At 39.2% G+C, this 72,089-nt stretch overlaps 3 protein-coding genes across 7 annotated transcripts in view; all 3 read left to right on the forward strand.

Annotated features, from left to right (window-relative positions):
- The first annotated feature begins 35,508 nt into the window (after positions 1–35,508).
- LOC124117478 (N66 matrix protein-like) lies at positions 35,509–38,908 on the forward strand. Of its 2 annotated transcripts, none has more exons than XM_046479393.2 (4): positions 35,509–35,625; positions 36,230–36,290; positions 36,694–36,780; positions 38,102–38,908. In XM_046479393.2, the coding sequence occupies exons 3-4, from the start codon at positions 36,699–36,701 to the stop codon at positions 38,521–38,523; spliced, it is 504 nt and encodes a 167-aa protein (XP_046335349.2). In that variant the 5' UTR covers positions 35,509–35,625; positions 36,230–36,290; positions 36,694–36,698; the 3' UTR covers positions 38,524–38,908. The 2 variants fall into 2 exon arrangements, with proteins under 2 accessions (XP_046335349.2, XP_048237483.1); XM_048381526.1 differs by having other exon boundaries at positions 35,509–35,613.
- Positions 38,909–53,791: 14,883 nt separating this feature from the next.
- Positions 53,792–56,045, forward strand: LOC124117464. Its single transcript, XM_046479375.2, has 3 exons — positions 53,792–53,883; positions 54,229–54,306; positions 55,110–56,045. The coding sequence occupies exons 2-3, from the start codon at positions 54,298–54,300 to the stop codon at positions 55,743–55,745; spliced, it is 645 nt and encodes a 214-aa protein (XP_046335331.2). The 5' UTR covers positions 53,792–53,883; positions 54,229–54,297; the 3' UTR covers positions 55,746–56,045.
- An 11,721-nt stretch (positions 56,046–67,766) lies between these two features.
- LOC124117474 (sarcoplasmic reticulum histidine-rich calcium-binding protein-like) overlaps positions 67,767–72,089 on the forward strand; it is a 7,268-nt gene continuing 2,945 nt past the window's right edge. For 2 of the 4 annotated variants that reach the window (XM_046479390.2, XM_048381532.1), the window contains exons 1-5: positions 67,767–67,795; positions 68,444–68,519; positions 68,851–68,931; positions 69,595–69,753; positions 71,838–71,981. In XM_046479390.2, the coding sequence (XP_046335346.2) occupies positions 68,856–68,931; positions 69,595–69,753; positions 71,838–71,981 (379 nt within the window). In that variant the 5' untranslated portion in view covers positions 67,767–67,795; positions 68,444–68,519; positions 68,851–68,855. Of the gene's footprint in view, positions 67,796–68,443; positions 68,520–68,850; positions 68,932–69,594; positions 69,784–71,837; positions 71,982–72,089 lie in introns of all 4 variants that reach the window. The other 2 variants (XM_046479389.2, XM_048381531.1) reach the window with 2 other exon arrangements.

Raw genomic sequence — 72,089 nt, forward strand, 5'->3', positions numbered from 1 at the left:
AATCAACGGAACAATGTATTTTAGCTGAATCTTTAGGAAAGCAAACGATATTTAAATTTAGCCTTGTTCGACTGAATATTTTTTTCTCTTGCTTGCGGAGTAATTTGTTTACATATTCACCTGATTCTGTGATTTGAGCAAGACATGAGTTGAGGTCATCATCACTAAATCCATCTTCGAAAACAGATGTGAAATTTCCGACAGCAAAATCGCCGTAATCCATCGCCGTATTGGTAGTTTGTTTGGTGTCCAACATGTTGGCGGGCAGGCGAAAGTAGTGCATCAACGTATAATATGTATAATTGCGCAACCGAAAATCTGTTTGATGTGGTTATGTATCTCTGATTGACTTTAATCAAACAATCAGAATCAAGTATTTACTAAAGTCATGGTACAATCAAGAATATCCTCGGTAACATTTAGGTTTGCATCATATCGACCGAATCCATCTGGTACTGTAGGTTCCGGGACAGACTGTTCTCCAATGTTGGGGGATGACAAACGATTTCTAAGTGTTGGTATCAATCAATAATGGAAATATTATTTATAGATGCATGTTTTTCATTGAAACTTTGGAGGACAGAACAGAATTTTCCAAACACTCTTGTTTTTATTTACAAAATTCATATCTCTGTTGTGTCTTTAGTTGTGAATTAGTGTCTTTATGTTTTGAAACCTATTTAGAAGTTTGCATCTTTCCTTTTTCAGTCTCACACACTCAGCGTCAAACCATTTATTAACAAGAACGTCTGATTTCATGTTTCATATCGGCATCAGACAAACATATCGCTTCTACAATATATTCTATACCGCTGTCACTATTGTATAATGGTATTTCGACAGATTTATTAAGTAATTCTTGAACACTAAGTTTTCTTGAAAGAGCTCTTGATTGTCATAATCCAAAAAATACCTAAATGACCTATCACACTTATCTCACGCACGTGACTTTAATGTGAACGGAAGATTTGCCGATGCAGTATGTGACGGTATCGTAAAATCCTTAGCTCTCAACAGCTTCTGGTCGACTGCAACATGACAACGTTTTCTAGGTGATTTGCCTTGTGTGACCACACTGCTGGGCAGGTATCACCTCGGTTGTGGATTGCTCGTTCTTAACCGATTTCACAAAGTCAAAGATGTTGGGGCTGCAAGTTGACAAATGATACATATACATTGCACACATAGCAGATAGAGTAGGTCCATAGTATTTGGAGGCTAGAGCCAAAAACATGCGGAGGACGACATTAATGTTTAGCAGTTCATGTCGGAACTTGAGTAATAATCAGTACACCATGCAATTCCAATAGACAATGATCATATAAAAAGTCAAGTCAAGTTTGTCCTCATAAACCATAGCATGTGATAGAGTTTATACCAATATATAAAGGAAAGCAACGCAAAATCATCTATGCATAGCGTACTCACAGTACTGGCGATCCTTTGTGCTCAAGAATGGCCATTACCAACGTAAATCTATGTCAATATTTAGGTCATGAGAGCTTTGATTTCTCTCTAGCGGTAATGGGTGACCTGGGTAATAGGTGACCTGGGTAATAGGTGACCTGGGTAATAGGTGACCTGGGTAATAGGTGACCTGGGTAATGGGTGACCTGGGTAATAGGTGATCAATAAATTAGGTGATGTGGGTGAACCCATATAAACAACGCTAGGGGGTGTTGTCAAATACACCAGTTGCACACACTAATTATGGTCATTAAATGTGTCATATAACGAAATCATTATTTCAATAATTTTCTAATTTGAAAAGTTGAGTTACCTCGTGTTATTGGATTTCGGATGCTTAAGAAACATTCGTAGTTTTTGCTTTAATCACGTTAACAACTGCAAAACATCTTATTTTCTCGTAAAAGACAATTTTCTCTTAAAAACAAGCCATCCTCTGAGTATTTACAATGTCTGTGTGATGCCACACCCCCCTTAATAGCGCGAGTAATCGCGGTAAACACGGCCGTCCGAAAACCTATGACGTCCGAAAACCTATGATCCGACGATAGCTCTGATGAAAATCTTAGGTACACCTTTGAGTTTGTTGAAAACTAGGAAAAGATTGTGGGGCAAAAGAAAACTTGCTGAACCAAATAATTTCATAACGCTGCAAAGTTTGATTATGTTAAGAATAGGTTGAGATTTGGTGGCATTATACAAGTATAAACACATTTGTGTTTCTGCGAAACAAACAAAAATGTCTCTTGAGCAAAGGGAAATTAGTTTAATAATGCTAAACTTTGTTTGAATATCTTATAAACTGGTAAACACACAAAGGTAGACACACCTTTAAGTTTTTGCAAAACAAAAGACTGGTTTTGAGCCAAGGAAAATATTTTCACCCAAGGGCGGACCATTTTTATATCGCTATGAATTAGTTGAATTAAGTTAAAGAATTAAGTTAAAATGAGTTGATTTATTTGTCATGGTACTTGCAGAAACACCAAAATGTTTTCGCCCATAGGCGAACTATTTCAACATGGCTATAAATCAGTTGAATGAAGTTAAAATGGGTTGAAACAAACTTCGAAAAACAAACCTACCTTGCAGCACTTTGATTCCGTATGACATGACAGTACCTCGACTCTTGTCTTATATAGTAGTGAGGGGTAGTCACGATCAAAACAAATCCCATTCTCGTGGCCTGATAAGATAATACACATGACATTCTGTGCTCGGTCAGTGATGAAATTAGCATCACAGGTCAAAGTCCATGATAGTTTCTTCATAGCTTTAAAAGGTAACATACTGTAGTTTAAGAACAAGGGTACCTAGGCCAGTATGTGCATTCTTATGTATAATATTTAGAAAATCATGAAGCGTTTTATTAAATGCTGAATGGGTTTACAAATTTATATCGACCTACAGCAATAGATCTATAGAATATACAGCGGGGCGACATTCCAGAGAACTCGATTTAATGAACTGGTCAAATAATTCAATTTCCACTGACAGTGTGAGGACCTTCCTGTACAATCGAGTGTCAGGAGAGATGTGTGGTTTCTGTAATGCTCTTTCCCACACGTGGTGACTTGTCAGCAGTAACCGGGTACCAGGTAGTAAATATATTGAAGGTACATGCTAACAGCTGGTCATTCCTGCTGGAACTGTTTCTCCGACAATGTCATTAAGCCTATGTAAGAAGACATTAATAACACATGTATATCAGCCAACGACCGAGACTTAAACGATTCCATGGACACCAGCTTGAATGTGTCCCTACATATGTACTTTACATTCGCAATTTTGCTCACACAAACTTTGAGACGACAAAGATGAGACAATAATAGTGATGAGATAATGTTTTCTCCAGTAGGGCTTGCCGTCATTTTAACATCGAAATAGAGTTAAATCTAGAACAAAACATACTTGAGGCGACATCTCTAGCATACGTTGACCTTCATATCAACTCATTCGTAATTCTGAAAGTCAGTTCAGAAAGGTCGACGTGTGACGTACTGTTCTATCAGTGCGTTGTATAACGCGTGTCCACGTAGCTGGCGCTGATTGGCCTTTACCTTGGCTCATTCGTGGGTGATACAAAATATCTGATATTTGTATTATTTACTGAATATGCGAATAATTCCAATCACACTTTTGCAGTTATATGCAAATGTTTCATTGATACATGTTTATTGACATAAATGTTCATTGGGTCGTTCTCAACTTTAACGATGGGTCTTTTGAAATCTAATCGATTATTTTCGTTTTGATAATGACAAACATCGCCAAGAAAAAGTGGAGTAAAACATCACCTTTACGTCTTTGCAGGCAAGATCCCAGTGTCGTCCAACACGTTCCACCTGGGAGACTACGGCGTGGCGGATGTGTCTATCTGGATGGACATCTATAGGCACTGCACAGTGTCTAATATCGCAGGGAGTAATGATAACATGCGCCCTTCACATTGTAATATTTAAGGGTATCATAAGATTTGCTCATCACTGTCGAATATCTCGGGGCATCTCCTGTGCACCTGTTTGGTAGATACATTGTTGTATTCTTCTTGAAGATGTTATATTCCCATTGCAGCTGTTTGGTAGATACATTGTTGTATTCTTCTTGAAGATGTTATAGTTTCCTTGCAGTTCAGGCCGAAGGACCGGTATCTTGTGTATCCCGCCGCGATATTGCTGAACTATTGTGGAATATATACATTATGTGTGTACCTTTGCAGATGTTTGGAAGGTATATTATTTCATTTCCCTTTCATGGTCGTGACCTTGAGATCAGTGTCCTGTATGAAGATACCTATAAGAATGACTTCAACTCGCTCTTCCACAAACTGCATGGTGAGCATCATACAATAATCATGCACGTGTCACGTTCACATCATGCAGTTGACACGAACAGTGTGTGGTTGGACGTTGTACGGGCAATGTATTAACACGCGTATTTAACTGATCTTCACATTTCTAGGTGTACAAGAAAAACATGCGTCCTTCATTGTCTAATAATTTCATACTTTGAAGTTTACACTGTTTCTTACATGCTGATTGGCTGAAGGGGTAGTCACGTGATCTGATATTCGGAGTTCACGACCCTGTGAACGGACAGACAAAGTTCACACGATGTGAACAATTTTTTTGTGAAATTGATCGTGTGAACTTTTGCCGGAACTACTTATCGGGGTTTCCCCGAATTCTCGATCGGTGTTTACAATCAACTCGTTTTTCTGTTTTCTTTTTAATGCCTTTTATTGAATATTTTTGCCTGGTCTTGTAACAATTGATCTGACTTATAAATAAATGCTTTGGTTCTCTTGTTTGATGTCGTCTAGCTGCTACATGAAACAAAATGGACTGTCCTTACGGTGATTTGGATATAGAATGGCGATCTTTCAATACTAATAACGCAAGTGAAGAAAATGAATTCTCTAAAATTACCGAGGTGAACGGAATTGATTTATTAAGCGGTATTGACTTTGATGCCTTGTTTTCGGAAATGACAGGAATCTAGCAACAATGAAAACAATGTCGTACTCTGCTTAGATGTGGCCGCTGACACAGCAAACGCGACTGCTCCTGATCAATTCCAAACTAAAACCCAATTCACTATCGTATCGGGAAAAATAATCTAAGATTTTGAGAAACCATGAAACATACAAAGGTAAGGAAAGAAACTTAAATTTAAAAAAACAACCAAAAACCTTGCCTACCTGTTTTACCGATTGGTCATCGGAGATGAGAAAATATCCGTAGACTGAATTACTATTCCGGTTTCTGAGTTTGCCGACCTTCTCCGCGCATTCTAGGCCGAGAGGCGGCGGCACATGAAGACAGAAATGAAGCTGGCATCAGGCCATACAGTAGGTCCATCTCAGGTGACAAGAAACACCAGCTAGGCAAAGTATTACAGCACACACGACAAATCCAAAACTCCAAATATAACACACCCTGACGTTGAAAATTAACACAAAGCACACAAGTTTGAGAGCACTCCGTTGAATCCCCACCAGTCCATTCCACATCGTCCGAATTGGTTTGCGATTATCCAAACACAAGCAACACATTCATAAATCGGTGATATTCCCAATTTGCTAGTGCCATGAGAGGGTTAACGCGTCGGGGTGTTTTCCATAACTGCTCCATAAACTTCATTTTCAACAACAGTAAGTATAAAATTTTATCCCCATGCTCCCGTTCGACTCGAAATGCACCTCTTTACAAACTTATGTGACGTCATATATAAATCCCCGCACCACGAGGTCATGTATATATTTTTGTTCACTTTCCTGTAACCTATTTTTAAGATTTGATTTATCCTAAATATTGTTTGTTTATTTGTTCAGAGAATGAAATCATGTTGACATATTTCTAGATTATGTTGTAAATATTTAAAGAACTATTTTTCTTTGCGTAACTGAGTATGTGTGGGGAAACGTATGTGACCGAGAGCCGACAAAGACCGACAAAATAACATTGTTGCAATGTTCTTCGGCGAAACCAGAGGACTTCACATTTAAGCAAACATTGTAACGATATTATTCGGCGAGACCTGTAAACTACAAAGTATGAAGTTATAAGAATTGAACGTCAGTTTGGATGGGTTCATTGAAGTGTGAACGATTTAAAAGCGTTCAATTCTTAAATATCTAGGGGAGTAATACCATGCGTCCTGCATTGCCTAATATCCAGGTGAACAATAACATGCGATCTTCATTGTCTTATGTCAAGGTGTGTAACATGCGTCCTTCATTCTCTAATATCCTGATGTATAATTACATTCGTTCTTCATTGTCTAATACCTAGATGTATAATTACATTCGTTCTTCATTGTCTAATATCTAGATGTATAATTACATTCGTTCTTCATTGTCTAATATCTAGATGTATAATTACATTCGTTCTTCATTGACTAATACCTAGATGTATAATTACATTCGTTCTTCATTGTCTAATACCTAGATGTATAATTACATTCGTTCTTCATTGTCTAATACCTAGATGTATAATTACATTCGTTCTTCATTGTCTAATACCTAGATGTATAATCACATTCGTTCTTCATTGTCTAATATCTAGATGTATAATTACATTCGTTCTTCATTGTCTAATATCTAGATGTATAATTACATTCGTTCTTCATTGTCTAATATCTAGATGTATATTCACATTCGTTCTTCATTGACTAATATATAGATGCATAATTACATTCGTTCTTCATTGTCTAATACCTAGATGTATAATCACATTCGTTCTTCATTGTCTAATATCTAGATGTATAATTACATTCGTTCTTCATTGTCTAATATCTAGATGTATATTCACATTCGTTCTTCATTGACTAATATCTAGATGCATAATTACATTCGTTCTTCATTGTCTAATATCTAGATGTATAATTACATTCGTTCTTCATTGACTAATATCTAGATGTATAATTACATTCGTTCTCCATTGTCTAATATCTAGATGTATAATTACATTCGTTCTTCATTGTCTAATATCTAGATGTATAATTACATTCGTTCTTCATTGACTAATATCTAGATGTATAATTACATTCGTTCTTCATTGTCTAATATCTAGATGTATAATTACATTCGTTCTTCATTGACTAATATCTAGATGTATAATTACATTCGTTCTTCATTGTCTAATATCTAGATGTATAATTACATTCGTTCTTCATTGTCTAATACCTAGATGTATAATCACATTCATTCTTCATTGTCTAATATCTAGATGTATAATTACATTCGTTCTTCATTGTCTAATATCTAGATGTATATTCACATTCGTTCTTCATTGACTAATATATAGATGCATAATTACATTCGTTCTTCATTGTCTAATACCTAGATGTATAATCACATTCGTTCTTCATTGTCTAATATCTAGATGTATAATTACATTCGTTCTTCATTGTCTAATATCTAGATGTATATTCACATTCGTTCTTCATTGACTAATATCTAGATGCATAATTACATTCGTTCTTCATTGTCTAATATCTAGATGTATAATTACATTCGTTCTCCATTGTCTAATATCTAGATGTATAATTACATTCGTTCTTCATTGTCTAATATCCTGATGTAAAATCACATTCGTTCTTCATTGTCTAATATCTAGATGTATAATTGCATTCGTTCTTCATTGTCTAATATCCTGATGTAAAATCACATTCGTTCTTCATTGTCTAATATCTAGATGTATAATCACATTCGTTCTTCATTGTCTAATATCTAGATGTATAATTACATTCGTTCTTCATTGTCTAATATCTAGATGTATATTCACATTCGTTCTTCATTGACTAATATCTAGATGCATAATTACATTCGTTCTTCATTGTCTAATATCTAGATGTATAATCACATTCGTTCTTCATTGTCTAATATCTAGATGTATAATTACATTCGTTCTTCATTGTCTAATATCTAGATGTATATTCACATTCGTTCTTCATTGACTAATATCTAGATGCATAATTACATTCGTTCTTCATTGTCTAATATCTATATTAATAATCACATTCGTTCTTTATTGTCTAATATCTAGATGTATAATTTCATTCGTTCTTCATTGTCTAATATCTAGATGTATAATTACATTCGTTCTTCATTGTCTAATATCTAGATGTATATTCACATTCGTTCTTCATTGACTAATATCTAGATGCATAATTACATTCGTTCTTCATTGTCTAATATCTAGATGTATAATCACATTCGTTCTTTATTGTCTAATATCTAGATGTATAATTTCATTCGTTCTTCATTGTCTAATATCTAGATGTATAATTACATTCGTTCTTCATCTAATCATGTAGAGTTCCACAATTTGTATGTTAGGTATTTACCTGGGCGTATACATACAAAAAGCATGGGATGCCTGGACGTGCCGCGTTCATATCAGACGGTTGACATAAAAAGTGTCTGGTTGATTGTGGGATCGTGCCCCTAGAACTGTCTTTCAGGATCAATATTATTTTAAAGAAAACATTTCTTTCAATTACATCATTATCTGTCCCAGGCACAGAGACCGGAAGCTTGTGAAATAATACACGAGGTCAAATAATTGAGCAGTTATGGAAAACAATCACTTATGGTTAACTGGAAGTAATATACACATAAAACAATATGAAGACGTCACGATATTTATGAACATGTATTCGCTTGACGCTGTCATGCTGAACCCATGCGTGTCAAGTGTGATAGGACATGTAAACAGTACTAGCTTAATGGGTCGACTGAGGTTACGCGGGAGTAGCGACTATCAGCGGACATGTGGTGTACATTCACAGCAGCATGGCCGCCCACACGCTGGTCACTGCTCCGTGGCTACATGTAACAAGTAGGTCATGGGTGTCAGGAACACGTGGTGCGCACTGACACAGGGTGGTTTCCTGGCTACAACCAACGTGTACCGTGCCTGCCGAGGAAAACAATATTTCCTGGTTCCATTTGCTTTGAAAGTAGTTTGGACATTAATTCTAGTTACGCTTATTGCTGTTTTTAGAGAATTGCAAATGCTCGAACTCCTCGCAATGTTCACCAAAGCGCACATTGACGCTTACAGCACGAATATTCAGAACAGCGCGACATGTCAGTGTGTTTGCTCTGATAAATATATCCACATAAACATAGAACGTTTCTATTGCTCACACATGCGCCACTGACTCTCCAGGACAGTCAAGCCGTTCCCCGTACTGCAGTGACGCTCCAGGACAGTCAAGCCGTTCTCCTTCCTGCGGTGACTCTCCAGGACAGTCACACCGTTCCCCATACTGCAGTGACTCTCCAGGACAGTCAACCCGTTCTCCTTCCTGCGGTGACTCTCCAGGACAGTCACACCGTTCCCCATACTGCAGTGACTCTCCAGGACAGTCAACCCGTTCTCCTTCCTCCGGTGACTCTCCAGGACAGTCACACCGTTCCCCATACTGCAGTGACTCTCCAGGACAGTCAACCCGTTCTCCTTCCTCCGGTGACTCTCCAGGACAGTCACACCGTTCCCCGTACTGCACTGACTCTCCAGGACAGTCAACCCGTTCTCCTTCCTGCGGTGACTCTCCAGGACAGTCACACCGTTCCCCATACTGCAGTGACTCTCCAGGACAGTCAACCCGTTCTCCTTCCTCCGGTGACTCTCCAGGACAGTCACACCGTTCCCCATACTGCAGTGACTCTCCAGGACAGTCACACCGTTCCCCATACTGCACTGACTCTCCAGGACAGTCAACCCGTTCTCCTTCCTGCGGTGACTCTCCAGGACAGTCACACCGTTCCCCATACTGCAGTGACTCTCCAGGACAGTCAACCCGTTCTCCTTCCTCCGGTGACTCTCCAGGACAGTCACACCGTTCCCCGTACTGCACTGACTCTCCAGGACAGTCAACCCGTTCTCCTTCCTGCGGTGACTCTCCAGGACAGTCACACCGTTCCCCATACTGCAGTGACTCTCCAGGACAGTCAACCCGTTCTCCTTCCTCCGGTGACTCTCCAGGACAGTCACACCGTTCCCCATACTGCAGTGACTCTCCAGGACAGTCACACCGTTCCCCTTACTGCACTGACTCTCCAGGACAGTCAACCCGTTCTCCTTCCTGCGGTGACTCTCCAGGACAGTCACACCGTTCCCCATACTGCAGTGACTCTCCTGGACAGTCAAACCGTTCCCCATACTGCAGTGACTCTCCAGGACAGTCAAACCGTTCCCCGTATTGCACTGACTCTCCAGGACAGTCAACCCGTTCTCCTTCCTGCGGTGACTCTCCAGGACAGTCACACCGTTCCCCATACTGCAGTGACTCTCCTGGACAGTCAAACCGTTCCCCGTACTGCAGTGACTCTCCAGGACAGTCAAACCGTTCCCCGTATTGCACTGACGCTCCAGGACAGACACCCCGTTCCCCATACTGCACTGACGCTCCAGGACAGTCAAATCGTTCCCCGTGCCGCAGTGACTCTCCAGGACAGACAACCCGTTCCCCGTACTGCAGTGACGCTCCAGGACAGACAACCCGTTCCCCGTACTGCACTGACTCTCCAGGACAGACAACCCGTTCCCCGTACTGCACTGACGCTCCAGGACAGTCAAATCGTTCCCCGTACCGCAGTGACTCTCCAGGACAGACAACCCGTTCCCCGTACTGCAGTGACGCTCCAGGACAGACAACCCGTTCCCCGTACTGCACTGACTCTCCAGGACAGACAACCCGTTCCCCGTACTGCACTGACGCTCCAGGACAGTCAAATCGTTCCCCGTACTGCACTGACTCTCCAGGACAGACTACCCGCTCTCGATTATAAACCGAAACAGATTGATTTGGCTTAAAAGTGTAAAAGGCAAAACAACCATGCAAAGTATGTATAGATGGGCTACTGACAATCAGTGATGACGCCATGTCCTGCTGGACGGCCGGTCTGTTTGTTGCCTGACGCTGCACAGCAACACTCATGCTAAGACAGCACTGCACTGGCTCCCATACGGTAAGACAGGTAACACAAAATACCTCTCTAGGAAAGTAGGACATGACCCGGATAACAGTATATGCTGCCTATACATGGCGGTCTTATATAGGTCACACAGAACTAGATTGAAATGTTGAACATACAAGGTAATTATGTTGTCGAATGTTTCAGGTGAATCTCTATAGAAACAGGTATCTCGGTCGAGTAAACAGTGAGTGTGTATGGTTTTACACCGGTTTTAGCAATATTCCAGCAGTATCACGGCTTGGTCGAGTAAACAAGGAATAGTAGGCGTTACTCTGACGCACACGACCACAACAACAGATGAGCAGGTTGGTAGCGTTCCCACGTGTCAACAACTTTCCCTGAGCAGTAGGGCACTGCTTTACTGGAAACTACACAGTCTATAATCGCCTTCAACGCCCACTTTAATGTTCCTTGGCAAGACGGGCAGTGATTTTTTCAAACATCTGCCATATCAGCTTCCTGCTTTAGTTATTGGTTGTTTCAGATCACTCTAGGTTACGTAAGGGTCGGACTGTTTTACGCCGCCTGCATTGTGACATTGTCTCTCAGAGTGAAGCTCTTAATTGCCAGAACACAAAGTCAGCGATCCAACCCACACGGTCAACACACTGAAATACTAGAACGTGTACTTTCCTAAGAAAGCGTTTTCCCAAAGATAACATGTATTGCTCGATATGAGGAGGAAATTGCCGATGGGCAAATCGAAATAATTCCTCTTATACTACTTGGTAGAGGTGTTGCCATAATCTTAATGTCTGCTCATAGATCCAGAATACGGTTTCTGAGATGTTCAACTTTGGTGGATTGGTTAGGTGAGGTTACTCCTTTATACACACATTGTTGATAAAAACCAGGTCATCTACCATCTGAAGCTGAGTATGAACCTGTTGACAATGTGTAACTAAATAAAGTAATCAAAAGAGAAACCAGTCAGCTGGGAGAGGGGCACAATAAGTACCCTTAGGGATACCCACTACTTGTAGGATTTCACTTTCCCCGAATTGGAGAAAGATATTACCAATCCGGAAATCCAGCAACTCACATATTTGGGTATCTGCACATTTCTGAGTAGAAAGACAACCTGACCCTATATATCTATCAACAATTGTAATATAATTAGATTCCAGAACTTCTTTCATGGAAACAAAGGCCCTGTTGATTAGACAATGTAATTTCTCTATCAGTTTACCCTGTGGGGTTAGTCGTGTAAAGGTTGAAAAATCTCAAGCTTTTTCCTGGTCTGAGATTCTTATGAATTTTGCAAAAGATTTTGATGTGAATAACTCTACTTATCTCGTGTACTCTCTGGCATATTAAATTAGGCTTTGCTTGGTTGTTGTCAGAATTGTTGTTAGTAGTTATGACGAGGATTCGGTGGTACAATTGCTTCACTGTATCTCTGCTTATATGCATTCTTGTGACGTTTAGGAATCCAGTATAAAGATGGAATGTGTTTATTCTCAGATGAAGTACGTAGAAAAGAATCATGTCCAATTTCCTTTTTCAGATATCTTATTTCCTTCTTATGCTGAATAGGCGGTCCATTCGTGACCAACTCCGGGACAAGTCGAATGTAAACTCGTGCCCCTATGGAATGTTTCCATATTGGCGTATGAACATGAGAACTACTTCAAACAAGAACGATAACCTTTATTTAACCCGCATCATGTAGTAAAATTGATGTAGGCGTTACAGCAGCGCTCGTTTTTACTTGTTGCAGAAGTATTGAACCTCTCTGATATAAATACTTGTATATTCTTTTGTACGAAAGAAGATTTGGCAAGCCATTTCCCTCATTCATTCTCAGCTGTTCAGATTCTGTTTGCAAATTCTTTAAAATTAGATGATTAAAACTGACAAGACGAAGGTGGTTTTCGAATTTATGTAATTTCAACAATGATTTTGAGCATGACAAATTATTTTTTTCAATGCTTGAAACACATTTTAAAGCTCATTTATTTCAGGATTGAATCTGTCCATTCATGGACAGCGTTAACAAATTGTACAGGCATGTTATATGAATTATTTACAATAAAAATATCAAGGAATGCCATATCCACCATGTCTAAGAGACGCATAGAAGTATGGCAAAACATATACTAGCAATAGTGTGAGACCAAGTTAATATTTTATATATTATGCTTCACTATTCAAAGCTCTTTCAAATTTAAGTTGTCAAGAAAAAAGGAAGAATTACAATCTAATCAACTAATGTAAAGACATGTAACCGAGTACAAACTAGGTGCTAGATATAACATAAATAGCTTTAACTGATTACAATGTGGTTGAGTAACACACAAGTCTCTCACAGGTTAGATAAAGCAGAATGTATGAACGGCACCCATTTGGGTAATTTAGAACCAATAATATTTATCACATTAATTTTCATTAACAATTTCCATCAGTATTTAACGCTGATGTTTTTTCACGATAGCTTTCTTTCATTGTAAAATTGGGAAAATAACTCGTTCTAACCATCATATGGTTGTGAATGTTTATTGAGAAATCGATTTTTCTTCTGGCAATCTGTATTGTTTTGTCATTAACCTCTTGTAATACAGCTATGTGACGCGGATCTGACACTACACAGAGGTGTTTCTGTAGGGTATCTTAGAAACCAGATAATCACCCAAAAATATATTTCTACCAATTAAATCCGTTTAAAATATATTACCACTACCTTAATTTTGACAGTTATAATTCATCTACATTATATCTAATTATCCTTAACCCCTGAATATAGATACATGTACGTAACTGTATCTGTGTTCACCACGTTTTGTAATAAAGGCCTCATTGATCAGGGAATAAAGTTTTTTCATAAGTTTGTCATGTTGCCTTGTGGTGTATACAGCTGAAAAGTCAAACGTTTTATGACAGAATGGAACTTGTTTCTCTTCTGATATTGCAAAACGTCAAGCAAATCCCTTGTGTTTTTGGGAATTCACATGGTATTAATTCCACTTGTCTCAAATGCTTTCTGTGAATATGAAGAAAATCCTTTCTTGATTGTATTAAGGATTATGGTTTGTCTTTGAAAACAAATGCGCGTGTACATTTGAATATATGTATACACTCTGATAAACTCATTTTACTTTTAAAATATTATGTATATTTTACAACCAAAACCTACTGTTTTATTCTCCAATGAAGAAAAAAATATTTTATATGGCTAGTGACTGGCATTAATTTTATATACTCCATTTACACTAATATTTTTATGCTGTATATTCTGTGATATATTTTAAGTCTTAACCCTTAACGGATGGCTCACTTGTATGTTTGCCTGTCTGTCTTTGGATCTATCAACCAACATGATTAACAACAACAGTTAATGTAACACAATTCTGTTCTCTGTATACACTGCGGTATGGAACCGACAATATACATTTTCCATATTTAATAAACAAACGCGTATTCCCAAAATTAATGTAATTACTCGGAACAATATTGAACGAGGTACCCATATCCTGACGCGCCTCCTAATTGGCGGCCTTCGAAAGTGGGACAGAGCCTTGTTGTAGGTCATGGCAACATGCGAGTAGGGGCGAATGATAGAAACATGTACCGCACTTATCGCGCATGCCACATGCGCTGTCAGTGTAAGGTTGGTCCGGGTCGGCGCACCCAGCTTGTTAATGAACGGGAAGATAATTTGAAAAGATTGCCCATTAGAAGATATGTCAAGTTCCTGTTATAAATAGTTCACATGATGGTTACAAATGAAAGTGATGTTGTTTGACGCATTGTCACAATTAGAACAATGACCAAAAAATGTAACGCAATTCAGCAAGGCCTGTATGTGGTATTTTGTACTCCGACGAAGTGAATCCTTCCAACACCCTTGTTACAGATGGATGTCATTCAGCAGGTTCATTCTTTGGTATTACCAGCCTCTTGGCGCACACTTCAACAGCAGCCATAATTCATTGGAAATCATAGTACTGCATGATTTTGCATTGTTTCCGGTACTCTGAAATTACCGTCGAAACCTGCATTGACGCTTGACTTGGCACAGAGAAGGCACTCTTGGTCTTAAGTGGGACATTGTCTGGTCACAGAAAACATACCGCCAATCTGCATCGCGACATTGTCTTGACCTTCAATCCTCTACGATGACCGAACGTAGATATTATAACGGTGACCGTGACCTTGGTTACACAAAACCTTCCACTTCGATGACCCAACCTAGGGATGATGCCAGTGACATTGACCTTGCAAGATGGTTACAAAATACCTTATCGCTTCGATGGCCCCATACAAAGATGTTTTCAGGAAACTCTTCTCGCGATTTCATGACAGTAATACATTTTAGTGTGTGGCTTGATAGTTGATATCAAATTTGACCTTTGATATCAGCTACAATGCTTGAAGGGGCTATAGCATAGACACCAAATATGATATCCCTAGGTGGAATTCAACATAAGCTAGCTTCTCAATAAAACACATTGACATATAATCATAAATATGAAACGTCAACGTCAGAGAATAACCAGTCTTAGATCCACTGAAACAGATTCCACTGGGCGTAAATGGCAAAAAACGATGAACAGATATGAATGGATAATTGAACATCAGTGATGACGTCAGGTGTTTGAGTGAAAGAGTACCCATGTAGGTCAGAAAACCCAGGCACACGATAGCGAACTTACTGATTTGGTTGAAACTAAAAACTATGTGTTAATTTTAAATTACGCCTGCAGTTTTATTGTCATGTCCCAAACGTTTCTTTTGTAGTTGACTCAGCATATTTTATAATGATTCTGAGCTTATAATCAAACTCGGGGATTTCAGCTCACCGTCAAAAACTTCGACCCAGTCACTTGTACGATTCAGACTATATCATAATGTATTCATGAATCACTATCAAATACTGATGATACCAGGTGTTCGCGAAACGGTGAACATATCCTGCTCCAGCGGCGCCATCTGCTAGAAACACATGTCACCATCAACAAACTACTGTTATAATGACATTTCATCATTTCCACGTACATATTTATATTCAATACATGTGACAACTTTACATATCTGCAGCGAAACTGGCAACTATACTTTACGGTTCACCTTCTCCGGGACATTGACGTTGTACAAAGGCCTCTCACGTCCTTGTCTGTTTGTAGCCTTTTCCTCGAGTATATTCGTAAAGAAAATACTTTTCTAACTGTGACCTACAGGGTGACTTTTACTTGATTGACTGTCTCAAAAGTCTTCCCCAGGCCTATGAAGGTTAAATGTATGATGTATCAGAGAAATCCAATGAAAGTGATAAAACCCTTTCCATAATTGTAAGCTAGAGCAGAGCAGAGTCCATAGTACGATTCCGACTATTTCATAACCATGTGTATGAATCACTGTAGAGATGACACCAGGTGTTCGCAAAACACCCTTTACAAACACAAATTAAAAAAAAATATAGAAAAAGCTCTACAAACAGTTAACAGTTTAACATCGTTACAACTGAATTAAAGTCGAAAACAAAGTGTGGCGGCGGTCAAAATCTGACAAAACCTTCAAGTATGCAGACGTTATTACCACCCTTTAGTCGTTGCATTGGCAAATATCAGGACAGTTTCGTTTCCGTTGGGCCCGACGGTGGTAATACCTGTCTTACAAATTGCATTTGTGCTCCTGCAAGAACAATTTATTATACATTGCTTAAATTTCAAAACTTTTAGGGGGCCCTTCAATGAATGAATAAATTAAATTTGTAGTAAGGTTGTAGCCATCCATTACAATTTGCTCGTGCAGTTCATTGTTATTGCACGTGCGGTAATTGGCGGGCATTTGCGATATTTGAATTGGATAACTTAGAGGATTCCAACTTACCGCTTCTTCAAGAAAGACTGGGGTTTGGTGAACACCGGTCAGCGGTGAAGTTATTGAAGCTTTACAAGAAGGAAGAATCCCCCAAAATACATGTGTATCGGAGAATACGATTCATGAGCCTGCAACAACAATACGCGCATTGCACACGAAGGAATGACTACAAGTGAGAAATATGTATTTGTTCCTCCTTTGTCGCAATCAATTACAGCAGATGCGTTGGATTTCTGGATGTGTCGATTCGTTTGGGAAGCAATGAGACAGGGCGGTAAAGTACTGTCGGAAATGCTAGAAATATGGTTTTTGCCTGTTAAAAAAGGATATAATGTTTCACAGACTGTTGTTATTGAAATATCGAGTAACTACCAATCGCCCTACCTGTTGTTTGAAGTATTTCAGCCACAAGGAGTCCTATCGACAAGTTTACAGGAGACAAATTCGAACGAAAACAGGAAGTTTACATTTATTCTAAGTCCGATGATGACAGTCTGAAACGGACTATAGACACACGCGCACGTGATTCCGTTGTAATGATAATTATGTGGTCTTCATTAAACATCTAATCCACACACAGAAATCATTTTGAGAAAATTCTGGATGTGCATTTTCTAAAATGACAAAATGACGCCGCGTTTTTTTGTTAACATTGCTCCCATGATGCATGTCACATTACACTTGCATAGCCATAACCATGGTACACGATATGGAGTCTGTACTGGGAAATGTATACAAGTCCTTTACACCTAAGAGAGATAGAGGGAAACCGATTATTAATTTAGATAGGGTGAATTACCGAACTGCCCAAGCTATGGGGTTTTCGATTCATACCATCAAGTCTACGGTATGATAAGAAAATAAAACAGGGATAGCAGTGGTCTCAAAAACCAAACTGGGACGTAAAAGGATATTAGACAGCTTTGAAACAGGGTGAAAAGGCGTATAGTGTACAAGCTTTATGAGAAGAAGGTAACCCTGACTTGTAGTAGAATGTGGGAGGAATTAAAGTTACAATTAATGTTAACTGCACTAACTATTGTTCTCCAAGAGATTGGATTTCGATACACTGCGCGTGGCCATTACCGAGCTCTTTTCAGGGGAAAATATTCCATCCTGTCTGTGAGATCACATTATCTCCTAGTCATAACTATCACAGTCAGGGCGTCCAGATAATGTACCTTGATGATTCATTCCACTGACTACATGTGGCTATTGGCAGATGGACAAAAGCACCCATGGTACCATCAGGTAAAGATAATCGTGTCATTGTTTTGCACGTCGCAACCATGGATATTGGGCTCATTGATGGATGTGTACAAGTTTTCGAGGCGAAAAAGAAAACAGGGGATTTTCACAAGGAAATTATATGAGGTGATGTTTTCATAGATTGGTTGGAACTTCACCTATTGCCCATTTTAAACAACGCCAGTGTTATTGTCATAGATGACGCCAGTTAATATAAGGTCCGGGAATCAGATACTGTCGCCCAAAGCATGAGTAGTCTGAAGGCGACCATACAGGAAAATATGACATTGTCGACTTCAGACCATATGAAACGAACGTTCAACTCATGGAGAAAATTCGGCTGAACAAGAAACAGTAAAGTACAAGACATATGTGCTGGCGGCACAACACGGTTACGTTGTCTTACGTACGCCAGTCAGACATTGTGAGCTCAACCTTGTTGTGCCCATTTGGCTAAGTAAAACGGGTTCGTAGCAAGACACCACATTCAAAAGTACAGATTCATCTACGTCATCAGCGGAGATAAATGCTACCTCCAGAAACCATCTGTAGAACAACAAATACTTTGGGATTCTAAAACCGCAACCTTCCAATATTCATCCCGTTTCATAGCTCTTAACTAGTCCATCATGTTTCCAAGCAAATATATATATATATATATATAATCCTAAATCGCTACCCCATCAACACATGTCAATTAAGTACAATAACAGCAATATTTTGAGACCATCCCAGACTCCGTGATATTTGCACCTGGGAAAATGCACGGGACGGTGTGAGGTCATCACCTCGGGACAGGTGTTTGGTAATTACCTCAGGTTATAGGCCATGCATGACAATACACGAATATTTTTTTATGATAAAGTTTATCATAATCTTACCTGTAAAAGTACATTTTAAGGATAATCACAATGTTAGGTAGGACAGTCTAGATTAGGTCAATTCGCGTTGTTTTGAAATATGCTCTTTTTATAGTCCTATGACTCGTTTTTATTATGAAGCCAGAGAAGCAGTTTTCTTGCATTTCCGACAGTACTTTAGTGCATATCCAGCATTATCTGAGAAAACTATCTATATAGGAATATGGCGATATCTACATGAGACTTGCAAGAAGTCGGATCTCTATTTTAGTGATGAAAGTAAGCATGATTTTTGTGAGTTTCGAGCTACACTTGATGATGTTATGAAGCAAATAAACAGCAATGGTATTTTATTAAGACTTGCCTAGCATAACCTATCAGGATTTCCGAGAAAAATAAATTAATTTTCTTTGCAAAATTCTAAATGTCTGCTGAATGTAATGTATTTTTATGACTGTAAAATATTGTATCTACGGGCCGCTGAAGAACAGGGTTATCTTCAAGTGCCACAGTTACAGGGTGAAAAACCAAAAAAACACACCCAAAAACAAGGAGGATTCAAACAGGGCGATAAAATACAGTTTAAGTAAGTTTGTATTTTATTATTTATTGCAGCAATTGACATTTTACATCCTCTGTGTGTCAAAATTATTAATCTCAACAAAAATCTATGTTTTCTGCGTCTGACATGGCAACTAGTATATAATATGACGTGTGCTCTATTTGTTCATCATGTAGTTTAGATAAATGGTGTTTGTTGTATACATTAATTAATAAAGTCTTTAATTGGTTCATTAGAATTTGCAGGGGCACGGGTGGCCGAGTCGTCAAAGGCGCCGCGATTCGCCCGTGCAGAGTTGCGTCCCTTGGGCACGCCAGAAACCTATGATTGTGGGTTCGAATCCCGGTTCGCCCCGATAATGTTTCTAGGTTTGTCAGCACCATACCCGTGCTCGTGGGTTTCTGAGACCTGCATCACTTCGGGCTTTCCTTCCACATTAAGTTGACACACCGTGATATAACTGGAATAATGTTAAAAGCGGCGTTTAACCCAACTCACTCACTCACTCATTATAATTTGCAGTAATATTCATTATAATTTGCAGAGATATCAAACAGAATGCCCAGTCAGGTAATCCCCGATGTGTTGTTGGCCTCATGAAGACGTATGGCCTGATGGCCCTTCTTAAGAAGACCCTTAGCGGCTATTCCAGGGAAACAACGTTATGCACAACAGAAGATAGGCATACACCATACGCAATGACGCTGGGTTGGAAGGACGATTCATCTGTAAAGGTACCCTGCTATCTGAACATCATAAATATCTGTTATATATGGAGCTGAAGTTCCATTTGAACAGATGCACACAGGTGATTTAATAGTGTGTCAATCTTACCCATTAAAAGACGCCAAATTCCATGTTCAACTACCTTTGGAGTTTACAACCGCTAGTTAGCGTTCAGGGGTTGGAATTCACATAACTAAAGCATGTCCATTCCGAGCTTGCGTATGGATGCTAAACATGTCATGCTTGAAATTACCAGCTGAATCTCAGCGATGCCTTTCAACAAACAGAGACTTAAAATAAGAAAAAGCTCCACAAACGGTGTGTATTACATCATTAAAACTGAATTCAAGCCGAAAACTATTTTAAATCGTCACAAGAAATATTGACGATTGAGACACATACCATTTCCCGATAACAAATGCAGAACCTGCTCATCTCTCTGCGTTGATCTACGACGAAGACTTTTATTCATCTTCAGAACACCACTTTATTCCTCTCAGGCCGAGTGCATCGGCGTATGAGGTAAAAACAGTATTTTACATTGAGGTGGATAGAGGTTAACCGGAAATTGTTACAATTTTCATCATTATGTTAAACAAATTAATATAATTTCTTATGCTTATGGCAGTTAAATAATTGCTGGAGTAATATATTTGGTCTTTTCGAATAGTGTTTTGGGATGTACATGTCCCTTTATTCATTGAAATATATACATTTGAAGATGTAGTGGAATTCATCTCCAATGTCAAAACTAACACACAACTTGCATAAACGTTCATTCAACGGAGTTTTGTTCCATATTCCGGTTTCTATTGGAAGGCGGTGACAAGATACCCTAAAGAATAGCAATTTAAAAGACAATCGGGGAGAGATGTTTATTAAATATGTTTCAAGTTTATTGTCGATTTTGAAAATATGATATGAGGAGCAGTTACTAGAATTTGAAATATCCGCTTTTCAAGATTGCCAATATGTATCAGAAAGAGTTTTAGAGACATATGATTTTAAACAGGATGATGATATAAAAATCTGTGCTATCAAGACAGGAAATACCTGATTCATCCAAAATAGTCTTCATAAAAGACAACCATTTATAAGTGTGTTGATTTACAATTGAGTATCTATACAAGACTGAATACAATACAAACGATAGTTTGCTACATTTTCCTGACATTCCTGAATTCAACATTCTTAACATCTAGAAAAAGTTGGGTTCTACCAAGTTCTCCATAGAGCACAGTTTAAGGTGTACTTTTCTTTACTGGTAATAATCTTCTTAGAAACTGTACATTAACCTTTTCAATTAGTATGCAATGATCATAACCCCATATTTTCACAACTATACAGTAGTTTTTGGTTTTACCATAGCGTCAAAGAGTTGGCACTTTAAAGAGAGATTATGTAAACGTGCCTAACGTAAGTCAAAATGCATTGCTTTCGTTGCTTGGTCACACGGAGGTTTTACAGATTTAGAAAATGTATTATTGCATTGGAAATAAATACCAAGATATTTATATTTATCCACAAAGTCAAATAATTTTCATTCAAAATAAATGTGCTTATTTTGTCAATTTTAGGACCACCGAAAATAAGGACATTTGTTTTGTCCGTGTTTACAGTTAGTTTCCACTTTTTACAATACGTTTTAAAACAGTTTAGTGATTTCTGTAGGTCTTTACCTGTCAGGGCCAAACTAGCTGTGTCGTCGTCATACAGAAGTTCAAATAAAACTAGAGCCAATTTCTACAAAAGTGCCGTTGAATCGATCTGCAACCCTGTACAATCATGTTGCGTAAAATAGGATTCTAGATAATTCAGATACAAGGAAAAAAGAATTGGCGATACATTTTCCCCTTGTCTAACTCCAACATTACAATCAAGTAACTCTGACTTTAAACCATTCACAGACACATATGATTTGATATAGTCATACATTGATCTTATAATAAGAAAGCATTCTAGATCATTCAGAAACAAGGAAAATAGAATTGGCGATACATTTTCCCCTTGTCTAACTCCAACATTACAATCAAATAACTCTGTCTTTAAACCATTCACAGACACATATGATTTAGTACCATCATACATTGATCTTATGATACGAAATCATTTTCCATTAATCCTCCTGGGCTAATAATTTACACCAAAGACCAATTCTCCATACACTATCAAAACCTTTTTAATATCTATAAAACAGCAAAACTTTTGTTTGTACTTTGAACAACTCGATTAAGCTATGGAGTGTGAATATGTGATCAATGGTAGAATATTTATGTATAAATCCTGATTGTGCTTCTGAAAGAATGTTTTCATATTCCAACTTAGTGTTTATACCAGACCCTAGAATAGCTGTGAATAATGTTTTGACGAAAAATTACGTCTTGAATTTTCAATGATGTAAATTCTTTGTCTAAAACATAACACTGGTCAATGTTAAAAGATTCCTGATCAGTAAAATCCTATGTCGAGGAGACATTATCACCATTATTCTCAATTTCAAAATATTCATAGAATGTTGCCAAGGGAGGTAACTGTGACTCGTTGCAACTTTTACGTAGAACTTTCCAAAAAGACTTGGTATCATTTAATCTAAATGATGATATTTTACTTTAAAAAGAATTTCGGTGTCGATTATAAAATTTACGTAAATTTCTCTTATATGATCTACTTATAGGATCTACTTGCATTTAATAAACGTTACTTATTTTCAGACGTTTTATTCCTATGGAAAGTAGTTTTGGATTGAAGATACTTCCTTCGACTAACTTTACATTGCTTGCCGAACCATACTTTGTGGCGTCGCTTCACATGGGGGTAAGGGTTTACATCGTTACACCAAAGGACACATGTGCAGCAGTAACACAGACTTTGTTAACGTTTTCAATAATATTAGATAAGCATTTCTTATTAACATTAGAATTACACATTCAGTTTATCAAGTATTGTATTCACATCGTCAGTGTTGGTAGCCTCATGAAATTGACATGCTTTCCTGTTGTCCCCTCGAGAGAGAGGGGAAGTCATTGTCAGCGCACGTCTCCACTCTATTCTCTTATTCACCAGGGTGTGTGTTAGGGTAGATTCTCTTTCCCTCTACGTTTTCAGGCCTTTAGCCTTAACTTTGTATCGGTGCCAGAGTTGTTTCCTTCTTTGTTGGATTTCAGGGGGAAATTGCAACTGGTGAATTCCTTAAATTGAAGGTATTTTTCATTTTTGAGTGTCTATCTTTCTTAGACTGGAATGATATTAGGATAGGTCTCACATGTTAAGTTCGCCCCTTCTCCAGCCTGTAGTAATATCTAGAGTGTTCTCTTTCAGCTCTACATCCTCCTCTTCCTCATCACCCTCCTTCACCCCAGTAAACAGAAGATCTCTCTCCAACTACCTACACTGTAGATCTAACACTGTCTCGTGGAGTTTATAGTTCTCATCTACAAGCTGGGGGAACTCTATCTGTCACATAGTCTATGTCATCAAAGCAATTGCCAACTCTCCCTCCTAGAATGTTATTCTGGTATTCAAGTTCCATGTTGCTCAGTACGAAAATTACAGGGCGTCAACAGAACGTCAGAATATATATCCAATCAGCAGAGATATCGAATATATTTTGAAATAGTTTGAAATTGTATTATCAGGAAAGAAAAGCAATGATTGGACTTTTCCACGGACAAATATTTTACAAAAACGATATATTTTCCCATATGAAGATTTCAATTAGTTTGGAAAATTACTTTACGGACATGGAAAGGAGCTGATGCATGCCACTGTCCCTCAACTCACGTTTTACCCACGACCCAGTTAATGATGTCTAGTACATTATCCAATGTCATTTATAAAAGGAAAAATATATGATATCCATCCTCAATAGGAAATAAATCATTCTTATGAGCTTTTCTAGTTTGTTAACGTGATTCCATCCATGTTTTCCTTTGTTACCATTCAGTGGTGTTCATCCTTGTCGTTGTTGTTACATGCGGCTTCGTTATCGTCGTCCTTATTATCACTAAAATCATCTTCCTAGTTTCCACCCGCTGTATTGATGTTATTCTATACCATTGTACTGTGGACATATATGAATGGATATATATGTGTGACAACGAACATTATTGATGAAAACGTCTTTACTGCACACGACACGACACGACACGACGTTTCAGGGCTACTTCTTTATCATTCATCAGGTGAATGCTAGGCCAAGAAGTAGCTTGTGGAAACGTCGTGCATATACAACAATGAGTTATCTATTATATTCCTTGTCAAATGGATGACTGGGCATTTTTATTAATTGAGTGAAATATTATGTTCATATTTCTATCAAATAGAAATGATACCAGGTTTTCGCGAAAAAGGTGAGCGTATCCTGCCCCACCCGTGGCACCCGTCACAATTGTTCACCTGAATAAACATGGTATCGGAGGTGGTATGGGTGGTGGTGTTCGATGGATGGCATGACAGATATGAATGGTAGGAGAGGTGGTATGGGTGGTATGGGTGGTATGTGTGGTATGGGTGATGGTATGAGTGGTGATATGAAAGGTGGTATGGGAAGTGATATGGAGGTGGTATGGGAGGTGGTATGGGAGGTGATATTGGTAGTATGAACAATACAATATAATGTGATCTTTGGTTCATGAGGGTAAACCGAAAACATTACATCGTCAGAAAAGAAGTTTGACAACGGTGATGTTTGGTTGACATTGTGCTACATGATATATGATCCTCTTGCATAAAGTAACCCTCTCATAAAGGTGTCGATCAAAGTCTATTCACACAGGTTATCCTGTATCAGAGGTCATCTGGCTAAATTACAATAACTAGGACACAAGGTCACACAGGATTGTCACGTGATAACACTGGATTTGCTATTGTAGTTGAAAGTCCGTTCTTGCAAAAAGTTCACGATTATAGAAAACGTACTGAAGTATATTGTGAATTCAGAAGATTGATCACTAATTGTTTACTTGTGTAACTGGTGTTGGGGAAGAGGGGATGTTTGGACTGTAAACTGAAACATTCTCACACATAAATAAAACATCAAGTTTATAAAATCAACGTGTACATATGGCCTTGTTATATTCCGTGGCATTTAAATACGTCATATAGATTACTGGGTCGAATTGAGACTATAACGTTAGAAACACTAAGGATACGTCAGGATGTCATACACGGGATGGATAATATTGTCCCGTATCTCGTTATTCTTTCTATGTTTCATGCCGAACCGATCATTTCATTTGGTGGGTTGAAATGGAACTTGCAGTACCATACAAACTTGGATCACCACGACAGTATGTCAATGTTGTCTTTCTCGTTTTGTCACCACGACAGTATGTCAATGATGTGTTTCTCGTTTTGTCACCACGACAGTATGTCAATGTTGTCTTTCTCGTTTTGTCACCACGACAGCATGTCAATGATGTGTTTCTCGTTTTGTCACCACGACAGTATGTCAATGTTGTCTTTCTCGTTTTGTCACCACGACAGTATGTCAATGTTGTGTTTCTCGTTTTGTCACCACGACAGTATGTCAATGTTGTGTTTCTCGTTTTGTCACCACGACAGCATGTCAATGATGTGTTTCTCGTTTTGTCACCACGACAGCATGTCAATGATGTGTTTCTCGTTTTGTCACCACGACAGTATGTCAATGTTGTGTTTCTCGTTTTGTCACCACGACAGTATGTCAAAGATGTGTTTCTCGTTTTATCACCACGACAGTATGTCATTGTTGTGTTTGTCGTTTTGTCACCACGACAGTATGTCATTGTTGTGTTTCTCGTTTTGTCACCACGACAGTATGTCAATGATGTGTTTCTCGTTTTGTTTGTCACCACGACAGTATGTCAATGTTGTGTTTCTCGTTTTGTCACCACGACATTATGTCAATTTTGTGTTTCTCGTTTTGTCACCACGACAGTATGTCATTGTTGTGTTTCTCGTTTGGCCTTTCAATACAGTTTTTCAATGTCTTCCTTCTCACGGGGTCATCAATAAAGCATGTCAATGTGGTCTTGCTATCTGGGTCATCAATGCAGTATGTCAATGTCTTCTTTCTCCCATGGTCATGCCAATGTGGTCTGTCTCGTTAGGTCATATATTTTCAGTATGTCTTTCTCGCTGGGTCATCAATACACTTTGCGAGTGTGGTCTTGCTCAATTGATCTTCCGAACGTGGTTATGTATCACAGTGGCATGTCACCAGTACTTGTCAAAATGTTTCCAATATTCGTGAGTATATACCGAATATGTAATAGTGTTGCAGAGTTGACAAAAGGTTCCTAATCTTTAACTGGAGAGTAATGATCTCGTATGAAAAAAATATGATTGAACATGTTTTATTCTTGCAAAATTAATAATCCTTTAATATTGTGCCGTTTACGTTCGAATCTCTCTAAGATTGCAAAGTCTCTAATATCTATTCTTCTTTTACTGCTCCCCTGATATACAGACACACTTTGAAAACTCCTGTATTTGTAATATTTGGCAACATTGCCACAAAAAATCCAATTAGGTTGTTTTGTGTATTCAGACATGACGTAATTGCCAGGTTGAAAAATGTAAATACCACATTAGTGCATAGCTAACTGTCATAATAAGCAGCAGCATGTTGCCTCGAGAAATTGAATTAATTAGTCATATGTTCAAGTAGTGACAGAATATCATGAAATCAATGGCAGAATGGCGTTCACAAATGTTTACTTAAATTCATAGGTCTACATAAAAAACCCAGGATAACAAGTATTGCTAAGTATACATGAAGATGCATTTCAATTGCTCTAGCAAGGGACAATGATGATTTATTTTACAACACAGTCAACAATTGGCCTGGGGGGGATAACTTTTAGGCATAAATAAAAATCTGCACACGATTGCTGTCTACAGCATATCTGTGCCAATTTGGGGGTATGTGTTCAGCTTAGATTACCGCGTGTCCTTTCTGTCATGTGGAGTGTGTCTACAGCTGATCGATGTCATGAAGAGTGGCGAGTACACCTCAGTGTCTACAGCTCATCCATGTCATGAAGAGTGGATGAGTACACCTCTGGTGTCTACAGCTGATTCATGTCATGAAGAGTGGATGAGTACAACTCTGGTGGATACAGCTGATTCATGTCATGAAGAGTGGATGAGTACACCTCTGGTGGATACAGCTGATCCATGTCATGAAGAGTGGATGAGTACACCTCTGGTGGATACAGCTGATCCATGTCATGAAGAGTGGATGAGTACACCTCTGATGGATACAGTTGATCCATGTCATGTAGGTTGTATGAGTACACCCAGGGTGTCTACAGCTGATCCATGCCATGTGGAGTGTATGAGTACACCCAGGGTGTCTACAGCTGACCCATGTCATGTAGGGTGTATGAGTACACCTCGGGTGGATACAGCTGATCCATGTAATGAAGAGTGGATGAGTACACCTCTGATGGATACAGTTGATCCATGTCATGTAGGGTGTATGAGCACACCCAGGATGTCTACAGCTGATCAATGCCATGTGGAGTGTATGAGTACACCCAGGGTGTCTACAGCTGACCCATGTCATGTAGGGTGTATGAGTACACCCAGGGTGTCTACAGCTGATCTATGTCATGTAGGGAGTATGAGTACACCCATGATGTCTACAGCTGATCCATATCATGTGGAGTATATGAGTACATCCAGGGTGTCTACAGCTGATTCATGTCATGTATGGTGTATAAGTACACCCAGGGTGTCTACAGCTGATCCATGCCATTTAGGGTGTATGAGTACACCCAGGGTGTCTACAACTGATCCATGCCATGTAGGGTGTATGAGTACACCCAGGGTGTCTACAGCTGATCCATATAATGGGGAGTGTATAAGTACACCCAGGGTGTCTACAACTGATTCATGTCATGTATGGTGTATAAGTACACCCAGGGTGTCTACAGCTGATTCATGTCATGTATGGTGTATAAGTACACCCAGGGTGTCTACAGCTGATCCATGCCATTTAGGGTGTATGAGTACACCCAGGGTGTCTACAACTGATCCATGCCATGTAGGGTGTATGAGTACACCCAGGGTGTCTACAACTGATCCATGCCATGTAGGGTGTATGAGTACACCCAGGGTGTCTACAGCTGATCCATATAATGGGGAGTGTATAAGTACACCCAGGGTGTCTACAGCTGATCCATGCCATGTAGAGTGTATGAGTACACCCAGGGTGGATACAGCTGATCCATGCCATGAGTATATGAGTACACCCAGAGTGTCTACAGCTGATCCATGCCACGTAGGGTGTATGAGTAAACTCAGGATGTCTACAGCTGATCCATATCATGTTGAGTGTATGAGTACACCCAGGGTGTCTACAACTGAACTATGTCATGTAGAGTGCATGAGTACACCTCTGGTGGTTCACAGCTGATCCATGTCACGTAGGGTGTATGTTTTCACCTCGGGTATCTACAGCTGATCCATGCCATGTAGAGTGTATGAGTACACCTCAGGTTTTCTTTTTGATACATATGACATTTATTCTTAAAGAGCCCGACAAAAGTATTCTCTTAAAACACAAGAATAAATAAATAAACATATATAAACAACAAAGACAAATATGTAGAACATCTCCCCCTATACAAAAAAGCAAAAACAAACTCAAGGTCAAGAATTGCACGTATTGTCGACGAAGTCATCTATATCCCCCGCCATTTTAACACGTTATGGTCCCAAACCAGGTAACTGACCCAACATTTCTCTTAGGCCATGTCAAAATAGCTGCAATGGAAATTCTAAAATAAACATTTATAAAACTCCTTAATATCAAATGGCACCAGTTCAGTATGTGCTTTATATATAGACATGCAATGTTTGATAAGGAAATATTTAACAGTTTATTTGTTATACTCCATAAATGAACCCACCCTATATTAAAACTTAAATCCAACTTGCAATGGAAACGTAAAAAATAAAACATTATAAAATTCCTAAATAGCAAAAGGCACCAGTTCAGTATGTGCCTAGTAGACATGCAAAGTTTTGTAAGAAAGTATTTATGGTTTTTGAGTTACGCTCCGGAAACGAACAGCACCCTTATAGAACCTAATTCCAACTTGTTGCAATGGAAACGTAAAAAATAAAAATTTATAAAACTCCTAAATAGCAAAAGGCACCAGTTCAGCATGAGTCTGATAGACATGCAAAGTTTCGTAGAGAAATATTTAACGGTTTCTGAGTTATGCTCGATTTCGGGACGCACACACGCACACACGCACACACGCACACACACACGGACGGAACCCATTTCTATACCCCCCCGCCAACTTCGTTGGGGCGGGGGATAATATAAAATGTCAAAGCAAGAAAACAATTAGTCTTGATTATCCGCCAAAACAGTGTATTTGGCGTAAAAGGCAAATAACTCTGAAATTATACTGGACCCCTGACCATCAATGATGACACCAGGTGTTCGCGACAAGGGTCAGCATCCGGTAGCACCCGTCATTACTGTCCCAAGTTCTAAATGCCTCTCGAAGACATAAATCTGTTTGATCATCCTAATTTATGTTCGTTTCCTCCGCATCTCTTCCACGGTGACACAATTTGCATACAAAGTAAGTACTGGTGTTTATTATACTTGACGCCGCACAGCAGTACTCCTGCCACGCGACGGCTACTCAGACCTCAGGTTAAAACATGATCTGAAATACGTATGCCAATACTACCATCTCTATAAACATTTAAACGATTGAGCAAAAAAATGGACATTTAGGGATATTCAAGAGCGGAGACAAGACGCTCTGCATCTTGCTTTCATCATCTTGCGCATAGCAATACATGTTGTATGCTGTATAGGGAGAAAATATAAAAGTAAATACAGTTTGAGGTACGCATACTACAAATGTCTACTTGTTACTGTACATGCATACACTTCAGCAAACCAAACATGTATACATGTTCTGCTAGGAGCTAACTCTGCATGCATGGTCTAACTAGGAGATTTTACACGTGCTTCAGGTGGATTATTTTGCTTTTTGTCTCACTACGCTTCAAATGTCAAACTAAAATCGCTACAACATACGACTGCTACCAGATATTAACTGTGTGGACGATACTAGCAGGACCACTTGGGCCACCCATATTAAGAATATTTTATTTAAATTTGGATTTGGGTTTGCATGGCTATCCCAGGGTGTAGGTAATAAAGATATCTTTATATATTTATTCAAGCAGAGACCCTTTGACAATTTACAGCAAACCCGGTGCGGTAAAGGCAACAACCTATCAGACTCATACTGTTATAAACATCACTTTTAAACATTGTAACCTACTTTAATATTTCTCTAGGGGCGGTCGGGTAGCCTAGTTGTTCAAGCGTTCGCTCGTCACGCAGAAGACCCGGGTTCGTTTCCCGACATAGGTACAATGTGTGAAGCCCATTTCTGGTGTCCCCCGCCGTGATATTGCACGGATATTGCCAAAAGCCGCGTAAAACCATACTCACTCACTCTGCAAACTCATCTTAAAAGGATGTTATCACGATTCAGATGCAGCAACTTTAACATTTCCACAAATACAGGAGGACGCCATTCTACACCATATGAAGAAAGACTGTTAATATTGTCTCAGTTAGGGAAAAAATGTTATTGAAGATCAATTGCATAAATTATAATATTTGTGTGTGAACTTTATGATTTCCCACGAAATAATGGATAATTATTTAACCACCCCATCAATACACTCTTCCATATACTTGATTTTATTATAACATAGTGAAATATTGCGTAACATAAGTGTATTCCTCCTGAAGGGAAATCAAATAAGAAATACTGACTGTTAAATGAAAAATACACCAAAGAGGGTTTTGGTGATCCTGGCACAGTCAGGCTGGTTAGGCTCATCATCAGCTCAGGGGCCTTGCCCCCTCTACACGCAGCCCAGACAGCGAATGGGACTTCTCCCAGGAAGCGCTGCCTAGTCAAACCCACCCAGAACGTTTCGGAGAATGTGAAGATTCCCCAACACTGCAGCCTTCTGCATTACCCAGATTATCAGAAGGGCTGTATTCCTGGTGGCAAACCCGGGTACTCTCCCATTGCCAGCCAACAGATTGGGAGATACCAAACCTAAGGCACCGAGAACAATGGGGAGTCGGACAACTTGGTACTTGGGATGCAAGCGTGACATTTCGAAAGTGAGGTCCGCATATTTGCCATGTTTTTCCTCATCTTGTCAATCACATTCGTGTCAAAAGGGGACAGAAAATTCAATGATATAAATGATTTCATTGGATTTATCAAAAAGGACAAGATCATGTTTGTTGGCCTGGATACATCTAAGGCTGTAACACGGCCTATTCCAAAGAATTTTGTATTGATCATTTTCCATAACGCCCTCTACATATTCCGGGTCGTACCATGGATTGACCTATGTGTCAAAACCACAAGCACGGCGAAGACGGTAATAAAATGATCGAGCTATACCATCATATCGTTTAAGATACTGTGTTTGTTCCAAAGCTGGGAATCCACTCACAATGTGTTGGACAGTTCTTAAATTCATTACATAATCTACATTTCATATTTACATTTTGATACAAAATCACACACTGACCGTTGCGAGTTGGAAGTGACTGGTCCTGAGCAGCAAACCGAAAGAAGTCAGTTTCACTTTTCAGGCCAGACGACTTCATCCACGCAAAGGACTCTGCAGGATTGCTGATCTTCTCAACATACTGCGCATAAACTCGATGCAGTGGTCGTATAGAAAGCCTCTCCTTGAAAAACTGAGTCTGGGGCCGATTTGATATGGCTCTTCGCTTGGTTGACACTCATTCCTGTACCGTCCAGCAGTACAGAACCATCAACAAAATCAACACCGACATTGAGATTATGTCCCATATACTTGGCTCGTTTTAGAAAACTGTGGAATACCTTGTTTTCATCATGAGTCTTGACATGCTTCACAAGAGGATCATCGGACAAATAAATGTGTGCAAACGTGCACAAAACAATTCTATCATGAAGAGCCCCAACGTTAATCTAACCACGTCCTCCCATAATGATTGGAAAATACAAGCGATTGAGGGGAGAGCGAGGGTGGTGGGATATATTGTCTGACATGATTCTTCGTGTGAGGGTGTCAATACCCTGAATTTCTTGTTTCGTCCAATCAACAACACCAAAAGAATACGAAAGGACGGGCACAGCATAAGTATTTGTGGCTTTGACTTTGTTGAGAGAGTTCAGCTCTGAACTCAAGATCTTTTTAAAGTCTACATTTGTACTCTGCCCGAAGTTTTTCCTTGATACGGCCATTCTGGAGTTTGTCCCTAATCTACATCCCTACATACGTATAGGCCTGACCTTCCACGAGATGGTCAATAACTCCTCCTTCAAGTAAACTGACTTATCCTCCCTCTTCTACCTTGCCACGTTTCAGATGAAGAATGTTGCATTTGTCGAGTCCAAAGTACATGCCGATATCATTAGAAAAGGATTCGACAAGCAGAATCTGTTTTTTGAGTGTAGTTCCGCTCGCCATTGGCAATAAGTTCAAGGTCATACAAGAAAAGGAGGTGAGTAAGGGGTGTTGGTGATCAGTGCTGAGGAGGTCAAGGATGATAACCTACCTCTTTGCTTAGCGAAAAGCTTAAAGGATTTAATGACAAACAGAAAAGCAAAGAACTGATTATTATTATTATTATTATTATTATTATTAAGATTGATGATGTAGGTCATGATAATATAAATGTAAAAAAGATATAAGGATGTGAATATTGATGTTATATGCATTACATGGTCATTTATATACAACACGTATATTAGAATATATAATATAATATGTTACTTAACTGTTTATATATCTAAACTTTGAAGTGTACAAGTGCAGATATTCTGCTTCTCACAAGTAAAGTAATATGTAATGAAGAACCATTCGATATGCAGCACAATGGGGAGGTTTTAATGTCTCAGCCTAAACATTTCTTTATACCACCAGTATACCTAGCCTTGAGCAACAGCACAAAGACAGAGAGACGTATTGCTTGTTGAATTATTTTCTGGTGTTTCTTTGGTGTTTTGAGCTGACTTATTTCTAATAAAATGTTTGGAATTTTGGCTGTCACATGTGGGGCAGCATACGCTAACCTTCTCGCGAACACCTGGTGTCATCACTATTTGGTAGTGATTCAGAAACACATGATCATGATATAGTCGGAATCGTACACTTGACTCTGCTTGTAGAAGAATATGGAAAGGGTTTTGTAGCTTTTATATACATTGATCAGGTTAGGATTTATTTTGTCTGCATAACGTTCTGAAATGTTTGCATTGAGTTATATGAATAAGTAATTTGCTACAAACATATGCATGCTGACTGTTACGTTCAGATATATATTCTCAGATGAGGTTAAGGGAAATAACAACGAGCAATGCGGGCCTGAAGGTTGTGCTGACGTGTTTGTGTTTCAATAAACCTTGACAACCAGCTGTGTACATTTCTGAAAATCCGTTTACGGGTGGAATCTAGGTATCTGGTTCCACATATATTTGACTTCTGCGTCATATATGTATTATTTATCAAACCAAAGGGAACTCGTACCGTTTGTTATTGCGTTTGCACAGCAGAGAATATATAAATATACTTTGCTGACGAAATAATTTATTAAAACTCTCTTATTACACAGGTGTACTGCACTAAGGATGTGGTATGTTTCATGTATCGTATTTTATGACATGATTTAGGCTGAGAACAGTGGGTAAAGATGGGATAACTGAGACATGCACCAATTCGCCAATTGTGACGTCAGTACTGGGTATATTATGGGTTAACTGGGACGTCACCAGCCCCTCTCCAGATACTTGATACTGGGTTTAAAAAGGGTTAACTGGGACATCACCAGCCCCCATCCAGATACTTGATATTGGGTTTAAAAAGGGTTAACTGGGACATCACCAGCCCCTCTCCAGATACTTGATACTGGGTTTAAAAAGGGTTAACTGGGACATCACCAGCCCCTCTCCAGATACTTGATACTGGGTTTAAAAAGGGTAAACTGAGACATCACCAGCCCCTCTCCAGATACTCGATAGTGGGTTTAAAAGGGTAAACTTGGACGTGCACCAGCTCCTCTTCGGGTATTCGATAGTGAGTTTAAAAGGGTTAACTGGGACATCACCAGCTCCTCTCCTCGTATTCGATAGTGGGTTGAAAAGGGTTAACTGGGACATCACCAGCCCCTCTCAAGATACTCGATAGTGGGTGTTAAAGGGTTAACTGGGGCGTGCACCAGCTCCTCTTCGGGTACTCGACAGTGGGTTTAAAGGGGTTAACTGGGACATCACCAGCTCCTCTCCGGGTACTCGATAGTGGTTTTAAAAAGGGTTAACTGAGACATGACCAGCCCCTCTCCAGATACTCGACAGTGGGTTTATAAGGGTAAACTGGGACGTGCACCAGCTCCTCTTCGGGTATTCGATAGTGAGTTTAAAAGGGTAAACTGGGACATCACCAGCTCGTCTTCAGGTACTCGATAGAGAGTAAAAGGGTTAACTGAGAATCAACAGCTCCTCTCCAGATACTCGATAGAGGGTATAAAAAGGGTTAACTGAGAATCAACAGCTCCTCTCCAGATACTCGATAGTGGGTTTAAAAAGGGTTTAAAAAGGGTTACCTGGGACATCACCAGCTCCTCTCCAGATACTTGATACTGGGTTTAAAAAGGGTTAACTGGGACATCACCAGCCCCTCTCCAGATACTTGATACTAGGTTTAAAAAGGGTTAACTGGGACATCACCAGCTCCTCTCCAGATTCTTGATACTGGGTTTAAAAAGGGTAAACTGGGACATCACCAGCTCCTCTCTAGGTACTCGATAGTTGGTTTAAAGGGGTAAACTAGGACATCACCAGCTCCTCTTCGGGTACTCGATAGTGGGTTTCAAAGGATTACCTGTTTAACTGGGACATCACCAGCTCCTCTCCAGGTACTCCATAATTGGTTTCAAAGGGTTAATTGGGACATGACCAGCTCCTCACCAGGTTCTCGACAGTGGGTTTAATAGGGTTAACTGGGACACACACCAGCTCCTCTTCAGGTATTCGATAGTGGGTAAAACATGGGTTAATAGGACATGCACGGGGTTAGGGGGTAAACAGGGGTTAACCTGAACATACTCCAGCTTCTCTGTGGGTACACGGTAGTTGTTAAGCCATTAGCCATTAAGAGACGCATTTGCATTCGTTAACCAATCGTGACCTCGAATGTGGTCGCTGTGCAACTAGCACCGCCTACTTTTCCATTTGAACACTATTTATACATCCATTATTTGTTGATTGAGTCATTCATCTTGGGCTGTTGGAAGGTTTGCTGATTTTCAGGTTTTGGTGTAATTCACTTCTCTATTTAATATTGGGATCGTTTTACGCCACTTTAACACAGGTCCAGCTTTAACACGGTGACAGACGGTAAATGAGTTGGTGAGTGAGTGAGTGAGTCAGTTCGTCAATGAGTGAGTAAGCGAATGAGTAGGTTTTCACACCAGTTTTTGCAATATCCAAGCTTCATTACAAGGATGTACGTGTTTGGTTAGATAGTATGTGAATCAACATGTATTTCGAAACTAAAATTATGTTATGTGATGTCATCTTACAGCTGAATTCATTTATTCTGTATATACTGTAATGTGTCGTCACTGCAGTGTACATATTCCATGAATAGGGAATAATATACATGATGGGTGGGGTGAGGCCGTACCCCTATCGTCTATAGTACAACAGAAAAAAGTTAATAGAACAGGGGAGACAACAAGCACGCCAAGCAGAGAACTGGTGGGGGATTATGAATACATTGTTTCCTAGATATAGGATGGCATCTTGACAAATACTGCATCCAATAACCGTCATCACATAGTTGGTTTAACTTAATACCTCCTCGGAAGCCTTGTCAGGAGCCGGACCTGGGCCAGGGTGCGTTGCGGCAGAACCCCCATCATCCATACTACTATGGCAATATTCGTTTTAGAACAGTAACACTATGATGTGGTTTTAATTATGTCTTGCTGTATGTCTTCCATCATTATAGGTATCTGGGGCACCCCTTAGAGTCTAGCAAGTTCTTCGCCTTTCTTGATATCGACAAAACGGTAAGTTTCCAGGTAAGACAAACAATCATGAAATATAAGATGATAGATGATCAGTAATATATTGTTTTACTTTAGTTGAAGTTTGAACTTGCTTGTTCTAAATAAAGTAGTAGGAGTAGTTTCAGTCTCATCCATGATGTAACAGAGAATAGCGTGTTTTGCCACAGCTATCAAAATGTGTGTGCATGCATGATTAATGCAATGGTGTCAAAGTTTATCAGTGTTTTTACTTTGAGACTATTGTCTTTGTATTGGGAACACATTGAGATGTGGAAGTTCAGGGAGTCTTCAGATAACAAATCTATATTTGTGATTGACACAATTTCTTTAAATAATTCAAATTCGTTAAATTTTAGGGACAGAAAATAATTTATGCCCTTGACAATTAATGTCCTTCTTTCAGTCACTATGAAGACATTCACATGGTTGTGGATAATCTTAGCATTGCTGGTGTTGAATCTACAACTGATTCAAGGGAGGTTGAACAGTGGTATGTATGACAAACTTCTGACAGGCCTAGATCCAAGTACTACATTGTACTTGTGGTAACGGGAAATTAATAGGATCAATATGCTTTCTAGCTCTCCATCTGGTAACGTGCACCATAAGAAAGAAGATTTGACTTTATGAAGTTAATTCGTACCATTTAAGGTAATGATCGGTAATGCATGGAACATCTACTCAAAAGTTCGAAAACGAAGGTACTCGGTAAGATATAGATAACATGCAAAGGGTAATCTAAAAGAATCAGGAACTCCAGGTATTTAGCAGCTGGTAACGCATTGGTTAGGTGGAACATGCACCAGCTCCTCCCCAGGTACTCAGCAGAGGGTAAAGCATGGGTAAAGTGGAATGCACCAGCTCCTCTCCAGGTACTCAGCAGAGGGTAAAGCATGGGTTAAGTGGGACATGCACCAGCTCCTCTCCAGGTAGTCAGTAGAGGGTAAAGCATGGGTTAAGTGGGACATGCACCAGCTCCTCTCCAGGTACTCAGCAGAGGGGAAAGCATGGGTTAAGTGGGACATGCACCAGCTGCTCTCCAGGTACGGAGCAGAGGGTAAAGCATGGGTTAAGTGGGACATGCACCAGCTCCTCTCCAGGTAGTCAGTAGAGGGTAAAGCATGGGTTAAGTGGGACATGCACCAGCTCCTCTCCAGGTAGTCAGTAGAGGGTAAAGCATGGGTTAAGTGGGACATGCACCAGCTCCTCTCCAGGTACTCAGCAGAGGGGAAAACATGGGTTAAGTGGGACATGCACCAGCTGCTCTCCAGGTACTAAGCAGAGGGTAAAGCATGGGTTAAGTGGGACATGCACCAGCTGCTCTCCAGGTACTGAGCAGAGGGTAAAGCACGGGTTAATTGGGACATGCACCAGCTTCTCTCCAGGTAGTCAGTAGAGGGTAAAGCATGGGTTAAGTGGGACATGCACCAGCTCCTCTCCAGGTACTCAGCAGAGGGTAAAGCATGGATTAAATGGGACATGCACCAGCTCCTCTCCAGGTAGTCAGTAGAGGGTAAAGCATGGGTTAAATGGGACATGCACCAGCTCCTCTCCAGGTACTCAGCAGAGGGTAAAGCATGGGTTAAGTGGGACATGCACCAGCTCCTCTCCAGGTAGTCAGTAGAGGGTAAAGCATGGGTTAAGTGGGACATGCACCAGCTCCTCTCCAGGTAGTCAGTAGAGGGTAAAGCATGGGTTAAGTGGGACATTCACCAGCTTCGCTGAAGGAACACAGTAGTGGATAGATAATGGGTTTCCCTGAAAGATGTCTACTTAATATATCAATAAAGAATAGAATGTAAACTCCACAGATGATGAAAACGATGGCAACGATGGAAACGATGACGACGAAGAGGAGAAACGTGGAAAACATGGTGGCAATCATGGTAGTGAAGGTAAAAACGACAGTGGTCTGTTTGGAATTGACAGAAGAAACAGAGGAACGGCTGGAAAGACGCGTGAAGACGAAGGTAAAACGGACAGGATGCATGAAAACAACGGTGAAAACGAGGGAAAAGCCAGTAAGATGGGCGGACAAGGCGGAGGTAATAGAAAAAAAGGGGGCATTTTCAGTATGTTTGGACGTCACAGAGGAAACAGAGGAATGGGCGGAAAGATGGATGACGGTGATGGTGAAAACGAGGGAAAAGCCAGTAAGATGGGCGGACAAGGTGGCGGCAATAGCCAAAAAAGGGGGATGTTCAGCAAGTATGGACGAGGAAACCATGCTTAATCACAACTCCATGTGATAGCTTCCTGTCCCGGGACATAAATGCATGAAACAAGTTGCTTAATTATTCCTTAAATGAAATCAATATATGACAGAATATGCCGCTTTTATTATATATCTTCGACCATGAAATAAGCTGATAAAGTTGCTTGTGTGATAAAAAAAATGTCTAAAGGGCTATATCTCGTCCCATAGTCTTACTGAAGCGTCATACGTTGTCTATATGTTTACATTCGGATACACTATACCAAGAAATGAATTGTAAATCTCTCCTGACAAGATATCTGTGCATGTGTGTTTAGGGGAGTTGTTTATGTCATGGCGAATAGGCGGTTCATTGACAATAGAGCAGTACTGTCATAACAAATAAAAACATATTTTTTCTGAATGTGTGTTCTGAATTTGAATAAATTAATGACATATCTATTGGGTTAAATTCCCCACATAGATCAAAGCAGTGTATGCTTGAAACAAGTCATAAAACAATAATCAACATCACATTCAATCCCATTTACTTGAAGTTTATTTTTAAAAGATTTTAAAGCAGGTAAAATACAATTGTCAATGCAAGAGAATAACCAGTCTAGGTTTTCTATCGAAACGTGTTCCATTAAGGGCAAAATAGCTGTGGAAATTCTATGAATGGACCTGTGACAATCAGTGATGACACCAGGTGTTCGCGGAAAGAGTGACCATGTCCTGCCCTCCCGGTAGCACTCGCCATTCGTACAATTTGCATAAAAAAGTAAGCATTTATTGCCTGACGTCGCAAAGCAGTACGCCTGGCATGGAACGTCAGCCAGTTTTCAAACCAGAAAATCAAGTGATCGATGAATCAGAAAATTCAGTGACACGATAGTCCCATTTCTAATTTTGTTAAAAGTAATAAAAACGATATGTTATTTTTTAATTACGTCTGCTGTGTACAAGTGCAGAGATTTTGCTGCTTATAAGTAAAGAAAAATGTTAAGAAATATTTTTCTTTTGCAACACAGTGGGGCGCAGTTTTAATGTCACGACCCAAACATCCTCTTGCAGTTGACTCAGCATAGATAGATGCTACTGAGCTTATGATGAAACTCGAGGACAGAAACATCGACCCTGTTCAAGTAAATATAAATTGTCAATGCAAGAGAATATCCAGCCTATATTTTCTGCCGAAGCAGATTCCATTTGGGCAAAACAGCTGTGGAAATTCTATCAATGGAACACTGAAAATCAGTTGCTTTTTTCATCGTGTGGAGTTGAAGCTGAGGAAAAGCTGCTAGGACATGTTGACCGATGAAAATACTCATTATGATATCTCTTTAATAACCACTACGGATGAATATTGTGTTGCAAGGACTATCAATTAAATCACAGTTGCTCGTGAACATAGGTTATTAACAGTTTGAATATGCACACACAAAGAAGTTGATATTGTGTTTATAGTCGGGCGACATTCTGCAAATATTGGCCGTTTTGAGGTAATCTATTTTCACAAAGCGGTGATTTTATCGGATATTCCTGATCAGGCATAATATCAGTATAAGACTTTTAGATCCCGGAATGAGCAATAGATGAAAAGATTCAGATTTATATTCAAATATTGGTATTTGATGGTTATACTGAATTTCCGCAAAGGAACAACAAGGGAGATAACTCATCGACTTCTTGTGAAACAACTGGTTTGGGTTAATTCGGAGAGGACCTCGTATTGGTCATACTTGTTTCCAACAAGTATACATCTCGTCATAAATATCGCACCACCCTCTTTTTTTCACTAAGTAAAACTGGATCTTCAACCTCATAAAAATGGTGCTTAGAAAAGCACATTAAACTGTTTATATGGCCCCATGTGAGCGTTCAGTCAGAAAATTGACAACACAAGACCGAATTTGAGCACTATTTGAGGGTTTAATTGTAGCAAACTAAAGTTCACTAAAATAAGGTGAAATAAGTATGGCTGCCGGAGTCGTTACAACAGACACACAACACAGTTCACATTTCATTAATGTCGAACACACTTGTAAGGTCCACAATGACTGGCTAACATCGCACTTTGATAACATGTACTACACGCCGTCTCATGTTGGTCACCAGACGTCTGAATCTCTGTTGGGGGATCTGCTGCCACTTATCATGCAATGCATGGGTCAATTCCTGAAGGTTCTGAACTGGAGGAGCCCTTGCTCTCACCCTAAGTCCCAAAATGTCCCACAAATGCTCAATAGGATTAATGTCTGGACTTCTTGTAGGCCAGGGCAGTGTCTCAATGGCGTTGTGTTGGAGATGCTGAACAACAGCTCGAGCACGATGTGGTTTGGCATTATCGTCCATGAAGTCCATGTCGCAGCTGTGTACAAGTAGTCTTTGGGCTTCGTCTGGCTTGGCGTACGAGAGCACGATCTTCCCTGTCATTGGTTTTTTTGGGGACGTTCAGACCTCGGTGCATCCTTTACTTCACCGGAAAACGTATTAGCCTGCTGATGACAGTGTGATTAATGTTCAGTTGTGCTCCAATAGCACGACATGACATACCAGTCTGGTGCATACCAATAATTTGCCATCTTTGGTTCAGAGGAACTGGACGCTTGGGCATGTCACTGGTTGGTCAAAATAAAGCTTAATTTATGCCTAAAACCAAATTCTAGCTGTGTCTGCCAACATAACATACGCCAAAAGAGGCTATGTGCATACTGCATGTTTAGCAAACCGACCCCCGGTACAAGCATGCTCAACGCAAGCATGCACGTGCAGCTCGGAAAAGGGTGTGTTTGTGATATTATGTTCACAGATGGTGTTGTATATGAAATATGTACTTGTAGTTTAAAAAACCGAAAATTATATTTTCTACTTTTACTTTAAAATGTGTGGTGCGATATTTATGACGAGGTGTATATTTACATGAATGAAAACGAAACTTGTTATAGCGTTTATTGTTGGAATGTTAATAAGTAGATTCGGACAATATCAATCAACATTGATATTTAAACTCTCCAAAACATGTCATTTAAAAGATAAATATTGATATTTGGTGGTTATAATGGATTTATGCAAATGGTTGAGTATTCTACATGCCTGTGTACCCTAATGTAGAAGTTCAAATCACTCAAATACTAGTATGTCATAAGGGACCAACAGTGTATTCATATTCTATGTCTAGCCATCAAACCCTTGGCGGCGATCTTGGAATTTTAGGCCACCAGAGGGCTCTGGTGACGGAGTTTCTATCTACAGGTGTAAACTATACTCCAGTGAGTTAGTATGCCAAGTTATATGCATATAAGTCCTAGTCCTAGGAAACTTGTCGACCATCTTTGAATTGACAGACATTTTGCTTTTTTGTAGATTTGTCAATAGTCGAAAAAGTTCAGTAGTTGTGAATATCTTTTTAGAAACATAATACGGCTATTTCGCAATACAACGCATGCTTTTTTTCATCAAAATATTGAACCTCATCTGAAATATGGAAGATATATTGACAATTGGTGGCCATATTGGATTATGCAAATTAGACATATTTCCCAACCTGGGATTGTTTGGGACTTATGGTTTGCTGTTTTCGAGACCTTGTAGAAATGCATTGTGGTGAAATGAATTATGTTGCAACTTGAAACCTTATTTTACCTGGACTAACATACGAAATATTCATTTCCAAAACATCAACAGTACTATCTTGATAGTTGAGGTACTGTTGGTTGAGGCCAACGGATGAAGATTACACAAATGTGTTACACATGATGTGTGAACTACACACGTATTGCAGGTGATCAGCGAGAAACCAGGACATTGTAGAAAATACAAAACACAGTTCAAGTGGAGATTGCTTCATAAAATACGTCCATTTTCGAGCAAATTTGCCTACACATATCGTCACATGACAACAGACACCTAGTCTACCAAAGTGAATGCGACCTCGAAAATGACATCTTACTGAGTAATGTCCGTTTCACATATATCAATATGACATTTATTCTGTCTCGCATGAATGTTTCTCTCACTAATATTAGCCGGCCCTGGGCAAGGTGATGCGTATGAAATGAGTATTACATAAAAGATAGAATTTATGTATGTCAGCTTCTTTATTATGAGGAAAACGGCGTTTCGGATCATATGCTTACTCCTGTATGAATGATAGCGTGTTACATAAAAATATTTTTCTTCATGTTGAAAAATATGCAAAACTAGAGATCCTTGTGCACATTTACTGACATTTATAGTGTGCACTGATGCTGAGAACATATATTGTTCCATAAGGGCAATAACGATTCGCTGGAGAACATATGTAGGGGTTGATTGATAAGTTCTGAGCATCGTATTCAAAAATATATAAATGCAGAAGAAGATTATGCTGAAAATAAAAATAACATAATTCCAGTGTCATCAGGTTATCTTTCTATGTGATGTGAACTTATCAATTAACCCTTGTACACGTAAACCGGCTTTAATTATTACACTACTACTTCCACACGGTGCAGTCTCAAGCCGTGCGTTCTTCCCGACGACGATACACGTGAACACACCTGCTGTTGTTGTTTGTTTGTTTGTTGTTTAACGCCGCACTCAGCAATATTGCAGCTAAATGACGGCGGTCTGTACCAGACAATCCAGTGACTGATATCAAGAGCATCGATCCCCGCAGTTGGGATACGATGACATACATCAAGCAAGTCAACCAACCTGATCTCCCGATCCCGTTCGTCTGCTGATAGCATAGACGCCTTCTACAGCAATCATGGATTGCCGAAGACCTATTGTACCCCGGATCTGCACGGGTTTAACGACTGCTGTGACGAGCTGACACCTTCGCTCATGAGAAAATGTAACTCTACATCAATTCCAGTTCTGCCATCGTTGTTAACTTCTTTGGCGTCGATGTTAACGTGTCAACGTGATGCCCAGAGCATGCTGCACGTGATCATGCTACACGTGCATTTGCATTTTTAGCAAATAAATTAATTTTACGCTGAATTCATTAAACGAAAACAAGATTTTCACTTGTACCCGTGTCTATGCTTAATAGTCAGGAATGCTTGAAAATGTCTTTCTACAGTAAGTCCAAATTTGAATGGGTAAGGAGCATACCTGACCCCCTGATCCCGTCAATTGCCTCTTGCGATAAGCATGGGTTGCTGAAGAATAAAGTACTGTCGGAAATGCTAGAAAACTGCTTTTCTGGCTTCATTTAATAAATACGAGTCATAGGACTATAAAAAGAGCATATATCAAAATAACACAAATTGCCCTAATCTAGCGTGTTCTAACTGACACTGTGATTAAAATGTGACACCCTTAAAATGTACTTTTACAGGTAAAGTTATGATATAAAATGTTCGTTTGTTGTCATGCATGTATGATGACCTCAAACCGTGCATTCTCACAGGTTCAAATGTCACCGAGTTTTGGGTGGTCTCAAAATATTGCTGTTATTGTACTTAATTGACATGTCCGTTGATGGGGTAGAAATTAAGGATATGTACTGTATTATATTTGCTTGGAAACATGATAGAATAGTTAAGAGTTATGAAACGGGATGAGTATTGGAAGGTTGCCGTTTTAGAATCCAAAAGTATTTGTTGTTCTACAGATGATTTCTTAAGGTAGCATTTATCTCCGCTGAAGACATATATGAATCTGTACTTTTACAACGAAACCTTTACACTTAGCCAAGATGGGTACAACAAAGTTGAGCTCATAATGTAAGACAACGTGACGTAAGACAACGTTAACGTGACCGTGTTGTGCCGCCAGCACATATGTCATGTTCTTTACAGGGTTCTTATTCAGCCGAATTTTCTCCATGAGTTGAACGTTCGTTTCATATGGTCTGAAGTCGACAATGTCATATTTTCCTGTATGTTCGCCTTCAGACTACTCATGGTTTGGGCGACAGTATCTGATTCCCGGACCTTATATTAACTGGCGTCATCTATGACAATAACACTGGCGTTGTTTAAAATGGGCAAAAGGTGAAGTTCCAACCAATCTATGAACACATCACCTCATATAATTTCCTTATGAAAATCCCCAGTTTTCTTTTTCGCCTCGAAAACTAGTACACATCCATCAATGAGCCCCATATCATGGGTTGCAGCATGCAAGACAATGACACGATTATCTTTACCTGATGGTACCATGGGTGCTTTTGTCCATCTGCCAATAGGCACATGTAGTCAGTGGAATGAATCATCAAGGTACATTATCTGGACGCCCTGGCTGTGATAGTTATGACTGGTTAGGAGATAATGTGACCTCATAGACAGGATATTTTCCCCTGAAAAGTGCTCGGTCATCGCTACGAGCACTGTATCGAAATCCCATCTCTTGGAGGGCAATAGTTAGTGCAGTTAACATTAATTGTATCTTTAATTCCCCCCAAATTCTACTACAAGTCAGGGTTACCTTCTGCTCATAAAGCTTGTACACTAAACGCCTAATCACCCTGTATCAAAGCTGTCTAATACTAGTATCCTTTTACGTCCCAGTTTTGTTTTTGAGACCACCCCTATGCATGTTTTGTTTTATTTATCATACCGTAGACTTGATGGTATGAATTAAAAACCATATATTTTGGGCAGTTCGGTAATTCACCCTGTCTAAATTAATAAATGGTTTGCCTCTATCTCTCTCAGGTGTAAAGGACTTGTTTACTTTTCCCAGTCCGGACTCCAGATCGTGTACCATGGTTATGGCTATGCAAGTGCAATGTAACATGCTTCATGGTAGTAATGTTAACAAAAACAAACGCAGCGTCATTTTAGAAGATGCATATTTGGATTTTTCTCAAATTGATTTTTGTGTGTGGATTAGATGTTTTATGAAGACTACATTATTATCATTATAACGGAGTAACGTGCGCGTCATTCTATAGTCCGTTTCAGACTGCCATCATTGGACTTAGAACAAATGTGAACTTCCTGTTTTCGTTCGAATTTGTCTCCCGTAAACTTGTCGATAGGACTCATTGTGGTTGAAATACTTCAAACCACAGGCAGGACAATCGGTAGTTACTCGATATTTCAATAACAACAATCTGAGAAAAATTATATCCTTTTTTAACAGACAAAAAGCAGTTGTCTAGCATTTCCGACAGTACTTTAATTCTACTCTGGATCTTGACGAGGGTGGGGATAGAGGGTGAGATGGTAGGCGTTTAAAGGTAACGATATGATAAAATAAGGTAGATGACAGTATATAATACCAGTTTTCGCAACGTTTCAGTGTTTGACCAAGGGGTCCTAAGGATTTGCCGGATTAAATCCCAGTAACAGTGGACAATACTTCCTCTTTCCGAAATGGAAGGTGACGTGAAAACTGAAGCTCAGAAATGTCATAAAATTAATTTCATAAATACACGCGACAAAATATTTTTTTCATCATAAGCAATCTGCTAAAAGCTGTGTCCATTTTACGATTCCAACTGTATGATTAGCCTGTGTTTACGAATCACTATCACATAGTGATGATACCAGGTGTTGGTATAAATAATTCTGTTTATAGAATGACTTAATCTACATTATAACAACTTCTATTTGACCAACTCTGCAATTAGATGGGTTTCATTGTCAACGAAAATCAGGACTTTTAAATGTTTATCAAAATTAAGTTTTTTTGAAAAACAAAATATTTTTTCACGTTTGATTTATAAGCTTGTTCCTTCAGTCAATGAAAAGATTCCATGTTTAAGTTTTTGTTCACACCAGGCTAAGTGCATATTAGACCCGTGAAGATCCGGGGTAGAATAGGTCTTCAGCAACCCGTGCTTGCCGAAAAAAGCGACTATGCTTGTCGTAAGAGGCGACTAATTATGTCATACATTTACACTTTATTTAATTAAGAATTGACCTTCACTTTGTGTGAGTTCATTGGAGTATGAACCTTCATAGAGTGAGGGCCAAACTGTATGAACGTCGGAGCTTGAGAGCCTGGACTTAATCCATTGTAGATTTGTGCTGCATGCGAATGTGGAGAAGCAACGCTCGTGCCACAAAATGTCATTTTCAACTTTATATTGAAAAGATGGTACTTCTGTGTCCTTGTTAAGTATTTCCTGGGCGTTAAGATGAGTTGTTTCATCCCCAAATTTGCAACGTGCATGTATACCAGTTAAAAATGAAGCTTTGACTTCCTGCAAATGCTTTTTCAAACATTCTGTGATATTCCTCTGGCACAGTTTTCAGATTAACAGATGATTGTCCTTATTAGGTGATATGATGACTTTGTGAGGGCTCGAATCCATCTACAATACGAAGAAATCACAATATATGATTATACAGCTTTGAGTAAATACATTTTTCACATGTAGGTCTAAATCTAGTAAAATAAAATAAAAAGGACCCGTGAAGATTCCGGGGTAGAATAGGTCTTCAGCAACACATGCTTGCCCTAAAAGGTGACTATGCTTGTCGTAAAAGGCGACTAACCGGATCGGGTAGTCAGGCTCGCTGAAATGGTTGATGCATGTCATCGATCCCAATTGCGTGGATCGATGCTCATGATATCAATCACTGGATTGTCTGGTCCAGACTCGATTATTTACAGACCGCCATTATATAGCTGGAATATTGCTGAGTGCGGCGTTAAACAACAAACCAACCAAAATAATTAATTTAAGTTAAAATGGAACTCATGTGTGGCGTTCGGATAATAACTCGTAAATTTAAATAAAAAAATATTAATTCTAAAGTGTCTATAACAAAACTCTAAATCCTTTCTATTTGATAAGATTATTTTTTTCGTAACACAAATGTTATGTACAATTTGTTTCATAATTGTTAATAAGTCAATATTTGTTTCTCAAAACGGTTTTGAATTTAAAATTTATTTTATTTGTTTTCATCATTGTTTAATGTCACAAGCAGTTGATGGTTGGTTGGTTGGTTGGTTGGTTGGTTTGATGTTTTACGCCGCACCCAGCTCGGGTGGTCAGGCTCGCTGATTTGGTTGAAGCATGTCATCGATCCAAAAATGGAATATTGCTGAGTGTGGCTTTAAACAACAAACCAACCAACCTGCAAGATGTGCATGAACAACTGCATTCTGTCATCTTTAAAAATAATCTGTAAGATCAAGATCGCCTGGGACAAAGTACATGTCCTCAGTTTTCTTGTGTCCTGACGTCGAGATCGAAGAGGAAAAGCCGTACTTTGACTTGTCAACACAACAGCAAAGGCCAAATTACCCAAGGGGAGACTACTCTCATTGACAATGTTTACTGACAACTTATTCTATTTATAACGTCTGAATGACGTCTGGCATTAAAAGTTTGGAAAAATCAAAATTATTCATCCCATTATTTCTTAATACATTTCATGTTCAGGGTGGTAAATAAGTGAAGGGAATTGGCTATATGATGGTCATGTCACACCATCTCACTCCACCTCACTTTATATTTAATTTTGTAACTATCATATTTATTTATTAGTATTTGATCGTTTTGCTTAACGTAATTTGCGCTAAAATATTCTGAAAGGTAGGTAAAAAAAATATAGGAATAAAAGTTTTAATCTTTAATATTTTTTGTGATTTCGTTTGGTGATTTCGTGAAAATGTTAAGTGGGTAGGTTAAAAGAGTAGAACCATTGGTAGTTTTTTAGATATATGTTAAGTCTTTATCATCGTATTTGACATGGAATATTAATATTCATTGCGACAGTGAATGAGTTAGCATTTTACTTATTTCTGTTAGTTTGTTTGTTGTTTAACGCCACAATCGCAGCAATATTCCAGCTATATGACAACGGTCTGTAAATAATCGAGTCTGGACCAGTGATTGACATCATGAGCATCGATCCACGCAATTGGGATACGATGTCATGCATCAACCAAGTCAGCGAGCCTGACCACCCGACCCCGTAAGTCGCCTTTTTGGGCAATCATGGGTTGATGAAGACCTATTCTACACCATGATCTTCACGAGTCTACTTATTTCTGGTTGGCGGAATGAATGACCCACCGCTATTTCATAATGTTTCGTCTTTATTTAATTTCAGGGAGTCGGCGGATTTGTAAACCAAGTTTATAAAAAATGTCTGGCTTAATAATGTGGTCGGAATCGTACAACAGTCCATACTTTGGGTAGAGATTTCTTAGGATTGTGGAAATGTTTTTGCCACTTTAAAATATATTATTAATTAGGATGTTTGAATACTAGCAACGGATGTTTTGATCGGGTTGTGATTTCTCTCTTCTGATTATCTTATAATTCTCATACCGTTCATATGACTCAATGGGTGTGTATCATGTTCCAATGTTTTGTTTTATTGTGCGTGTAGTTAGAGCATGAATATCGTGGTCCCATGCTTTACCTTGACAGCCAATGAAGTATATGTCGCAACACATTGACAACCAGGTGTGTATGAATCATAGTATACATAAACAGACATTATTCATATCTGATAGTCTTTTCGTACTGTAAATATCATAATACATATTTTTGTTTCACAATATATGATATCTACGGAAACACGTGAGGGTTATAATCTCTTTATCATATCGAGGGTAAATATCTCTCTGTCATTTGTTTTTCTTCAAATAAGTTGAGTTTCACTCACTAAATAAAGTTATGATATGATGCCAAATAATTTGCAGGCATGTTTGTTTAAATAATTTCTTAAACTTCGGAAAATCTATATCTAAGCTGTTTGGGAAGGTAAGGCAATACTTAGGTAAGCAAGCACTTATCACATCGGTGTATGGAGCTTAATAACAGTAACTTCTACTCATGTGCAAATTCTCGGATCGTGATACCATGTTTAAGTCATCGTATCAGTGATATTATCCATTAAATGAACGATAATGATTTCTTCTTCAATTATGTAATTACTGCCTCGGGATACATTTACTATTTACATATAAAAAGGGAATAAAACAACAGAAATGTTTTGTATACAGAACGAAACTACGGCATTGCCATCATTCATTGGAAAACGAAGAACCTTGTAAACCTATTGTGTTTTCCAGTTGTGACATTTGGAGAACATTGCCAAATTTTAAGTATCAGTGGCAAAAATGATGTCCGATGCAATTCCTTATTTGAACTAGTTTGAACTAATTAGATGATACAACATGCAAAAGCAAGTCAGAAAAAACAAAATATGGAATTGCATCGGACATACTGTTTGTCACTGATTCATCAAACTTGGAAATTCCATCCATCGAGTCATACAGTGATGTGGAGAGTGTTTGTCGCTCTGATTCTTGTTTGTTTGTTTGTTTTAAACATATTTTATTGACAAATAATACACACACACACACACACACACATATATATATATATATACATATAGACATACACACATACATATACACACGCATATACACATACATACGCTCATACATACATACATACATACATACATACATACATACATACATACATACATACATACATATGTTCATACATACATATAACACATACACATACTTACACTAACATGTACAGACATTCACATACCCGTATATATTATGCTTACAGACAGAGGCAGACATGCCACTGAACATGTAGAAACTCACAAACATCTGGGAGTCACGTTATCTCAAGATACGACATGGACTGCACATGTTTCAATTATTGCTACGTCAACAGCGAAAATGGTTTCAGCTATACGTAAACTTAAATATAAATTAAATAGATATAATCTGTCAAAAATCTATCTGATATTTATGAGACCTATTCCAGAATACTCATCGGAGGTATGGGACAACTGTTCCGCTCATAACGAAAATATACTTGAACTAATTCAACTTGACGCTGACAGAATTGTTACAGATTTGACCAAATTGGCCTGGAGAGAGAGTTTATATTTCGAAACCGGCTGGCTACCACGAAAAGAGAGACGAAAAATTAAAAAACTTATGCCAGTGCACAAAATAATAATAAATGAATGTCCCTCATATCTAAATGATTTGTGACCCCACAATAGATCACCTGCTTCAAATTATAAGCTACGTAACAAACAGAACATGACTGTAGCTTTTGCCAGAACAAGTACATTTCAGAAATCATTTATAATAGACTCTTTGAAACAATGGAATTTACAAAATGAAAATATTAAAAATAGTATCTCTGTAGCTGGATTAAAAACAAAAATGTATCCTAATATTATTAAATCTCAATATTATTTCAGTTATGAAAAGCGTCAAATTAATATTATCAACACAACACTTAAACATAGATGTAGCAATCTAAAGGATTATTTATTTAGGGTTGAATTGTCAGACACTATTTCTTGCTCTTGCGGTTCCCCATGCGAAACTGCTTTTCACTATTTTCTTGAATGTAAAAAATATTCTTTAATAAGAAGTCTTTGTTAATCAACATTAGGAATATAGGGACTCAGCCAAATTTAGAAACAATTCTTAGTGGTAACAAAAATATATCCGAAGAACAAAATAACTTCATTTTTGAATATGTCCATCAATTCACTGTAGTAACAAACAGATTTTAAAACAGATTTTAAATTGTATCTAATGTAACAAGAATTATATTTCATGAGCTACTTCCAAACTATCTTGATTCTGCACATTTAATACATGGTTGTTTCAATACAAAAAGTCATAGTTATATATATATATATATATATATATATATATATATATATATATATATATATATATATATATATATATATATTCTATTAGTTTTGGTATTCGTTATAACTTTGTTTTTGATGTAAAACAATAGCATTCAATGTAACTATCACAGTTTAGTTATATTCTGTATTTCCACCCTACGCATAAATGTAAAATGTCTATTAGTCTATTAACTACTGTTATTATATAATATATCATATCCCCTTCCCAAATGTACCATTGTATACCAAAAATATATAAAAACTATAAATTTATCATATGTATATATGTATACGCTTGTATATGTATGTGTGAGTGTATGTAGGTATATGTGTTTGTGTGTAATACTGTATATATATGTATATGTGTGTGTTATTATATTTTCTCATTAGTTATATATATAATTCCTATGCACTGTACATTTATTCTGCACTATCATTATTCACATATTACATTGTAACGAAATGTATATAGGAGAAGGCCTCGTAAGTGTGTCACTTGTGGCTAATCCATTTGATTTTCCGCAAAAAATATGTTTAAATCAAAGGCAGACATACCCCTGTATTCATATATATGCATGCAGTTTGTACACTGATTGATAATAAGTGGTCGAAGAATTATGCTAAAGAGTTACTCGAATCTATCAGTTGACAGTATATATTTTTGAACGCTGTTGAAAATGAGATTATTGCGACCTTCGGCTATAGGTGAGGTGAGGTAAAATGGGGTTTAACGTCGCGCCCAAGATTAATGCACTTATATAGCGACGTGGATGCACGTGTGTGTGTGGCTGCTTGTACTAGTCCGGACTGATGCCGATTAATAGTGCTAGCACACTGAGATACCATGCCGCAGTTTAACATGGATACCCCACTCAGACACAGTATACTGACTCCGAGCCGACCAGTCCTTGTTTTAGCCCCTTAATGCCGAGCGCCAGACAGAGTAACAACAAGTACCATCTTTAACGTCTTTTGGTATGACGCGGCCAGGGATCGAACCCCGGACCTTCCGCTCTCCGGGCGGACGCTCTACCACCAGACCACGATTTTGAATTGTAAATGTAGTTCCAGCTGTTATAATGTTAGGTTAAGAAGTGTTGAGGCGGAGCTGCAATAGTATTTTTTAAATCATCTGTTTAAAATTTGACACAGATATTAAACTTCTGTATTCATTTTCATATTCATATTCACATTTCACAGTTTGATTGAAGAAGGTATCATTGAATGCTGGTAGGTAGCTGTTCGTGCATGCGGCATATTCATATTGTTCTTATTTCGTAACTCATACCTACTAAAAGTTGATACTTTAGGGGTAACGTGTCATCTAAATACGATGGACATAAATTAGTAATAATACTGTAAATTGTACAAAGCTTTTTATTTTTCCTTCTGTAAGATAGTGTTTCCCATCCTATCTCAAAATATAAACTCGATCTTGATGAGAATTTAGGGAGACATGTTACTATGCGAGCGGCTTCGAGTTGAATCATTTCTAGTTTTTCGGAATTTTCTTGACTGCAGTTATCCCATACCTCTGAAGCATATTCTAATATAGGCCTTATAAAAACGAGATAGATACTGGACAGGACGATTCTTCACGAACAAATAATTTTGGTAGCTGAGCGACAAATATTGTCAATGTGGGCTGTCAATATCATATCGTGAGAGAGGGTAACGCCCAGCTGTTTGTTGGAGATAGATGCGCTAGGAGCCGTATTGTTATTAATACTATCTGCAGCTCGATTATTGCAATGAGTGAACAATATCAATGTTGTTATTACCGGGTTAAACTAAACTAGCCATTTATTGGCCCAGGTATTGAGAGGCTCTAGATCACTGTATAATCTGTGTTCTATCATTAGTATGTGAAAAGATCTGAATCTATATGTATAGATGCAAATATGAAACAGACGAGAAGGTCTCACTGAGGTCTATGATGTGATCTCAATCGCGTAATGGACACTTAGATTTGTCATGAGTCTGGAGAATGTTGTTCTGTTGCTGTTTGGGTGTTAATCAATCAGAAACATGTTTGCATCTGTAACCAACCATAAACACTTTTGCTGACGTTGACCAATCATAATGAGGATGAGGACGATTGTGCAGTTTCTACGGCCTATTTAAACCTTCATTCTTTTTCAACGTATTCACTCAGCTCGGACTGCAGGTAGGTTAATTCACATGTTCCTTTTTTTTTGGGTACGTGTGCTGGTAAGTTTAGCCTTTTCCCAGACATATCACAGCTGTAAACAACAAGAATAGGCTTTAACAACTTAGCCTAGGCTACCCAAACCACAATCGTTGAATGCAGTTATTAATCTGAAGTGTTGTCTATTGAAAACAGTGAACATTGAAATAAAAGTAAATTGAAAGTTTGATAAACCGATACGCCTGTTTGTGTTTGCTTAGATAATGTGTCTCGAAACTGAATCACGTTGATATCATGGCCGATCTCGATATCGGACCCGAGCTTCTGATTCAGTACTTGGTTCCGTTTATCTCTCTCCTTCCATGACTGTCATTGCCTCAGGCCGGGAAATCCAGGGGCGAAGTCCAGCCCCGGACTCTCATGTTCATAAACGAGCATCATACATTAGTAATACAGAAAACATGCAGTGGATATTATATAAACAAAATGTGCCGCGATACATAGAGGAAATTGTGTTCGTAATAAAAAACAAATCTACGATTAACATTGCTTGTCATGTCGTGTCATGTGTTCCATGATTGCAGGTATCTGGGGCATCCCTGAGAGTCTAGCAAGTGCCTTACATTTCTTGAAATCGACAAACCAATTAGTGTCCAGGTAAGACAAACAATCATGAAATGTAGGGTGATTAATAAGCTTTACATTATCAGTGTCATACAATGATTAGTGTGAATAATATTTTTTTACAGCAGCCAAAATGTGTTTGCCCATCTTATTCGTGCAATGGTGACAAAGTCGATCTTATCACGTAGGACCTTTTTTTCTGTGAACTAAACATATTGAAAAGCATAAGTTCAGATAGTCCTCAGATAGCAAATCTATGATTGTAAACCTCACAAACCTCACTAATGTAAGTAAACTTACATCAATTCTTTAATATTAGTGTAAATTTCAGTGACAGAAAGCGATTCATGTCTTTGACGATTAATGTCCTACTTTCAGTCAGGATGAAGACGTGCACGTTGTTGTTGATGGTGATGTTGGGGATGCTGATACAGTCACACGGGTGGTATGACGACAGTATGTATGCCCTTCTTCCATACACTACCCACACCCGAACTGCAAGGAAGCACCCAAATAGTTTATTGTTGGTGAATCATCATGAAGTCAAATATATGTCGACGTCCTTTGTTCCCGTGTCGTGACACACATCGTGAACATGCAAACTTCAAAGTTTACTCCCGCTTGTAAGAATACAAACCCTTTTCAGTTCACATATCGAGAACAACATTCCGTTGTTTTTATATCGAGAACAACATTCCGTTGTTTTTATATCGAGAACAACATTCCGTTGTTTCCATGTACATTTTGACGTTTCTGAAACCGTTTTGGCCATTGGAAGCATAAAGAAGTCTTAAAGTTGGTTGGTTGGTTTGTTGTTTAACGCCACACAGCAATATTCCAGTAATATGACGGCGGTCTGTAAGTAATCGAGTCTTGACCTAGACAATCCAGTGATTAATTTCATAAACATCGATCCACGCAAATGGGATCGATGACATGCATCAACCAAGTCAGCGAGCCTGACCACACGGTCCAGTTAGTCGCCTCTTGCGACAAGCATAGTCGCCTTTTACGGCAAGCATGGGTTGCTGAAGATCTATTCTCCCCCGGATGGTCACGGGGCAGTCTTAAAGTGAGTGAATGATTTGTGTCCTACGCTTTTTATGTACCAGGCCATCTCCCGGTACGAGGTATACGGATCAACATGGGATAATGCACCAGCACCTCTGAAGGAACTCAGTAGTGGGTAAAGCGTAGGTTAACATTTGACAAATATGTCAATCGCCAAGTGAATTTAAAAACACACATGTATTCAACAGGTGTGTACGAGCAAGACGGTGGCGTTGATGACAGTAGTAACAACGATGAAGAAGAGGGGAACGAGAACGCCTATGACAACAATCAACAACAACATGAATATGAAAACCAAGAAAACCATGGAGGGAAACACGGTCACCATGGAAAACATGGAGGGAAGCACGGTCACCACGGTAACCACGGTGGAAACCATGGAAAAAGTGGAGGGAATCATGGTAACCATGAAAACCATGGAAAAGGTGGAGGGAACCATGGACAACATGGAAAAAGTGGAGGGAATCATGGTAACCAAGGACAACATAGAAAGAGTGGAGGGAATCATGGTAACCAAGGACAACATGGAAAAAGGGGAGGGAATCATGGTAACCAAGGACAACATGGAAAGAGTGGAGGGAATCATGGTAACCATGGACAACACGGAAAAAGTGGAGGGAATCATGGTAACCATGGACAACATGGAAAACATGGAGGGAATCATGGTAACCATGGACAACACGGAAAACATGGAGGGAACCATGGCAACCACGGTGGAAACAATTAGGGGAAACACGGCGGGCGTTAAAATGCCATGTAATGGCTTCCTTTACTGGGACACACGGGTCTCAGCAGGATCCTTAATTAACCCCGTGAAACAATGAACGGAACGGAATCGAAAACGACATACAAATATAATGTAGAATAGAATTCTTTACACATTTGGCTGTGTAAAAAAAAGTATTTCAAAATGTTGAATAAGACATGAAGGACCATAACATTGTTTATTCTTTTTGTACATTTTGCCATATTATCACATGATAAATGTACTGCTGACTGCATTCTGAAATCTATTCCAATACATTTGCCTGTTTTAGCAATCCCCATGTTTTATAACATATCAGTAAATCACACTCTCTTGACACCATGTATTGTCGGTACTGAATAAAAGCATATTATTGGCATTGTGTGTTGTGTGAGATTTGATAATGTACCGAATTCAGTCTATGCTTGAAACAAAGCATTACACCGCGTTTTGCTTACTACTAAGCTTTTTTCGCCATCAAATAACTAAAAGCGACAAATCCTTTTTCTATATTCACAAGACATGTCTGCTAAAAGTAGTGCGTGAGTGAGTGAGTTTGTTTTTACGCCGCTTTTAGCAATACTCCAGCAATATCACGGCGGGGGAAATAGGCTTCACATATTGTACCCATGTCGGGATGCTAAAAGTAGAGTTGATTGTACGATTACGACTATATCGTGAGTATGTGTTACATATGGGTCCATTTCAAACGGAATTGAATCGGACATCATTTTTGTCAACTTTTGAGCAAGAGTTGTATGACGCTCTTTGAAATCTTCGCAGGAAGAGCAGGAAGAGCATGCTTGAAATGTAAACACCATAAGCTGTAGCTGCTGGAATATTGCTCCACATAAAGGTAAAGTTGACTATTGGAAAGTTGAAGTCATCCCTCTTGTCATGCAGTCATGAGGAGAGTGATTTGTCACTCTGAATCTTTATGCTTAGATCTAAATATGAAACAGATAAGGCGTTCTCATTGGTCTCCAGAGTTTCTAGTTCGAGTGAGTAAATCAGAGATCGGGAATTGGCTATTTGATGGTTATTTAAACGTTGTCAGATCATCGACATACCTGAAGTAAATTTCTTGGCCAGGTTACCTTGTTCTGGTTTTGCCAATCCGAACAGAATTTGCGCAGATCCGCAGGAAGGGAGCACAATTGGTGTCTCACACCCTAATCTTTCATTGATGTTATCAATGAGGAAGTCTTCAGGTGACATTTGCTTTCATTTTTAACAATTGTCCTGAACCTCTGAATACATCACTAGATCTATTATCACCACGTTTAGTAACAAAGGTCCCATGGACAGGGAATGATTTTTCCCCTTACCTTTGTCATGTGGGATAGTGGTTTCAAAGTTAAAATATCAAACAGTCAGGGCCTCAGTAAAACTTTCAAAACTTTTTTTGGGTGGACATGTGGATGACATTTCCATATTTGACGCAGTTTCCTATTTATACTTGAACCATATGTTCCCGTGTGTTATTTTTAAGGTAACTTGCTTGACTTTAAGGTTGACTTGCTTGACTTTAAGGTAACTTGCTTGACTTTAAGGTTGACTTGCTTGACTTTAAGGTAACTTGCTTGACTTTAAGGTTGACTTGCTTGACTTTAAGGTAACTTGCTTGACTTTAAGGTTGACTTGCTTGACTTTAAGGTAACTTGCTTGACTTTAAGGTTGACTTGCTTTTGCATGTGTATGTGACAGGTGCCGCGGGTGGGGCAGGATATGCTCACCTTTTCGTGAACACCTGGTATCATCACTATCTGATAGTGATTCATGGACGCATGCTCATGACAAAGTCGAAATTGTACAATCGACTCTGCTTTTGGCAGATATTTTACTAATATTGAAAGGGTGTTGTCGCTTTTATATACATATTTTTCTAATTATCATTCAGTTTTAACGATGAAGTGAACAGTCCGGGTAGCTCTTCACAATTCATCTATGAAACTCTTTTTTTGAAAGAAAGAAAGCTTGAAAGCTCTACAGCTTCTTACGTCCACTTCCAAAATCTGTTTTGAAAGATGGACATCCCGAAAGCTCCCTAAACATGTTTTAAGACATAGAAAATCTATAAATTTCTGTCATTTTTCAACTTCATATTTCATAGATTGGTAAACTAAAATTAGGAAGGCGTTAGTTTGGCATGTTTACTCCTTTATTCTTATTATGAGAAAGAAGAGGGTTTACGACCTTTGTTGATGAAAGGTTATGCCTGTTGCCTGTCCTTTGTTTTAGATAGGTTCGCGCTATAGGAAATATAAAATAAAATTGTCAGAGAATAATCTGTCTAGGTTATCGGCCAAACAGATTAAATGGCAATATATACTAAAATGTTCATTTAGATTTGCTTACAGTTTTAGCAGGTGTCGAAATATTAAAACTCTGTTCGTGCCAAGGAAACGATTACGTTGACAACTGTACGAGATATATTTACACTTTTGCATGGTTATATTTATTAGGCATCAAATGTAAGAGTGCGATCGACTGTTCTTCGCTCGTCTTCTGTGAAATATTGGAATCAACTTTGATATTATAATAGAAAAGCAGAGGGGGATGGCGGAGAGTTGCATGGATGCGTACCTCTCCATGTTGTCCAAATTTCGGATGTGTGAAGAAGGAAGCTGTGTATAGCTTTCAAGCTTTCCGTCTTTTACAAATAGAGTTTGAAGGATGAATTGCCATGTGTTACGCGGACCATAGCAGCTTTCTTATGACTGTGACACTGTGGCAATATCAATACCAAAATAGAAATTCTATGAATACCAAAACTCGCAATAGATATGTGAATACCCTTCTCACATATAAGTCCCAAAAGAGGGACAGGTCAGCCGAAATTGCAAAGGCAGAAGGCGACCTCTTAAACACTTAAAGCAACAGCAACAGCAGCAACAACAACAACAACAACAACGTCACTGTATCACATCATGGGAAATGGACAACAGAGACTGAAGGACCATCTCGACTCCGGAAGAACGACACCCATGCAGTTCCTAGATGCCGCTGTTCATCTCATCAAATTTGGACAATATCTTTCTATGATTTGCCTGTGGTTAATAGATTAAGTGTGAAAGTATTGCCCAAACTATCTTCAGTGTTATTTTATAAATATAATATATCTGTGACATTCATCATGTGTTGTGTTTTTAATTTAATTCACAAGTGTTTCCTGTTGTGCCTCCACTGTTTTGTTGTCTCAGTATGGACCAGTTTATCTCATGTCACAGGTGAAACAGGTAACAGTCATGTTCACTCATGCATCACTTTCTGAGCATCAGACTATATCATTTCATAATTTTACTGCAGGCAGAATTGGACTGTAGGCACAGTTGGGAGACACCATACCATGAGCTGAACCAAACCTAATTTTAAAGAACTTCTCAGAGCGGAAGGGAGGTGGGTTGGCCCACAGACACTAGACTTGATCTTGTCGGTAGCTCCCTTTGCCTACCCTTTAGAAGAAAACGAATATGTTCAGTTCACAAAGTTTGTAATATTTCCTTGGTATTAAAATTCAACTTTCCCTTTATGTCAAGCAATAGTGCAGCAGTTCAAGCCTTTGGTTTCTAGATTTCACAACTTATTTATTTCTAAGAGTGTCATACAAATCTTGCTCAAAAGTTGTTTGATCAGGGTTACCGCATCCAAGGCCACACAAAAGCTTAACATAAATATAGTTTATCATATAATGGGTAGGTTTCTCGGCAGGATAAAGCCAACGGATAAAAACGATATCCTTTGGGGTCATATGCGGATAGAGATGCAAATATCAAAGGTCAAGTAGGGACTACTTTCATGGTTTATAAACAAACTTGGCGTCGCCCTCGTCATTTTAGTCCGGTAATTAAAGGTTTATTTTTCACGAAGGTTCAACAAAATTGACGGAAAAGGTTTTTTAACACATTTCACTACCTGGATAGGTCTACTTTAAAAAAAAAAATAGTTTACCAAAATTTGACTTGGGGAAACACCCAAAATAGGTCAAATCCAAGATGGCCACCATCAATACAAACCAAAATAAAAAAAGTAAAAAAAAAAAGAATCAATAAAAATCTAAACATGGATGATGACTCTATTTATAATCAACTTCATAGGATCAAGACAGGGGAATATAAATTTAACAATTTTGAAGTGAAATCATACACAGAAATAAATTACCCGATTGTGAAAAAAATGCAATTGTTCCATATCGGACTACAAAATACTTAACATGGGCTTATAAAGAGGGAATAACCCTGCAATACTACAGTTTACAAGTCAAACTTACCATCAGTTTAAATGTCTAAAGTTCAAGACAGTCTTTATATTCACACTCATATACTGGACATGAAGAGACGATTATTCAGTAATGTCAGAAAAGTCATGACTTGGTCCATTTGAACATGTCATCCCTTTGCATTGTCCACATGCTTAGGTACATTGTAGACAATTATTTTCTGCATGAGCATGTGTTTTCATCACATTTTCAGTGCAATTGTATCTGATTATTTTCAACAGAAATTTAGGAGTGACAGCTGGTGCCTTGTGATTGGTGTCAATATACATGTAGTGCCCTTGTTGCTCTTGTGAAGCGTCCAGCCCCATTCTGTCGCATCCATATTGTTGCCTAGCCAGGTCTGCACTTGGAGTCAGACTAGTTGGCTCGGCAATCTGGCAGCATCTGATGTCGGTGGAAGGTGTCCAAGGGGTAGGTAATTTGAGCTTGATACATACCTTCTCAGTGAATTTTTTCACACGTTCAGAATTCAAATCCAAGCCAGGCATACAGCCGTAGAGGATTGCAAGTGCCTGATTACCAGCCTGCTCGATTTCTGCATGGTTTCCACCTGTCACCATGAAAACCTTTGAATATTCCTGAGACCATCCCTATGCCATATGGCCTCGATGTTGTGTCGGTCCCTTACAATGCATGTACAAAGAGCAAAGAATGGCTGAGATTAGGATCAAGGATCATCTGTAGGATGAAGATGTCAATGATCTTTGTACTTGTCTGAAGAAAGATGGCCTCATGGTATCTGGTCTGAAGTGATATTGCAACAGGATGAGAAGGTCGGTATCATTCCCTACCACTACCACAGGCTGTGTTTGAGCCAATGTACAGGCAGACATTGCAATGTCATAGTCAGCATCTCCGGATGAGTGTTTAATCTAAAAACCCCTCTTTTTCAATTTTTGACCCCAACAGAGTGATGAATTTCTGTTTGTTTCTTCCATTTGCAAAAAGGGCTTTTTCTTCATTTTCAGAATCTGTCTGGTGTGAAATCCACATCCACTCCAATCTCACATCCAGTTCTTCTCTGATGGGTCTCATCCTTGGTAAAAAAACACCACAATAACCATCAAACACGATAAGAGCATTGCAGAAGTGGTTCCTCAAGAAATGAGCCCGCACAGCTTGTGACACCGATTTGCCGGACAACATCTGTATCTGTACTACCCTCTGAATATACGTGAGTGATGATCTCCTTTAACCCTGATCCAGCCATCAGATTCCCATCTGTACCCACAAAATTTATCTAAGTATAACCCCCCCCCCCCCCCCCCCCCCCCCCCCCAAGACCAGGGCTATTTGATGCTAGGGGCTCTTAGCTGGCCGTGATTCGATGATCATGTATGCAATTCACCAAAGTTGCTGGTCGATTGTAATAACCGGTGTGATTCCATGTCGTCTGGCATGTTTGGAAATATACTCCAGCATTGATCTGACACAGGATTCGTCACTTGGTGTCACGTTGATAATCGACAAGAATATCTCAGAGCTCTTCCTGGGGTATGGAATGTCAGAATGGAGCAACTGCGTGCAACCGGAACACAGTGGTCAACACACACAGAAGTGGCGCACTCCACAAAATATCTAGTTTGCTATTCTTTTCATCAAGACAGAAGTCACCAATTGGTGGATAGATAATGTTCGCCAGCACTGCCTTTGGATTTCTTTGTGAGAATAGTTTGACACTGTTGATTTTTTTAACATCATCCAAGTCCACCTTAACTCTTGGTACCCTCCGTTTCACCATCTCGCCCATGGCATGGATTGAGCCAGTGCCATCAAACCTTTTGCTGGCATGATCTATATAACCAGCCTGGTATTGCACGAATGTATCTCCAATGTCACTGATTAGGTGAACACCATGAGTGGTCACCGAGAATTTTCTAAATTTACGAGGAGCTGAAACTGAGTTGGCTTATCATATCCACTAAATTACGATGATCATATTTGTGTTATAGTGTGATACTTTGTCAAACTTGTCGAGGAGGCAGAAATGATGGGGACATGTCGAATGCATTATTGCCTGACCCAATGACGCAGTATGGGGTTTACTGTTTCAGCTCTTGATGATGCTTGAAGGAGGATGCGTAATGCATGTGGGAGGTACTCAAGATTGGTGTCAATCAATGCCATCTGCTCATTGTCGAGATACACATCAACATGTTTCGACATGCTCTCTACCTGTGTATGAATGTATCCTCCCCCAACTTTAATCAAACAGTCCATGTCGGATTTGTCCACCTTTGCAACATTTTCATATGCCGTAAGAGATGCAATGTTATGATGTTGCCTGATTGCAGTTATGAATACCTTGTTCCCATAGTGATTCATGAATTCCCTTTTCAACTGAGATGTAGTGTGTAGTTGATCATCACTCAGTGCACGCATTGACTTCATAATGTGATGCAAATTGTCCAAAGGAATCGATTCATCATCACTCTCTTCCAAGTAATAAATGGCAATTTCAAATGCTGTCATCTAGGACATACACTTCAGTCGACCAAGTCTCCGCTTCTTTGGTGGAGCCTCCTCATGTTAAATATAAGCTGCAGGTATACTTGTCCCTCTCCGAAAATTCTTTTCACAAGCATGGTGATGGATAGCTTCTTCAGCTGGTAGATCGTATATGGGCACGATACTTGACTGTACCATCTTGGCCCAATCATCTTGCCTGTTGACACAGTATGTTGCAGACATATGTTGAGTAGCTTCCTGGAACTCAAGAGCCATCGCACGGCTGAAGTACACTTCTATATGGATGTTTGTATGCAACATCCTGGTCAAAACAAGTACCACATAGAAAACAGTGAGTTTTAAAATTTAAGGCTTAAACATATGATCGAAAGGTTTCAGCTACTTTGATTGCCTTTGGATTTATATGCATACTTCGACACTGTCTGTGTACCAACAGGCTATAGTTGTATATGATGTCTGGTGCATCTAATTTGTGCAGTCTGTTTGCGTTATTAATGCTACAGCAGCATTTTGCTATCAACTTCACATAATCCTGGGGTTTGTCCAGGTTAACTGGTTCCATACATAGCAAACAAGTCGCCATCTCTGATCTACATAGGACACCTTCAGTTGAGAATAGTCACCTGCGAATAGTAACAGTTGATAGAAATATGGTTGACATGTGTACAGATACAAATGTTGCTTTTCCGATTATAGCAAATGATTTTTTTGCTAAATGTCTTGATTATATCTTCTGAATTAACTTTTAATAAAGTTTCTGAGAAGCTAATACCATTTGAGAAAAATAACTGCTTCCCGGAGTTTGGATTATCTCCCTTGATTTTCCTTGAAACAAATGTTGATGTTAATTTTAAGGCTCTGTTTCAAATTTTATATTTATATTTGTTCATATTTTCATCAGTAATTCCTCTCTAGAGCCAATCAACTATATATTATACAAGTTTTCATTTAAGCTATAAAAGAAAAACAGCTTATACATACCTTTATGTTCTTGAGGTCTATCTTTAAAACATTGTATGCTCGGCCGCCATTTTGAAGAAGGGAATACCTTGGTTTTTTTCAATTATATTTGTTTCTAACTTGATTATTTATGTGAAGACAATAAACTGTATGATTTTATATGTAAAACGTCAACATTATAATAAATCGGTTCATGTTCTGCAAGAATTACTGACATTAACAAATGTATGTACTTTTTCGTCATTTTGAAGCATTATTTTAAATTTGTATGTGAATTTTCCTTTCAAAATTGTTAAATATACATTCCTTTGCATTTATCCTGGCAAGCTAATATAGATAGACTCATCATAAATGTTTTTATTGTTATTGGTTCCACGTTTATGACTATTATTACTTTTGTTGGCGGCCATCTTGGATTTGACCTATTTTCGGATGGTTCCCCATGTCCGATTTTGGTAAACTATTTTTTATTTTAATGTATAGGTGCCAAGGCACCAAAATCCAGCAATAAACCTTTTCCATCAATTTTGTTGAACCTGGACCTTTTAATTACTGGACTTTTTGGCGATCGAGTCAGAATTAATCATCGGGAATCTGGAGAAACTACAGAGATAATTGCTTTCATTATCAAAAGAACAGTCTAATATACTGAAAATCAGTGTCTAACTGTGACGTAGCTAAGGCATTTTATAAGTTTTGGCAACTTTGAAGATATAAATTTCGACACAATTTTGCGAGGCCACGAGACCTAGCAAAGTGGGATCAGTAGCCATATCTGTGCTTGTAGTCCTCTGCGGCTTGAACCTTCCTCCACAAATTAAAATATTTGGATTTGGCCGAAATATGTTTAAATTGTTACCTTGTTTCGTTTTGTCGCTGTGTGTACATCTGACTACACTTCTTAACGTTATGACAGGACAGACCGACTGTCAACAACGTCTGACCGTGGCTGTGACGTCTCATAGACTAGGATTAGAGTAGCTTCCCTTTGACAAAGGGCAGTTACTCCAGCAGACAGACCGATGGATTGCCGCGAAAGGCAATTAAAAACACCCATTGCGTATATGTTGCTTCGCCACTGTATAAGAAAGAGATTTCAGTTGGAACTATATTGGCTACTGTCACTGTCCGACTGACACATCACTTACCCTCAGACGTAATAAATATTAATGCGCGCATTCCAGGAAAACTTGCAATGTTTCGGTATTGTTTGTGAGAGAGGGAAAGCGATTTTGAAGCACAGAATTAAAGAATGACATTATATGATAAAGAGGTTATCACGCTTGTGTGTTTGGGGATGGTAAATATCCTGCATTAGGAATAAACACTATGTATTTAGCTCGCCAAGGCTCGCTAAATACAATGTTTATTCCTAATGCAGGATATTTACCATCCCCAAACACACTCGCGTGATAACCTCTATATACATGTAGACAATTTCCTGAATTGACATGTCCCATACGGCCCCACGTTTCCTCATGTGAACACTTTGTGAGGGATTCAGAATACGCTCCCCTTTTCGCGAAAAACTGGTATCATCACTATTAATTTTATAGTGATGCTTAAGATATAGTCCGGAAGGGTTCAGTCGTTTCTACTGGAATATTAGACGTGAATACAGAATGTCCTCTATGTTGACTCTTTTGTGTCTGAATACTTGTTGAGGGCACTGGTGGCCCAGTTGTCTAAGGCTCACGGAGTTGCGCCCCCTGGGAACGCAAGGAACCTGTTATTGTGGGTTCGCCCCGATCATGTTTTTTAGGTTTGTCAGCACCATACCCGTGCTCGTGGGTTTCCCCCAAACGTCTAAGTCCTGCAATTCCTTCGAGCTGACACGCCGTGATATAACTGGAATACATAGCCGCGTTAAACCCAACTCAGTCACTCACTCACTCACCGATAACGTGTTGTGCCTCTTGTGTATCTAGAGACCGGATCTATTCTGAGATTGTGTATATTAACATGGATTACGAAGTTTGGATGTTACCAGGGATACGCAAATATGTGGACTAAATGCGTGTACATGCCACAGAGCAGCTAGACAAGCATTTGTATATGTCTCGTCACACCTTGACAACCATTTGTATATATCTCGTCACACCTTAACAACAATTTGTTTATGAATAATTACACTCCCAAACCAGGGTATCTGTTTCCACATTTATTTAATTATTAGGATAGTTAATTTATTATTTATTATGTGCGCATATTAGCAGTAAATGTCGAATATGCTGTACGAAAAACCGCGAAAAATGTTTAATGGTGCCTCATGACGTCAATCCAGATCAGGGGCAAGCAGTACAATGCAATGTAGGTTGGCGATGTATGTTACTTGAAGACGGAAAAGATACACCCTGTGTCTCAGCATACTGACACGTGGACAAACTAACAAACATAGACCGGCATAATTATTATGACAAATTTGTAAAGCAGGTTTGATATAAGAAGGACATTGCATATATGATGTGTAAAATTTCATTTTGTAATGAAACCGAATGAACACGCATGTGACCTTATAAAAAAATGTTCTTATTAAAACTGCCCACGATGTTAAATGAGTGAATGTGGGTTTCGCCGCTTTTATGATTATTAAAACAATATCACGGCGGGGGACACACGGGATGGGCTTCACATATTGTACCCAAGTGAAGAATCGGACCCGGTTTTTCCGCGTGACAAACGAACGCTTTTTAAACCACAAGGCTACCAAACCGCCCCTCCATAATGTTAAGGAAAGTGGGGGTTAGAAAGTTAATGGAAGACCCTTGTCTTCCTTCAGATGCTGTTTGAGGCTGACTCAGTTTGTGCAGATGTAGCTCCATTTAATATTCGGTGTGGTGTAGGGTTGGGGGTTGAAGTATTGCGGGGCTGGGAGTGGGGTGGAGGATAGCTGTGATTATGGTCTGAGTGGGGTTGTGGGTTTGGAGTGGGTTGCATGTTTGGGTGTGGATGGCTGTGATTATGATCTGAACGGGGTGCAGGGAGGGAGTAGCTTGCGGGGTCGGGTGCGGGATGGCTGTGATTAAAGTCTGACTGAGATGCAGAGTGGGTGTTGGGTGAGGGGTTGTGTGCGGAGTCTGGTTTCGGGGGGGAGGCGGGGAGTGGGGAGCGGAGTGGAAGAGGAATATTCTCTATATTCTATATACTCTATTCTTATGAAATGATTTAACAAAATATTTTAGGCAAGGTATGTGACAAACATACTAATTCAGTGGTAAAACATGCGAAATCAAATATCCGAAGCACAGGCCGGATTCAAGAAAGGCTATTCAACATTTGAGCACATGTTCAATCTGTACGCAGTAACTGAAAAGTACCTATCATATAATTAGCGTAAACTATATGTTGCCTTTGTGAACAAAGGCATTCGATTGTGTGGATTGACGGCGATCATGGTAATATTTACAAAAACACAAAAATTGAATGGAAAATGCTAAATCATGTGTTCGATATTACAACGGTATGACTGACTGGCCGATCGGTCTACGCCAAGGATGTGTATTGAGTCCTTAACTTTTTTCATTCTTCATCAATGGAAACATCGAGGCCAATCATTTCCCAACATAATGGAACGTTTCATATTCCTGTTTGCAGATGATGAAATTCTTATGTCCAGCACAATATCGGGGTTACAGAAACAATTGGATGTTCTATCAGTCTACTCGGATAAATGGCATCTGAAGTAAACTTTGATAAGACAATTATTATATTTTTTAGAAAAGGAGGATAACCAAATGGGATTATATAAATAGTGCCGGGATTATTAATACCTTGGAATATTATTCACAAGTAAATTAAACTTACAACAAGAGCTAAGAAGGTTTTCTGTCAATTTTGTAAAAACTTGTAGAGTGCGGGATTGGAGTGGGGTGACTATGATTATAGTCAGAGTCGGGTGCGGGGTGGCTATGAGTACAGTCAGAGTAGGGTGCGGGGTGGGAGTGGGGTGACTGCAATTATAGTCAGAGCGGGGTGCGGGGTGGGAGTGGGGTGACTGCAATTATAGTCAGAGCGGGGTGCGGGATGGGAGTGGAGTGGCTGCGATTACAGTCAGAGTAGGGTGCAGGGTGGGAGAGGTTTGGCTGCGATAATCGTCAGAGAGGGGTGCGGTGTGGCTGCAATTATAGTTGGATGTTGTTTTTCGCCCACTGCTTCAAATCGAGCACTTTCTTCTGTGATGGTAGGAGCCAAACAACATTAAATTTCATTCCAACACAAATAAAAACAATTCCAAACACATCACAGTCCCTCAGCTCTCGACGTGACACATCGCTTGGTTACGTTTTTGTTGACATTCGTTAGGCAGTCAGGAGCTCCCTCGTTTTCACTGCACGCTTACACGTGACTATGTCTTCCTGGGATGAACCTATATATTCCTACATTCTTTGTCAACGTGATCATTCAGCGCGGACTGTGGGTAGGTGAGTTCATATTTTCATTTAAAGCATGGGGTGCAGGTTGGCCTAAGTACACTACTGGGGAGTACACTACTTGGGAGTACTGAGTGAGTGAGTGCGTGAGTGAGTGAATGAGTGGTTTTGGGTGCGTGCGTGCGTGCTTGCGTGGGTGCATGGGTGCGTGCGTGCGTGCGTGCGTGCGTGCGTGAGTGAGCTGAGTTTTACACGTTTAGCATTATTCCAGCCATATCTCACAATGAGACATTAACAATGAGCTTTGCACGTACAAATTATGGGAATGGGAATTTGGTGTCTACACTTTAACCACCTGGCTTCCTGAGCAACATCACATGTTGTACCAATGCAGAGAATCGAACCCTTGTCTACAACGTGATGAGTGCGCTATACCGTGCTAGCCTACCCAAAGAGCAACTGGTTTAGTTGTTGGATCCATCCATTTTCTCCCACCTTCCAGTACTGTTATTACATCCGCATGAGGAGACTACGGTTAAAGTCAAGTTCCTGACTGAGGTCTACATAATCAGTAGCATACATTGGTCATGTTGGGTCATGTGGTATTCCATACACAAAATACTTGACATAGACAACATGTGGTGTGTAATAAACTAAACTCGATTTACAGTGCAGGTTGTATGTCTTCCATCATTGCAGGTATCTGAAGCATCCCTGAGAGTCCTCTAAGAACATCTTTACCTTTCTTGAGATAGACAAAACCATAAGTGCCCAGGTGAGACAAACAATCAGGACATGTAAGATGATAAATATACCAGTTCGTTACTACCTTCACTTTGAACTTGTTTGTTCAAATAAAGTATTCAGCGCAGTTTCACCCGCATCCATGATGTTACAGAGAATAGTGTAATTTGTCACAGTTATCAAATGTTTGTTTATCTCATAAATGCATTGGAGGCAAATTATAAATACTAATTGACCTCTTTCTGTTCAGGATGCATTTTATAAAACTGGATTAAAAGCAAAGTTTGGCACACAATGGCACACAACATATTTTAAGATAGCCTTGACAGAAAACGATTCATGTCGTCATGTTGTTGTTTCAGTCACTATGAGGTTGTGGCTGTTGATGCTGATGCTGGGGACGGTGCTGCTGAGTCTACCATATATTCAAGGACGCTCACTCAGTAAATATGGCATTTGTTCATTCTGGATCTAATCAGATATAACGCCCAAAATGCAACAGTGTATGCATAGTGATGGATCATGAAGTCATACCATTTCAGTTGTTACTCATGTATAAAAACATTACACATTTGGGTTAACAGGTCGATAGCAGCTTTCCTTGTTTTCTTATGCACATTTTAGTCGTTCGTAAGAAAGAACAATGTATGATCAATCTAAATCAAATTAGTACACAACACCCCCTTAGTACCACACCAAAGTAGAGACTTTTATTAGTTGCCTCAAATAAGAATGTCATGACAACAGTTAATGACAGTGAAATGTTGATCTTTCATATTTTTCCCTGTTAAGATGTCAGTGGTAAATATGAACATAAGGTTTCACGCAATACAATAAAGCTTATTTAACAATGCACCTCAGGTCATAACTGTTCATGTACGATGTCTAGTCATACATTTGACAAGAAATATTAGGGATAGCAACTTATTTATTGTGCAGTCACGACCTTTCAGAGTGACATCATTTACCTGATGAATGATTTAGAAGTAGTCCTGAAACACCGTGTATGTGCAACGAAAAAGTTGTTATCCATAATATTCCTTGTCACACGTATGTATCCACGTATGTCCATAGAAAATGATATAGAAAAACCATCAATACAACAGGTGGAAACGAGGACGATGTTGCTAGTGACAACGCCGCCTCGAACGCCGCCTCGAACGCCACCTCGAACACCGCCTCGAACGACGACGACGATGACGACGACGATGACGATGAACACCCCGGAAAGGGACATGTTAAAGGAAAACACGGATGGAAACACGGTAACCGAGGAAAACACGGAAAGAATCAGGGTACCAAACTTGAAAAGCTCAAAAGAACAAATTAGTTCCTATTGAGGATTGAAATGTCATATCTTCGAAATGGATAATGTATACTACTTAAAAACTGAAACGCTAAGCCAGATTTGTGTGAGGTAGGAAACTACATTTATACGAGGAACCGTACAAGGTATTGAGCCAAAATGTTACGGAGAGAACACTTGGTGATTGTAGTCATCTCAGTTATCGGTACATATGAGAAGTCCAAGGTGGCGGTCAGCTACTTATCAGTAAAGTGTATGTCCCCCGATGGAATCGATAGCGGCCTGACATCTCCTGCCCATGGAAGAGACGAGTATGCGAATCTCATCCTGAGAAATGGTAGCCCACTCGGCTTGCAACGCAAAAGCCAACTGCTGCAACGTCTAGGGTTGTTGACGTCGGCGTAGCCGTCTATCCAATTCATCCAACAGGTGCTCTTTCGGGTTTAAATCCGGGGATCTGGAGGGCCAGGGGAGAACATCAACGTTGCTGTTGTGGAGACAGGCTCTTGTGATCCGTATGCGGTCGAGCGTTGTCCTGCTGGAAAACACCGTTTCTGTTGGCTGCAATAGGGAGGACGTGTGGTAGGAGAATTTCGTTGATGTATCATTGTGCCGTAAGATTGCCCTTGATATGGACCAATCCTGTCCTACCATGATGAGAGATGTCCGCCCACATAATAATGCTACCCCCCACAAACCTGTCCACTTCCTGTACGCAATTTCCGTCGTAACGTTCTCCCCGATGTCTGTAGACCCGTGCTCTTCCATCCCCTCAATGGCGGAGTAATCTTGATTCGTCGCTGAACCTTTCATCTCTCCATCGCAGTTGAGGCCATACCCTACGATATTGTCGACTCAATATGTCTTGCTTGTAGACCTTCTGCTCTTAAACGGTTTCGTATGGTCTGATCGGAGATTCTGTGCAATCCGGGTATTTTGGATGCGGTTGGGGTGGCTGTGGTCGTCTTTTTACGTAGGTGGCACAGTCGGATGTAGCGATCTTGGGCGGGTGTGGTTACTCTTGGTCGTCCCAACCTTGGCCGATCACGTGATGATCCATGCTGTTGAGACCGATCCCATAGCCTTGTGATATTGCTGGGCGTGACATTGAAAACCCTGGCTACAGCTGATCGGGATGCCACTGCCGGCAAGTGGCCTGTGACGTTGTTAATTTGCACTTCTGATAATCTTGGCATGCTGTTGAACTGCCACCGTTCCATTAGGGCAGATGGCAGGCACTCAAAACCCTGCAATTTCATACCGTACATAGTACTGCACGTGCAGTTCCAAGGCCCTATTGTTAATGCACTGGGTGCGTTTTTCCTAATCGTACGTGTTTACCGACTAATGATTTGCATGTCCTTGATGTGATCATTTTGATCCGGTAAATTTGTCACTGACACTATGACACATTAAACCTTTTCAGTTTGCACCTCTTGGTCCGCTAATTTTGCTTTTATGGCCAAAAATATACGTATTATTGTTTCTTTTTTTTGAAGAGTATATGACACAAACTTGACTGGGTCTTTGGTATAAAATGGGTCAACTGACACATGCATCAGCTTCTCTCTGTCTTTTTGGAAGTGGTTAAAACATGGCTTTCCTGGGACATGAACCAGCTCCTCTCTATGTATGTGGAAGTGGTTAAGACATGGCTTTACTGGGACATGAACCAGCTCTTCTCTATGTATTTGGAAGTGGTTATAACATGGCTTTACTGGGACATGAACCAGCTCCTCTCTATGTATTTGGAAGTGGTTAAAACATGGCTTCACTAGGATATTAACCAGCTCCTCTCTATGTATTCGGAAGTGGTTAAAACATGGCTTTCCTGGGACATGAACCAGCTCTTCTCTATGTATTTGGAAGTGGTTAAAATATGGCTTTACTGGGACACGAACCAGCTCCTCTGGAGGTACCAAATAGTTAGTAAAGTAGTGGGTAAAAATAAACTTTAAGGAATTTGGTAGAGTTAAAACTTCCCCAGTATTTAGTAAATATATCAGTTGCCAAATGAATTAATATAAAACATGAATTTTAAAGGTGGACACGATGATGATGATGATGATGATGATGATGATGATGAACACCATGGAAAGGGACACGGAAAACACGGATGGAAACACGGACATCCAGGAAAACAAGGATGGAAACACGGTAACCGAGGAAAACACGGAAAGAATCACGGTAACAATCTTGAAAAGCTCATAAGAACAATTAAGTTCCTTTTGAGGATTAAAATGTCATATCTTGGAATGGATAATGTATTAGAAAACCTTAACTGCGTCATGAATA

This window comes from Haliotis rufescens, unplaced genomic scaffold, assembly GCF_023055435.1.
Source record: "Haliotis rufescens isolate VD_foot unplaced genomic scaffold, xgHalRufe1.0.p SCAF_1, whole genome shotgun sequence".
In the NCBI taxonomy this organism is placed as follows: domain Eukaryota; kingdom Metazoa; phylum Mollusca; class Gastropoda; order Lepetellida; family Haliotidae; genus Haliotis; species Haliotis rufescens.

Bases quoted from the DNA above. Each gene is read 5' to 3' on its own strand.
- LOC124117478 (XM_046479393.2), top strand. From the start codon at position 36,699: ATGAAGACATTCACATGGTTGTGGATAATCTTAGCATTGCTGGTGTTG. The intron at 36,781-38,101 runs GTATGTATGACA...TAAACTCCACAG, and splicing joins TCAAGGGAGGTTGAACAGTG to ATGATGAAAACGATGGCAAC.